The 60,948-nt window shown below is 38.1% G+C and overlaps 1 protein-coding gene and 1 long non-coding RNA gene across 8 annotated transcripts; both read left to right on the forward strand.

Annotated features, from left to right (window-relative positions):
- The first annotated feature begins 10,236 nt into the window (after positions 1-10,236).
- On the forward strand, positions 10,237-13,911 carry LOC145780786 (uncharacterized). Of its 2 annotated transcripts, XR_014290672.1 has the most exons (4): positions 10,237-12,428; positions 12,746-12,860; positions 12,964-13,045; positions 13,729-13,911. It is a non-coding gene; the product is annotated as an uncharacterized LOC145780786 (long non-coding RNA). The 2 variants fall into 2 exon arrangements; XR_014290671.1 differs by lacking the exon at positions 13,729-13,911 and adding an exon at positions 13,280-13,701 and having other exon boundaries at positions 10,237-12,860.
- A 15,395-nt stretch (positions 13,912-29,306) lies between these two features.
- LOC145781343 (uncharacterized) lies at positions 29,307-58,091 on the forward strand. Of its 6 annotated transcripts, none has more exons than XM_082593124.1 (18): positions 29,313-29,450; positions 30,889-31,040; positions 31,259-31,350; positions 31,847-31,995; positions 32,526-32,690; positions 41,428-41,793; positions 42,538-42,726; positions 44,191-44,330; positions 45,138-45,285; positions 47,715-47,831; positions 48,298-48,386; positions 51,625-51,751; positions 53,247-53,291; positions 53,667-53,701; positions 54,633-54,690; positions 55,116-55,156; positions 56,242-56,308; positions 57,045-58,091. In XM_082593124.1, the coding sequence occupies exons 1-18, from the start codon at positions 29,405-29,407 to the stop codon at positions 57,107-57,109; spliced, it is 2,091 nt and encodes a 696-aa protein (XP_082449250.1). In that variant the 5' UTR covers positions 29,313-29,404; the 3' UTR covers positions 57,110-58,091. The 6 variants fall into 6 exon arrangements, 4 of the variants coding, with proteins under 4 accessions (XP_082449250.1, XP_082449251.1, XP_082449248.1 ...); XM_082593122.1 differs by having other exon boundaries at positions 29,319-29,450; positions 51,625-51,859; XM_082593123.1 differs by having other exon boundaries at positions 29,323-29,450; positions 45,156-45,285; positions 51,625-51,859.
- Positions 58,092-60,948: the final 2,857 nt, after the last annotated feature.

Below are 60,948 nucleotides of genomic sequence, written 5' to 3' on the forward strand. Positions count from 1 at the left end.
CGAGTACTGCGAACTCCCTGAAATCACATTATCATGGGGCTTTACCGACGTCTGCCTAACCGGACATGAAGGCAATTTTCCTTTGCCAAACTTTTTAAAATGCTGCGACTCACCAGAATCGCCCATTAGCATAATGCTAAAATCAGTCGACTTGCGCGTTTCCTCCCGTACTACAAAATCAAACAAACTCTGAAAGGTAGGTTCCTCAGTGCTACCATACTGATCACCTAAAAAGTCAAGATAACGCTGCTTAGCGTCAAACGGGAGTCGCTTAGCCAAATCCAAAACAAAACGTCCTTCTAATTTATCACGCTGACCATAAGCTTTCGCGTAAAGCAAACACTGCGACAATTCATCTTTAAACTCTTTCAAATCACTGGAAGAGATAGAAGTCAATTTGCTACCATAGCGATACTTTCTAATTTCTGGTTCTGCGAAAAGACCTCCACGAACTCCAAAACGTTGGGACAAGCGAGATAACGACATTTCTATCCTGTCTTCCTCTGACAAGCCAGGAGTGTCGGAAACCAAATTAGCAATCGTTTGTGCAGCTGTTCTAACACAAGCTGCTTGCAACAAAGTCAAACGAGTTCCCTTAAAGGGCGAAGCTGCCATCAAGGCCATAACACGATTTTTAAAGAAGACAAATGGCATATTATTACCATCGTAACCAATCAAGGCCGCCTTATCGAAGAACGTCCTACTATTTTGGTATTCAAAAAAGCAATCCTGCTGTTGAGAACTCGATTTAGCGGGAGAAGACAAGCTATATCCCTTAAGGGGCTGAGTGGGCTCAGTCACATGCACAGCCTGATCACGATCCTCAAACACGTTAAAATCAGGAGACACGATACGCCTCTCACAACCACCTAAATTACGTGTAGCTGGGCGATCAAAAACTAGCGGCGCAGAAAACTTTGAAGGGGGCAAAGCATTACTGCTAATGGCGGCCCCGTGACCTGTACGCTCTGGGGGAGGAGTTCGGTTGTAATTTGCAGACCTTGGCTCTACAGCCTTCGGAAGACCCTTAGCCGCGGCCCCGAGACCTCCTGAAACAGCTGGAAAACATGTGGATTGTACAGGTCCACTTACAGATTGAACAGGCGTCTGGAAAAGGTTAGGTAAATTAAACTGTGATTGATGTTCACTTCTGGAATGCCTAGAAGATCCCTTCTTAGAGCTACGCCGGGAGCCCACCTCTGATCGATATTCAGCTAATGCCACTTCCTTACGTTGTTCAGCCCTCAACTGAGCGTCTTTGAGTGCGAACTCAGCAGCTCTCGCTTCGGCTTTAGCGGCAGCCTCAGTTCGTACGGCCTCAGCTCTCGCGGCGGCCTCAGCAGCTCTCGCTTCGGCCTCAGCTCTCGCGGCAGCCTCAGCTCGTATGGCCTCAGCTCTCGCGGCAGCTTCAGTTCGTATGGCCTCAGCTCTCATGGCAGCCTCAGCAGCTCTCGCTTCGGCTTCGGCTTGTATCTGGAGCTCCTCTCGTCTTAGCTGTAAGTTAATTTGTGCCACTATCCGTGACGAGCTCTCAGACATCCTAGTGCTTACATTTGAGGCGCTATCTTCAGGATGTATGTCAGCATCCAACCTATCTGAGAACTCACTTTCTTTTTGTTGGAAGTTATTTTTTAACGAGTTAAATTCGGGATCTACCCTATCACGAAGTTCTGCTAAGATTGCAGAGTTAAAAATTTTACTCAAGAGAGCATGGAAATGCCGTAATTCCTCTTCTAAAGTAGATAAGTTAGATCGAAAAATTAACAGTTCCTGCTTATCACTCAAAGAACCTAGGGCCACAGAACGTTTCCCAATTTGAGTCAAAATATCCCGTCTAAGATGCCGGGCCTCTCGAACTGACTTAGCCTCATCGTTATTGGGTCCCTCCCCAGAATGGCCTGCCCGACCGCAAAGAACATCATCAGGCTTAAACTCAGTCGAGTCTACGGCGGTCGAGTCCTTGTCACCACCGAGTGTAGACATATTAAATGTTAGGGCTAAATTTAACAATTAAAAAATTAAGTTACACAAACACACAAAATTACAGTAGTTATAAAAAACTTAACTGCAAAGACCGTAAAAAATACAAAAAAGAATTTAAATGCACGATACCGTAGCTGTACGAGTATGTGAAGTCCAAACGTCCACAAAACTTGCTTGGATTCTTCCACTTGAATCTTCAAGCACAGATGGATTGCCTTTAATCTTCTTTCTTGCCAATGAATGTCAAAGTTATTTTTCTTCTGTACCAAACTGAGAAGAAATGTCTTTACTTTTTTGCTTAAAGTTCTTCAGTTGCCTACCGAGAAGAAATGTCTTTAATTTTCTTTGCTTCTTTAGACTACCAACCAATAAGATCTTCTTTTATTATTTCTTTGCTTCTAAGTGCTTCTTGGCCTACCAACTAACTAACTTCGTCTTTTATTTTTTATGCTTTTAGTGCTTCTTGGCCTACCAGCTAACAAGAACTCGTCTTTTATTTTTTATGGTCACAGCGGTAAACCATAATCTCTTCGTGGGAAAATTGTAACGTAAGATTCCCAAATCCGTTCGTCTGCATGCAATGACCCAAAAATAAACACACTTTCGAAACGTCTATTCAAACAGTGTATTCCAGTAAAATTAGCCAGAGGCTATCGAAAATAGGTGTAACGCCTACACCTCTAAAAAAACTGTCACTACAATACAGATTAATTGGATAAAAGACGGAACCTTTGTCCAGCTAGCAAGCACTAAGCCAACAGTTAAATGTGCGGCCAACTTTCAAACAATCATTTTACGAATGACCAGAATAGATATCAATATCTCAAATTCACGTAGAAAGTAACTGTGACGCAATAAATGAAAGACAATTATGAAGTCATTCCAACAGGTGTTTAAGCTGATGTAATATTTCCTGTTTAAACAGGCCCAAACAGGTCCAAACAGGTCTTATGAACGATGGTGCAATTTTGGCACATTCTTTAGGAATTTCCATGACGTAATATTCAGTAGACTTGAACGGTTTTTATATGACGTTTGATTTGGTGAAAATTGTCGAGAACAGGGAGTCCTACCCCTTACTGTAGCCGCCACATCGTCCATTTGCCAAAAAAACAGCCCTTTTCAGGGCTACCTAATGATAAAAAACAGTTGCTGCTAGGGGCGCCGGAACGATTTTTGACTGGGGGGGCAAGATTACGAAAAAAGGGCACTTTTGTTTACTGAAAGGCCAATTTTTTTTCAAGTTTTAAGATAAGACATAGCGATAATGACCATGTCAGCTCATTATGTATTGAGTAATGATAGCCTACAAGTGTCCGGTATACAAAGAAGGGCATCATGCTATTTTATAATGATGTAACCTACTGTCAAGCCTTAAAGCAGCCTGCGGCCATGGCCGCTACGTAGTGCTTGAATGAACCGCAGGTGCTACCTTCTCAATCGGCCAAGTTTGGCCGCCGGTCTCTCCTAGCCAATTATTTAATTTCGCAATACAATGATCGTGGATTAACTGTCGAAAACATGCAGTATCAAAGAGTGACGCAAAGTTAGATCAGCGCGTCATAATCGCCACTGTTGCATTGTGTGGGGAATATTTGTTATTGATGGAATATCCATCTGCGATCGCCAGCGCTGTAAGTCTTGTTTGTAATTCCCGACGTTTATTTTAACAAAGTCTTAATCCGAATTGCTAATTTACATCGGCTGGCAATATTGTCGTTTTTATGTCGATTCGATGTTGTCGGACATTGAACCGTTGTTAAAAAGGAGAACAAAGTTAGTTGACGTCAATGGGAAAACATTTTTTGATCATATTTTGCAAAAATTATGCTTCTTTTAGTAATGTACATCATTGAAATAGCTAAAACCTCAATTGCTAAGGCAACAGGATCAGATGTCAGTGGATTTAACAGAAAAAATATTTCGCACTTGCTAGTGCATCGTCAGTTCTGATAAAGGGCAGTTAAAGCCTACAAGTAATGCTTTAATCATTGAAATACTTATTTTATTACCTTGCCGTCATCGTCAACACATGTCGAACGTTGTTTTTCGTTGCTAAAAAGAATTCTAGGGGAGTAGCGAACTTTTATAAAATCAGCCACATTGGAGACACTCGTGCGAGTGTCGTTTGAATAGTACTGGATTACAATCCCGATAAAGCAGTTATTGCGTGGTGCAGCGATTCTATTTTAGGACGTCGCCCAGGCCCAGACTTCAACAACATTTTAGCATTGTTGCAAGTTTAATTCGATTTACTTGTGCTATCGTTATTTTTATTTTGTATTTTGGCCTCCAAGCACGCAGATTTGGCCGCCGAGAAGGAGCTCCCGTTAGGCCACGATGGCTGTCGAAAAAAAACGAGTTTTAAGGCCTGTACTGTGTTGCAAAATTTTGTGCCGTAAATATTATTTTGAGGCAAAAATGAAAGATTACAATTAGGCTAAAAGCGAATAGCAGAAATTGTTATATTGCAAAATGTGCAGTAGCTAACATGACTTTAAAAGGGCACCATTGCCCCCCCCGTCCCCCGCTTCCGGCGCCCCTGGTTGCTGCCCACATACTTTGTGATATTTATTCTATAACAAACAAACTAGGCTAACAAAAGTGCAATGTTAGATGAAACAAAATAATTTTTTTAACTTACGTTTGTAAAGTGATTTTTGTGTGTCAACGTTTAAGGTTTGGACCTATGAATCATTTTGTTTACACACACGGATGCCTTTAGGAAAAAGACTTCGTGTGGTATTGAAAGAACACGAGAATGCAAGCCCAAGTCATTTCATTACGGTTTCGTTACTTACCTTTGATCCATATTTAAGCCTAGGTTTATTAGGCTTAGCCTAAGTGTTGTGAAAAAATTTCTTGGCTAAGCATTGAACAAAACATAAGTATCCGCACCCACTGTCTCGCTGGTTGTTGTTGCTTTTTATTATTTGCAGAGGTTTCTCCATCCAAATAGGAACAATTTTCTGACTCCTGCACTTAGAGCTGACATCACTTGCTTCCTCAACCGAGCTTTTCCAGTTGATGTCGACTGCGGGCCGAGTGACAACAATTCTTCCACGACCTCCCAAAGGATCAAAGTTCTACACCGCTCTAGAGCACACATCGCTTTCCTATTGATCAGTGTTTGTTACATTACTTGATTCGGACAAGCCATTACACCACCAATTAGGCTATTTGTGTGCCTGATCCTAATCCTTTCTATGACTTTAGCATTTTTTCTATATAAATGGGAGACAATTAATCATCGCGATCACGCAATGTGAATCCAGACAGACGATCGATTCGTCATTGAAATGCATTGTGCAAAAGCTTCGTTGGGAGACTGTCTTCGAACAACGATTGCTCATGCATTAAACAAAGTATAAAAATGAAAATTAGCCCTTCAATAACCAGTAACATGTTCTTTTAATTGGTTGTCGTTTAATGTTTTTATCATTGCAAATAAACTTTTGATAATGGTTTGAATTTGGTCAAGTTTAGGTGGCCACCAGATGGAGCTAGTAGTATTTTTTGGGACTTGGTATTAATTTAGTTGGTTAGATCTATGCTTGTGCTTTTCAACGATAGCAAATCTGTTGAAATTGAGCAAGAAATGAATAAATGGGAGACAATTAATTATCGTGAACATGCAGGGCGTGAACTAGAAGACGATCGATTCGCCATTGATCACGCAGGGCGTGAACTGGAAGACGATCGATTCGCCATTGATCACGCAGGGCGTGAACTGGAAGACGATCGATTCGCCATTGATCACGCAGGGCGTGAACTGGAAGACGATCGATTCGCCATTGAAATGCATTGTGCAAAAGCTTCGTTGGAGGGCTGTCTTCGAACAACGATTGCTCCTATATTAAATGAGGTATAAAAATGAAAGTTAGCACTTCAATAAACAGTAACATGTTCTTTTAATTGGTTGTCGTTTAATGTTTTTATCATTGCAAATAAACTTTTGATAATGGTTTGAATTTGGTCAAGTTTAGGTGGCCACCAGATGGAGCTAGTAGTATTTTTTGGGACTTGGTATTAATTTAGTTGGTTAGATCTATGCTTGTGCTTTTCAATGATCGCAAATCTGTTGAAATTGAGCAAGAAATGAATAAATGGGAGACAATTAATTATCGTGATCTTAAACGCAAGAAGAAGAATCGTGATCAGGCAGGGCGTAAACTGGAAGACGATCGATTCGCCATTGAAATGCATTGGGCAAAAGCTTCGTCGGGGGGCTGTCTTCGAACAACGATTGCGCACATATTGAATAAGATATAAAAATGAAAGTTAGCTCTTCAATAAACAGTAACATGTTCTTTTAATTGGTTGTCGTTTAATGTTTTTATCATTGCAAATAAACTTTTGATAATGGTTTGAATTTGGTCAAGTTTAGGTGGCCACCAGATGGAGCTAGTAGTATTTTGGGACTTGGTATTAATTTAGTCGGTTAGATCTATGCTTGTGCTTTTCAACGATAGCAAATCTGTTGAAATTGAGCAAGAAATGAATAAATGGGAGACAATTAATTGTCGTGATCAGGCAGGGCGCGAACTGGAAGACGATCGATTCGCCATTGAAATGCATAGGGCAAAAGCTTTGTTGGGGGGCTGTCTTCGAACAACGATTGCTCATATATTAAATAAAGTATAAAAATGAAAGTTAGCCCTTCAATAAACAGTAACATGTTCTTTTAATTGGTTGTCGTTTAATGGGACTTGGTATTAATGGGACTTGGTATTATTAATTGGTTGTCGTTTAATGGGACTAATGGGACTCGTTTTGGGACTTGGTATTAACTTAGTTGGTTAGATCTATGCTTGTGCTTTTCAACGATAGCAAATCTGTTGAAATTGAGCAAGAAATGAATAAATGGGAGACAATTAATTATCGTGAACATGCAGGGCGTGAACTGGAAGACGATCGATTCGCCATTGAAATGCATTGGGCAAAAGCTTCGTTGGGAGGGCTGTCTTCGAACAACGATTGCGCGCATATTGAATAAGATATAAAAATGAAAGTTAGCACTTCAATAAACAGTAACATGTTCTTTTAATTGGTTGTCGTTTAATGTGTTTATCACTGCAAATAAACTTTTGATAATGGTTTGAATTTGGTCAAGTTTAAGTGGCCACCAGATGGAGCTAGTAGTATTTTAAGACTTGGTAATAACTTAGTTGGTTAGATCTATGCTTGTGCTTTTCAACAATAGCAAATCTGTTGAAATTGAGCAAGAAATGAATAAATGGGAGACAATTAATTATCGTGATCTCAAACGCAAGAAGAAGAATCGTGATCAGGCAGGGCGTGAACTGGAAGACGATCGATTCGCCATTGAAATGCATTGGGCAAAAGCTTCGTTGGGGGCTTTCTTCGAACAACGATTGCGCGCATATTGAATAAGATATAAAAATGAATGTTAGCACTTCAATAAACAGTAACATGTTCTTTTAATTGTTGTCGTTTAATGTTTTTATCATTGCAAATAAACTTTTGATAATGGTTTGAATTTGGTCAAGTTTAGGTGGCCACCAGATGGAGCTAGTAGTATTTTGGGACTTGGTATTAACTTAGTTAGTTAGATCTATGCTTGTGCTTTTCAACGATTGCAAATTTCATTAAATTGAACAACAAATCAATAAATGGGAGACAATTTCCTTCTGGTGTGTTTCATTGCATTTCCACCCCGCACTTCCTCCTTCATAATAGTCCATTCCAATGTGTGTGACGTCATCATTTTGTCTGGTTGACCAACAGGGCGTCTTGTGGAAGAGCACCGGTTCATTATCAGTCTGCAATATTGCTTTATTGTGGGAGGATATGATGCTTGCAACATTCGGAGTACAACTGTAGCTCAGCTTAATAGTGTTACGGTTGAATATTTTATGCAATCTATGATGGGGCGGAAAGTGTATGGAAACAAGTTTGAAAAATTCCTTACCAATATTGCTATCAACCTGCAAGCTAAAAGGAGGGTTAAACCATAAAATTTTTCGACTCCTTTTCCTAGATGTTCGTAAGTTATTAGCAGGGTTGTAGCAAACTCTCTCCGCAAAACCACTTTTCAATAGGGTCAAACTATTTCAATTGATCATCAAACTGCATTTGCTTTTTTGTGATGTCATAGAGGTTGCCATCATGTTGCTTGGTTTTCAGATGGACAAATCCATTGAAACTTTGTAGTAATGGATGAAGGTAGCCCTTAGTAATTCTGAGGTTTTTTTACTGCAGATTGGATTACGGTTATAATATTTAATATCTTTTCAGGAAGTACAGGTTTAAAAGGTTTTTTTTGCAGATTAAATTACAATTGTAATTATTTAATATCTTTTCAGGAATTATCGATTCTTTACTTTTTTGCATGTTTTTGCAGACCTTCTGATGATCCGTTAGGTGAAACAATTTGTAAAGGCTTCAGATAGTAATAACTATATTTGATTTAATTTGCTCTGCTTTGCTTTTTTGCTTAGCATTGAGCACTTTTTTGTAGTATTGATAGTTTTCATTGTTTTAATTCTGCTCCTGGCACTGAGTCAGTTGAGCACTTTATTTTGATACTACCATCCAGTTATTATGAATCTGGAAAAGATTAACTACGGTTATTCTTTAAAAAACATTGCTATCCCAAGTAAGGATCGATATTTGAAGACGATGTTAGGTAAGATTGAAAATTTTATTAAACGTTTACGTTGGAAGGCCTATTTTTTCGATCTTAACCAGCAGGATGTTTCTCAGTCTGAGCATTTTAATAACTTTGGCTTTACGACTGAAAGAACACCTCCACAGCATGGTGCTTTGATACCATTTGAGAATGGTCTATACGAGATGGTTCGTAATATTATTAAGTTCAAACCCATTTACAATTCTTTTCAGAGAAAACTAACTAATGACATTAAGAACATTATTAACTCTCCGGATCTGTTGATATCAGCAGATAAAACTACTAACTTGTACAAAGTTAAAACCCAGGATTATAAAAAATTACTTAATGATAATGTATCGGCAAAATACAAAAAGGTGAATCCTGCTATCAGTGACACAATCAATACTGAGGCTAAAAAGATTGCCAAGGCGTTAAAGGTTGATGATCGGGTTGAAAAAGTATCAAGCAACCCAGCGTTTATTACACTAAAAGATCATAAACCTAACTTTACATCGAACCCTAAATGCAGGTTGATTAACCCTTCCAAGTCCCAGATTGGCCGTATAAGTAAACAATACTTGGACTCTATTAACGTAACCATCCGTGATGCATCACGACTGAATCAATGGAAAAACACAGACTCTGTGTTATCCTGGTTTAAGGCTATTCCATCTAAACGTCAATGCACCTTTTTGAAATTTGACATTGTTGATTTTTACCCATCCATTACGGAGGAGCTTTTGTGTAAAGCAATTGAGTTTGCCAAACCATTTATGGATTTGGATGATTGTATCATACAAACAATTTTCCATGCTAGGAAATCGTTGCTTTTTGATGGTGGTGAAACTTGGGCTAAGAAAGATGGTTTGTTCGATGTTACAATGGGCTCATTTGATGGTGCTGAGATTTGTGAGTTGGTCGGCTTGTTTCTTTTGAACGAACTTTCTGCTATTGTTGACAGAGACATGCTTGGGTTATATCGTGATGATGGTCTGGCTATTTTGCGTAATTTATCTGGCCCTAAAGTTAATAGTTTGAGAAAAAATGTCATTCAATTATTTAAACAACATGGCTTAAATATTACTGTGGATACTGGTCTAATTGAAACTGATTTTCTTGACGTCACTTTGAATTTGCTATCTGGTAAATTCTGGCCTTATCGAAAACCCAATAATGATCCCATTTACATCCATGCCCAGTCCAATCACCCACCCAACATTAAGAAACAAATCCCGACTATGATTGCTAAGCGATTGTCCGCCACATCATTTGGCCAATATGAATTTGATAAGACCGCATCTGTTTATAATGATGCCCTATTGAAAAGTGGTTTTGCGGAGAGAGTTTGCTACAACCCTGCTAATAACTTACGAACATCTAGGAAAAGGAGTCGAAAAATTTTATGGTTTAACCCTCCTTTTAGCTTGCAGGTTGATAGCAATATTGGTAAGGAATTTTTCAAACTTGTTTCCATACACTTTCCGCCCCATCATAGATTGCATAAAATATTCAACCGTAACACTATTAAGCTGAGCTACAGTTGTACTCCGAATGTTGCAAGCATCATATCCTCCCACAATAAAGCAATATTGCAGACTGATAATGAACCATCGCAGCCTGGTTGCAATTGCAGGGTGAAGCCAGATTGTCCTTTGAATGGGCAATGCTTGCAGAAGGCCGTTGTTTACAAAGCTACCATTGATAACGGCCCGAAGGTCCTTAATTACATTGGTTGTTGTGAAACTACTTTTAAAAAACGTTTTTCCAACCATAAATGTACCTTTAATGATAGTTCTAAACGAAACAGCACCGAACTATCTAAGGCAGTTTGGGACCTTAAGGACAAGGGTGTTGATCCTAAAATATCTTGGTCCATCCACAGCTATGCTCGACCTTACAGTGGAGGTGGTCGTAATAATTGTGGCCTATGTTTGGCTGAAAAGCTGGCCATTCTGAAGGCTGATAGTGGCCACCTTTTGAACAAGCGTTCCGAACTGGTGGGTAAATGTCGTCATAGAAACAAATTTAAACTCAAGTACTTCAAAATAAAATAAATTCCTTTTGATTTTCACAGGTTATTTTTAAAAAAAATTTCATTTGATTTTTACAGGTTATAAATCTCATTTAATTTTCACAGGTTTATAAACAGATTTTATTTCATTTATTCAGGTTGCTACAGGTTGCATCATCACAGTTCCTTGTGATTTTCACAGGTTATAGTTTTGAAAAAATTAAATTTCATTTGATTCTTACAGGTTATAAATCTCATTTAGTTTTTACAGGTTTTTAAACAAACAATTTCCATTTATTTTTTTCAGATTACTACGGGTTGCATTGATCATCAAACTGCATTTGCTTTTTTGTGATGTCATAGAGGTTGCCATCATGTTGCTTGGTTTTCAGATGGACAAATCCATTGAAACTTTGTAGTAATGGATGAAGGTAGCCCTTAGTAATTCTGAGGTTTTTTTACTGCAGATTGGATTACGGTTATAATATTTAATATCTTTTCAGGAAGTACAGGTTTAAAAGGTTTTTTTTGCAGATTAAATTACAGTTGTAATTATTTAATATCTTTTCAGGAATTATCGATTCTTTACTTTTTTGCATGTTTTTGCAGACCTTCTGATGATCCGTTAGGTGAAACAATTTGTAAAGGCTTCAGATAGTAATAACTATATTTGATTTATTATTGATTTATATTATACAATTTGTAAAGGCTTCAGATAGTAATAACTATATTTGATTTAATTTGCTCTGCTTTGCTTTTTTGCTTAGCATTGAGCACTTTTTTGTAGTATTGATAGTTTTCATTGTTTTAATATTGCTCCTGCACTGAGTCAGTTGAGCACTTTATTTTGATACTACCATCCAGTTATTATGAATCTGGAAAAGATTAACTACGGTTATTCTTTAAAAAACATTGCTATCCCAAGTAAGGATCGATATTTGAAGACGATGTTAGGTTACCCAAGGAATCCAAAAATGTAAATTAAAACGTTGACGGAGAACTTCTTGATATGATTATAAAGGTATCAATTTGCTACATGCATTTTTTGGAGGCCAAACTTTGGGGGCCTATAAAAATATGGGTATAAAAATTAAGAGCTGAAATTCACATATTTTATACTTATACCATAGATATCTTACATATAGATATGCAACTCAGGCAACTCAGTGGTGCGTAACAACGTTTGAAGGCTAACAGCGTAGCTATGGCTGTATGCATTTACTTCAAACTTGGCACAGCAAAACAACTTTATTTTTAATGTATTTTTTTGTTTTTTGTTTAAATAAAACTTTCTTCGTTTTCAAGTTGACGTATGGTTTGTTTGTGATGACGTCACATTCTCGTTCCGCATGGACTGCTTTATGGAGATTCTGGCAATTGAAAACAAATCACAGTCACAACAGACTAACTTTCTGGCAGCTGCATCAAAATCAAGGGATAGCATCAAATCGTAGCATGGACTAGTAAACTAGCGCAGAGTTCGTTATCGTTACGGCATCGGCTTAAGGTTTCCAATAGGCTCGTCTAAGTTACAACCACTTGAGAAGTTTACCTTTTTGCAGTAGCTCGGTTGCTGTATTTCAATATAAATATTAAATAGGCTATGCCAAATTGCTGCATTCCTGGATGTACTTATGAATATTCAAGTGCACACAAACGTTCACTGTTTTCTATAAGACGTCCAGATCTTGGCAGGACTGCAGAAGAAAGAAAGCATCGATCCGATTTGACAAAGTTTATTTCGTCCATACGTGATGCAAGCAAGGGTGATAGAATCAAAGAACTTCTTCATAAAGAAACGTGAGCCACAAAGTTGTGAGCTGTATCTTAATGTTGTAGTTCAAGAATTTTTATCTAGGTATTTTAACTTGCTGTGTGCTAACAGGGCATTAATATGTGAAAAGCACTTTGAAGAGAGGGACATAAATCGATCAAACTCATCAGCAAAACTTATTTCTGGAGCTCTTCCTACCAAATTTTTGCCGGTGAAGTGCAGAAGTATAAAGGCAGGCTACAGTCTGTGATTACTGTTCATTTTATGCTTCTATACTTAGTTTTGATAAAAAATGCAATGATGCATTACATATAAAATCTAATTTGCTTATGTTTGGATATAGGTGCTGCAACGAAAGTCCCCAGTCAAACGCAAGGCTTTACCTGCAAGACGTGTTCGACATTTAACTTTACACAATCTGGAAACTTCTTATTCAAAACTGTCACCTCAAATGAAAGGTAGTGCCATACCAAGCTTACTTGCAATTGTTTATGAATTGAAGCTATATGGTACCGTATGTGGGATATTCTAAATTGTATACATATATATACTTTATTTCAGATAGATGGGTTCTACATAGAAAAGAAAATTCATTGCTTTTTCTTTGTAATAAATCAGAAGAGAAAGCAGAACCTAGCATCAGGTATCAATGTCATACATTTTTGTGGTATGGTGAAAGCTAAAGACTTTCACAAAGTCAAAGCTTGCTTGATACATTCTATTTTACTGGGAGCATATTTTGCATTGTGGACATGGTGCTGTAAAAAATACTGTTGTTATTATCATTACAAAGACTTGGGTGGTTAATTATGGTTTGATCCAATCAACTTCCATATGAAACCTAACTGCTTGGTTACTTAAGCATATTTTTCTGCAGTGTGTCAATTAATGAAAATCTGGAGACAATGTATGTGGCATACAGTGGTTGGAGATGTTCAGATTTGTCTCAGTTGAACACAGATTTATGTCACTCCACATTATTTGAATATCTTAGTAAGTGGTTACTCACAAGCACTGGTTACAAAAAAATTCCACCTGCTTGATTTAGCAATTATTTCTGTCAATGATGGGTAGCATGTGTGCATCTCAAATTGATACAGCTTTGGCTGCGAAGCCAGATATGTTCTTAAGCAACAGTCATGTTTACTCTGATAGGAACACAATGTGGTTTTGCAATATTTTACGAAAAATATTATTTCATCATGACTTATTATTTCATTAACTGTGTTGTAAAAAGCGCTATGAACTTTATACTACTACTTCAACATTAACTTGGCAAACAAGCATTACAAGCCTACTGTACTCTTAATTGTTTTCTTCTAAAAGGTGATTTGGAAAGACATGAACTATGCAAAGGAGTTGTAGCTACAACAAAAAACACTACTCCCCATTATTTGCAAACATGGTCAGGTGATCATATGGAGGTGGTGTGTATAAACCGATCTCCAAAATGTAGTTGCATAGGTAAGTGTTTAGATTATTATATGCACTATTTGCAGTGTTGCTCAATGCGTCAACAACAAAATTATTTATCTTTTAATTTATTTTTGCTTCAGTTCTTTGCAGTAGCATTGGTGGTGTTTGCCGCCAGTGCAGTTGCTACGATGCAAGAACAAAACGTAACAGGGAGTTCTCTAAGGAAACCATTTCTTCGAAGCAAGAGCTTGTAGAAGTTCAAGAAGATTTTCATAATGATGTTGTGGTAAATACTCATTGCCTTTTTGTGTGAAACTTTGTTTTGTGTGAAACGTGTTTTGCTGTAATCTTTTGTTTTGCAGGAACTGTATAGACAAGAAGAAGACGGGATGAATGAATGGCAACGAATGTTCTTCGAAGAACAGTGTGCAAATGCAGCAATGGGCGCCGGTACCATCCTGATGTTGTACGATGGGCCTTGGAGCTCTACGCAAGGTCGCCTGCGGCATATGAGCACATACGGACTTCAGCTGTACTCACACTTCCTTCTTCGAAAACCCTTTATCTTTACAAGTTAGTTTCCTTTGAGTTATGTTTGCGGTCTAGCAATTATCATACACATCATTCAATCGTAAGTGAACATTAAATGTCTACATATCCACATACATATTGTACCAATGTGTTGTGTTTGAAGGAACTCTCTGGTGTCTAATCCAGGAATAAACCCTGTAGCTCTTGATGCAATGCGCAAGTTATCAAGTCCTGTTGAAGCATACATTACATTGGATGAAATGAAAGGTACTACCGTATGATGATATGCTTATTCTATGTACGGTACTTTTAATGCAATACAATAATAAATTGTCTGCAAGCAGTACGTTGTTGATAGTTTTTACATAGTTTTTACAATATTCAATAGATAGTTCACGAACGACTTCTCAATGTTTGTTTTTGCCAGTACATATCATATTTGCTGTTTTCCAGTCAGAGAAAACTTGGTGATGAAAAATGGTGGATTTGTTGGGTTGGTGGATTACGGTGACAGGAAATGCGAGGAAAAACTGGCTACACACATTTGCAGTGAGTTATTGGAGAACTTTCTTGACAATTTCTGGATTGAATACAGAATGTGAGGAAACTAAACATAGCTTTTTTGGCTTGCAGTGTTCTACCTGCGTTCGTTCAAAAAGGAAATTTCTATTCCGTTGGCATGGTGGCCAACGGCAAATTCCACACCACCTCATAAGCTGACTTCCATGTTCTTGGATGCTGTTATCACCTGCGAAAATGAAGGCGTTCACATAAATGCAGTTGTGGCAGATGGAGCGTCTACAAATAGAAAGTTTTTTGAAATTCTCCATGGCAAGCCGTTAAACATTACATGTAGCTTCACTTGCCCCAATCCTTGTCGATTGGACCAGACAATATATATGTGTTTGGACACCAGTCATTTACTGAAGGTAACTTTTTGTGGCAAGTAATGATATTGTATTTTTACAAAACTTACATTTCCTGCACTACACTTTTTGTAAGGGGATGATAAACTAAAAGTGTGTTGAAATATACGTTTAATTGAAGGGCTGTGTTGCATAATTTTCAGTGTGTTCGGAATGGTTTGTACAGTTCTAAGCCTAATGGAACCAAGTACTTCCACAAAGCAGGCCATGACTTGCTATGGACACACATACAAGACTTGTATAAAATCGAAAGTTTGACAGTTTTACGGAAAACACGTCTTTCTGACTGCCATATGCAATTGACGTCTTTCAGCAAAGTAAGTTTTGTTTCATTTCATCTGCAATAGGTCAATTTAAAAAGTGTTTTGAATTTTGAAATGAAAGTCTCTCCTTTGAAAATTTGTTGCCCACTGCTATGCTTGATTTCAGATGAAAGTATCTTACGCTCGGGAAACATTGAGTTGGGCAGTTGGAAACGCGTTGATGCAGGATGTCCAAGGTTCACAAGGAACAGCGAACTTTGTATTTCTTTTTAGCAAGTATGTCGTGTTTTGCTTGTGTCGATATCGTGCATATCAAGAAAGTGGCTTCACGTTCATTTCATGTGCAATGTTTATAGGTGGTTTGAAACTGTGACTTGCCGGGCCATAAATCCCATTCGTTCATGTGACGATGAACGTTTGAAGTGGTTGGAGGGTGATTTCCTCCAGTATCTGTTGGAATGGAAGGTAAAATGCCGAAACTTAATTTTGGACAAGTATGGACAGTTCAGTAGAGAATAGTTCAGTTCAGTATGGACAGTTCAGTAGAGAATAGCGACAGTACAGGAACCGCATTTTTGAAAGTATGCTATCGTTGAGTAACTAAACTTGTTTTTTTGTTTAGAATGAAGTATCCGCTCATCCTGGTGAGGAGAAGCGAGTGCTTGCAAAATCAACTTTGGAAGGGTTAATCTTTACTACCCTGAACATGGTTGCATTGTGCAAGCGCTTGCTTAATCGTGGATATGAATATGTTTCCATGGGCATCCTTACTCAAGACGTGCTGGAGGCAACGTTTGGTAATCTGGTAAGCAATTTTGTCTGCCCCGTTAGCTCAGTGGTTACGCGCCCGGCTCAAGACCACGCTTCGTTGGTTCGTCTCACTGAGTGTGCGCTTGAACAACGCATTTCAGGACTGCTCTCTATTCAGCGGCACCTAGTGAATGGAATAGTTCCCCGGCAACAAGACTTCAACAATCGGAAAATTTCACTCTGCCAATCTTGGTAACCGGCCCTGCGTCAATAGCCTCTACAAGTATGCGAAACTACCAGCAATAACCTATCAAGGCTTTGTCAGTCCGAGGATAAAGATTCAAAAACCAACCAAAACAATTTTGTATGGAAACATTCGGCACTTTACAAATTGATACGACACATGACTTTTGTTTTATTCACAGAGAGCATCAAACCGACGATGCAGTAATCCCGACATCAATCAAGTAACTAGTAATATCACTGCTTTATCTCATCGAAAATCGGTAAAGCAAATTCACGGTGGAAACACCACTTTCGGCAAGAAGAACGCGTGGACTGAGGTTTGCAATGAACCTTTAAAAAGAAGAAAAGCGAAGAACATTCAAAACAGCACTGAACTCCAAAAATGAAACAACTACATTGTGTCACCAAAAATGTGGCACATCGGGAACTGATGTATGAATATCTATCCCAGATTTAATTTTGGGCTCTGATTCTGCATTTAAACTCAGTTTTGCACTATAACATTTCCCAGTTCCCGACATGCCTTATTTTTTGTGACACATTGTTATTGAAAACGTCGCAGCAGGCAACAGTGAAAACGAAAAGTATTCAGAAAAATGGATGTGTTGCTGAAAGTGTGCTAGACTTGTCGTTGTAACAGCTATACAGGATTAACGTACAATGGATTTCTAAGTAACTGGATTGATGTAATCATAGATATCTTATTATGTAAGATATCTATGATATTATCATACAGATTTATTTAGCGTTTGCACGTTTTAATTCACCGCGTAATCCACGAGATTTACTACAATTGTGTTTTTGAATATTCTTTGTAATGAATTTGGCTAAGTTGTGTCCAAGCATTTTGATGAACAACACTGCCATGTACTCCATCACCGAAGCTACCAGTTCAGTCCCAACAGCATGATCATTGGCTATGGAGTCTACATATTGCTGGTATGACGAGTCATTTTGCAGTTCATCCATCACACAAACAAAGTTCACATCTTTCAGTGATTTGCTTCTTTCTTTATTAAAGATATAATAAATGCGGCAGAAAATGTGAAGCATTTCGGCGTTCGGATTCGTGAGGCCTTGAAATGCTTCCTGTTTTTGCATCAATTTCGAAAATTCACCTTTTGGACTTGGTGAAGACATCAAGTCAAGTAAAGCGCGATCTCCCGGGAATTTCCTTTTTGCTTTATGAATGACATAACCGGTGATGTACTCTATGATTTCTGAATAGATACATAAAGTAAATTTAATGCTGTATAGCCTAATTAAGTTTGCGTACAAACGTCACGTGAGAATAGACTTCGGTGGCTTACCTGTTTCTCTTACATCTATTCCTGACACGCAAGTTGTTTCTTTGGAAACCTCTTCGAAATCTACAACGGCATCAAAAATTTTTAACAAAACGAGTGCAGCATGGCTTTGTTGTAGTCCAAATATACTTGCTGCATCACCTACTACGTGAGCGTATTTTGAGTACAGCATGTTGTTGTTGTTGTGGTTTGTCCAATAATCGACTAGTAATTGTTTTATGAATGCCAGTGGTGGGTTCGGTAGTGTGATGTTTATTCCGCGGTTTTCTGCCAGTGCAATTGCTTTGTGAAGAAGGTTTTTAGCGTCTTCATCCGTAGCCACCTTTTGTATTCTTCTTACTTTATGCTCAGCAGTGTGATGTTGCCTCAGTTCTTGCACTGTAGCAAATGTAGCGTTACATGACTTGCATAACATAGTATGATACTGAACTTCAGCGAAACAGGTTTCCACTTCTTCTAATGACAGCATTTCCCATTCTTGCCACATTTTGACCACTAATGTTTGGCGAAATCTATTTGCGTAAAACTTACAAATCGAATCTTAAAACTTTCTAATAAACAAAATAAAAATTGCAAATGATTTATTGAAAGCTAGCAAATTATGAACTTCAAAAGTGTTCATCTACGGAAAGAAGATTTTTGGTTGAAGACATGTTTTGGCTGCACAGTAGCTGTTTCAAGCAAATGTCTTTACCCGGTTGAAAGTTACTGCAGGCTACCGAAAGCTGTGCTATAGCTATTGGATAGCCTAGTTACGGTGCGTACCAAACATTAAAATTGTCTTGGTTTGGCAGTTGGATAGCCTACGTGATGCTAATGAAGCTGTCTCAGCAGGGGCGCCGGAAGCAGGGGGGCGAATGCCCTCTGCCCTCAAATTTTCTTTGGATGGGGGCAATGGTGCCCTTTTAAGGTCATGTAAGCTACTGCACATTTTGCAATATAGGCTAACAACTTCTGCTATTCGCTTTTAGCCTAATTATAGGGCCTATACAGTAGGCCTACACAAATTATCCTGTGGACACATTTTATAGTTTGCAGCAGATTGTGATGCTATGAATGTGAAATTTATCTTTTGTTTCTTCTTGTTCAGTTCAGTTGTTTTTTATTTCTGACCACCATATTTCTGACCATTTTTTATTTCAAGCTATTTCAATCATTCATCTGTCTCACATTTCGACTTTCATGGCTAATAGCAGGAAAACGAACGAGTTGCCCAGCATTGTCGCTATATCTCATCCTAAAACTTTAAAAGAAATTGGCCTTTCAGCAACAAAAGTGCCCTTTCTTCATAATCTCCCCCTCCCCCCAGGGGGAGATTAAAATAGTTCCGGCGCCCCACTATATCAGGTTTATAAACTACCTACAACAAGCTGTAATGAGTCACTGGAGATAAGCTTAAATGATAGCTTTCCAACGATCATGAAACAGAAGTTGCATAGCCTACGTGAAGAAAGATTATTGTCTTGATTTTTTATAGTAGGCTATTCTGTGAAAACTTGAAATATATGCCAAACAAAATATTGCAAAGGAGCTCAAAAGCCGCCACTAGCCTCGCCAAGCCCAAACCGTACAATAATAGCCTACCATAGATACGCTTGCCAAGCTGACAGCCTGGATTGTTGATAGTTTCCATAAAGTCATTCGAGCGTGACGATAATTCCACGATTGCTGAGTTGCATATCTATATGTAAGATATCTATGCTTATACCAATACTCTTTCATGTCAAATAAAAAATATGAATTAATTTTGATAGCTACTATTATAAAAGCTAAATTTTCTGACTTGCAAATTTTGTACTTTTTTACACTCATTGTACAAGATTTTTGTCTATGACATCACAATTTACATTATTGCTTGTTGATGACATCACAATTAACATATTGTTTGTCATGACAATTGTTATGTAGCTCTTCAATGAATTGAATACTGGTATATAATGCACTTAGGTTTAGTGTTGTAGGCCATGCACCATAGTAACATTAGTGGTAACTTGTAGAGTTAATTACCGTACTCTTTTAATTGTGATTTCACTTTTAGGTTGTCCTATTAGTAATGTATTTTTCCTAACATACTCGACAGATCTTGCAACCAGGAAATATACTTTTCCCACTGTTCAAGTGTTCAAAGCCCATCTATCGGGTCCACGTCTATTAGGCGCTGACAGTTAGGCGCTGGTCTAATAGGCGCGCACACTGTGGCGTCTGGATATTTAGGTGCGGAGCACTGTGGCGCCCGGTCATTTAGGTGCTATTCCTAGTAAAGTCTGCAGATTGTATCAGCTTGGCAGGTAGGGGCGTAGGGCAATGCTTTTCACACAAAATATTATATTGAACAGAAAAATATGTTCTTTTGTTAATGCGTGTGCGTTGTTGGTCATGGCTTCAGTGAATGAAGCTGCTTAAACCGGCAATGCTTTTTCACACAAAATATTATATTAAACAGAAAAATATATGGGTGAAGCTGCTTGAACCGGCAATGATTTTCACACAAAATATTATATTATTACCGTAGCCAAAAAAGGACAGGCAAAGACCATGGATCTGCCATGATTTACGACGTAGGAATACTTCCGTAGGATTACTTCCAATAATGTTCGGAAGCTTGAATAATTTATTGATAAAGCTTTCACCAACGCAAACCTGGACTAACAACAAATAAAACAATAATAAATCAATAAAACAACAATATATTTTTCTGTTCAATATAACATTTTATGTGAAAAGCATTGCCGGTTTAAGCAGCTTCACTCACGGAAGCCATGATATAATTTTCTGGCAAGCTGCCAAGCTGTTACAATCTACAGACTTTACTAGGAATAGCACCTAAATGACCGGGCTCCGCACCTAAATATCCAGACGCCACAGTGTGCGCGCCTATTAGACCAGCGCCTAAAAGACTTGCTCCCCATCTATCTGCTTGAAGCAGAGAAATGTCAATGTTTATAATAAACATGTTGATCTGTTTCCGCAAGTCCACCAATGTCCACAAACCCACTGCTTCTAGCAAAGTGAATTTTACAGCACAATTTCTCCATTTTTTGCAATGTTGCATTGCTGTGATGAATAATTGTGTTATTGTAGAAGTAAAACTAATGTAGTACTAATAGGACAACCTAAAATTGAACACTAAACCTAAATGCATTACCAGCATTCAATTCATTCATGAGCTACATAACAATTGTCATGACAAATATGTAAATTGTGATGTCATCAACAAGCAATAATGTAAATTGTGATGTCATAGACAAAAGTCTTGAACAATGAGTGTAAAAAAGTACAAAATTTGCCAGTCAGAAAATTTAGCTTTTATCATAGCAGTTATCAAAATTAATTTATATTTTTTATTTGACATGAAAGAGTATTGATATAAGTATAAAATATCTGAATTTCAGTTCTTAATTTTTATACCCATTTTTTTATAGGCCCCCAAAGTTTGGCCTCCAAAAAATGCATGTAGCAAATTGATACCTTTATAATCATATCAAGAAGTTCTCTGTCAACGTTTTAATTTACATTTTTGGATTCCTTGGGTCTTAAAATGTCTGTCTAGCAATTTTCAGCCATTTTGTTTGATCACAGGTTAAGAAATTAGAAAGATAATAAGAAATTGGACAAAATCACTGAAGCGGAACAGGCAAAAACGGTGATTTTTCTAATGACCATAACTCTACTAATATTTAAAATTTTCCAAAATTCTTTTTTGCATTCTTAATATTTCTTTGACATTTACAAGTATGCCAAATTTCGATAAAATCTATGACATGTGGTGTAACCCATTTGCTCATTTGGCATGGAATCACCCTATTTGTAAGAGAATTTAATCTGAATTGAATTTGGGGAGTAGCCTACTTCATCGTTAGTGATCTTTTGTTTCCATGAAATTTTTAACATGTGCCTGTATGTCTAGAGCTCGAAGGCATCGATCCGTTTCTCCATTTTTTGTGACATTGTCCAAGTTTCATTGATAATTTACCGTATTAAAAAAACAACAATTAGTTTTAGTGAGAAATAATCAAATGTCATCTTTATTTTGTTATATGCAAAAACAATTCTTATACTTTTGTTTGTATAAGAAAGTAAAATTGAAACTGCTACCGTGACATTCGTGACAAACATAATTACTACCGTATTCAAAAGAACAATTAATTTTAGTACGAAGTAATCAAATCTCGGGTCATTCATGCTCTGCGGCATTTGGGATTTGCGGCATGCATGCATTGCTTCATTCGGGTCATGGGTCATGTCTTGCATCATTTGTGCCTTGCGGCCTTTGGATCGTGCCATAAAGTCATAGACGATTTTAACATCTCAAACGCCAATAAATTTGAGATCCTTTACTCAATAGTTTTTTTTTTAAATATTGTTTTTTGATTAAATCGAAATTGCATAATGCTTTGAAGTTGTTTGTTGAATATTATTTTATTATCATTATTATTTATTTGCATCAGGCACTGAAGAGACAGGCTGATATTCACCACAATTGTGGAATTTTCATCATGCTTGTGGTAAAAATGTGGTAATGAAAAATTTGTGGTAAAAATGTGGTAATATGGAAATTTTGTGTGGAAATTATAAATTTTGAAAATTTGACATAAAATACTATCAATAAATAAGAGCATTTAAACTGTTGTCCTCCAAAATCGAACAGATATGCAAAAAACTACTTATAATGGCATGTGACTAGCATGTTCCGCTGTTTTCGGTTTGATTTTGGAATGCGTCCTGACTTTTGGCTTTGAAGGTATGGTGACCATGTGATCATATTCATAGTCAATATGTCTTTCAGATTCTAGCTGCTGTGTCAAGTACAGTACTTTGCAGTGGCGTAGCCAGGGGGGAGGTTACAACCCCCCCTTTGGCACGCGTGTGACGTCACGGTATTGAGAATGATGCTTTTAGTCTCTATGTCTCTAAAACAAAGTTTGCCTAATTTTAAACGAAACTGCATTAAAAGAGCGAGTTTTTCGAATGCTAAACATTCAAATATCTCAGCCAGGAATTAGCAACAAGAAAACATAGAGATTAGCTTTATAACCGAAAAATGCCCAAGAAAACATGATCTTATTCTTTTGCTATGCCACCAGACAGCACCATTTTACAGGAATATTTATACCCACATTTTTGTTGAAAATGCTCTCAGAATGCACCAAATTTAAAGTAGTTTTTCAAAATTTTCTGGAGAGGCCCCCAGACCCCCCGCCGCTGGGTGTCACCTTTGGCGAAGAAGCCGACGGGCGTCAAAACCCCCCCTTTTAAAATTCCTGGCTTAGCTACTGGTACTTTGCTTTCTTAATTCGGACGTTCTGTTAATAAACTGAGTACGGTAGTCGTTTTAGGCCTTATCTTACACTATATAGTGTAAATATAACCAAATAATAGCGTTGCCGGATAAGGAATTCTGTCGTAATTTGAGGAAAGTTTAAAGCTGTTGAAAACAAAAACTTGCATTTTAGAAAAGTTTTTAGTTCTGGATAAAGATCAAAACCCTAACCTTATTCCTAAGTCTTACCTTAACCCTTACTAACTTTAATCCTAACTCTGACAACACCTGATAGTAACTATGGCAACAAGTAGGTAAAAATAGCCACTGTGTTAATGTAAAAGTAAGTCGAAATACGGTTAAGATCGGGTAAAAATTCACAGTAAAAAATGTGGTAATCTGAGGACAAATGTGGTAATACAAGTGGTAATCTAGCTTTGTAAAAGTGGAAGCACTGTTTACACGATCGAATGCTTTGGAAGCATCAAGAAATACCGCAAACATAGGGCTACCATGACTGACATAGTTGGAAATAGCCTGCTTAAGCATGTGTACACACATGTCAGTACTGTGTTTCGATTTAAAGCCAAATTGGTTGTCAGTAGTGTATAGAAAATGCTCAATGTGATACAAAATGAAATGTTCAAACAACTTAGAAATGACACTAGCAATCTCTATTGGTCTAAACTTTCCAGTGTCACTGATATCAGATCTGCTATTTTTAACAATAGGTACCAACACAGTCTTCAGGCAACTGTTTGGTACAAACCCATGAAAAAAAAACATATTAAAAAATAAACTTATGTACAAAGCAGTAACTGGGTGAGAGTGAATAGTATGCTTAGCAAAAATATTATCTGGGCCAGCAGAGCAGTTCAGAGACAACTTTCGACACAACATAAGTACAGTATCAATGGTACACAAATACCTGCTGCTATCAGCATAATTGGACGAATTGATTACATAGGAATGAACAAAATCTTTGGGTTGACTACTGGACTCAACAGAGTTGAGCAGTGTTCTATAATAATTTTCCCACATATGAGCTATATCTGAGCTACCTGTAGCCCCACCTACTGAAAGTGGTAAAGGAGGTTTTCCTTTGGAACGATTTATGTGCTTTCAGAATTTGTTTGTTGGACAACCTGCAATTAACTTATTAGCTAAGTTATCAGCTTTTATGCAGTCTTCTTTCCTTTTACACCGCCGTAGTGCATACTTGAAGTCCTTTCTACTGCAGGTCATACGAGAATAAATTGGGCCATTGCGTGGCCTCCTGTGGTCCACCCACAAGGGTAGCTATCATGTGCTTGCCTGACTGTTTCATTCCATCCGGGAACCACATTTTGACTGTGTCTTTGAGAGGTAACAAAGCAGCTAGATGCATCCAGCATGGCGTTGACAATGCAGTCATAAAGCATAGTTATATCCTCCAAGTGTGAAGGATTGTTACTCATAGGATTCCTACAAGTAATAGAGGTAGGTACAGGTATGTGTGAAACCATGTGCTCAGTTGCACGATAATAGGCAGCTTTTTCAGGAGGGGAAATCCTGTCCCAGTTAATTCGGTCAGCTTTCTCATGTGATTCAGGTTCGGATCTAGCCAATGAATTGCATGCTATTTCAAACAGAAGTGGTCGGTGATCAGAGATCAGGTAGCTATGCAACACTTCAATTTTGGTAATGGCAGCATGTGCAGCAGCAGTTGATAGGCAGTGATCTAGCCAACTGGTTGTTCCATGAGCATCACTGTTCACTGACATAAGTGAAAGTATCAGCAGGTAAATTAAGAGTATCTGACATTATGAAGCTATGATCATTACAAAAACACTCCAGTACCTCACCAAAACTATTAGTATTACTTGCATTGAAGTCCCCCATGATATACAAGTTAGGGTTGTTTACTGTGTGGCACATAACATTCTTTGCAACATGGAACATAACATTGCAACATAACATTCTTTCACCTTTGCAACATGGAATCAACGCGCCAATTGTCAGTCTCTCTCAAACCCACTCCCACACAACCCGTGTCCCACCTACCTAGGAGTGAAGCTCGACCGACAATTAACGTACAAACACCATGCTGAAGCCCTTCATGCTAAGCTATCAGCACGCAACAACTTGCTGAGATGCCTAGCTGGAACATCCTGGGGTGCTAGTACATCCACACTCCGTACAAGTGCTCTTGCACTTGTTTACAGCACCTCCGAATATGCTTCCCCCACTTGGTGCCGCAGCGTACACACTTCCAAAATTGACACTGCCCTCAACACCACCATGAGAATAATCACCGGTTGCCTGCTTCCAACTCCCACTGACTTTCTGCCGGTGCTATCAGGCATCGCCCCAGGTAGACTTCGTAGGGAAAACCACGTACATAGCCTGGTCCTACAAGCTATGTCAAGGGATGACCACCTCCTCAACCAGATTGTCCTAAACTCGCACTCCCAAAAGCCCCAGCGCTTGAAATCTCGACGCCCGTTCTCCCGACATGCTGCAGCTATCTGCAAATCAAACTTCCACATTTCCGAAGTTTGGAACCGTGAATGGAGAGAAGTTGCGAGACCAACCCAATTCACAGTCCTTCCCAATACCAACACCCCACCTGGAGCAGAACTACCCCGGAAAGAATGGGTGAAGCTCAATCGCCTGCGGACTGGAGTGGGCCGTTTCAGCAGCAACAGGTTCCAGTGGAGCCTCGCCGATTCACCATCTTGTGCGTGTGGCTCAGACTTTCAAACTGCACACCACATTATCTATCAATGTCCTGTATACCGACCACAAGATAGACATGTGGACCTAACAATGCTCGATGAATACACAATCCATTGGCTGCTGTGCCTGGATGTAACAACGTGATCTGTGGCGGCCTCAAACGCAAGAAGAAGACATAACATTCAAATTACTAAGATAATTCACATACTCATCCATGTTGGCATCAGAGCAATAAGGCATATATACATTTAAAAAAACAAAACTAGCACAATCCATATGGAGCTCAAGACCAATAATAGAGTCATCATGACTGGTTAAACTTGTAGCCTTTAGGCTTTTATGCCATAGTATAGCTGTTCCTCCGAATGGTCTTCCCAGCCTAATGCCATGGCTGTCATCCATGGGAGAGTAACCAATGACATGATGGTTGTTGCTCAATTGGGATAACTCAGGTAATCTTTGCTTTGATATCCAAGTCTCTTGAAGCAAGATGATGTCAAAATTTTCACAGAGTATGCGTATATCACCAGCAGAGGAGGATAAACCTCTGCAGTTATATGAGACAACAGACAGGTTTGTGTTGCTGTTTAATGTATTAATTACCAGGAGTGCCCGTTGACACTGGCATCTTTGAAAAAAATCTCTTTAACAGAATGCCGGAAGGCCAGCATCCTGGATTCAGTGATTCTTTAATTGTTACATCATGGATACTTATGTGAAAAGATGAGTATCTATCATACCTTGACTGGAGTTTATCACAGGTGATCTTTGAGGCATTTGCAAATTGGTCTTTGACGAAGTTTTTCATATCTTCAGCAGTGGTATCTGGATCAAGCCTAGACACAAATACCTCAGCAGGACGTTTCTTCTTCTCAACAACTTTAAGGAACATGCTTGCCAATGTTCCAACTCGAGGTTTAGGTTTCTTTCTTTTTCGGACAACTGTCCAGCTATTGGTGCTCATATTGCCTTGTGGGCTGTCCTCCAAATCTTCTTGATGGCCATTTCTGCTGGTGAATGAGGTGCCAGTGATACTATTTTTTGACACTGGCTGGGCCATCAACACTGTTGAATGTTTTCGGGACATGACATTTTCAACAATGCTACCATTAATTTCTGGTGCATGATTAGACCCAGGTACAGGGTGGTTTCCAGGTAGAATGTTGGGTACTTGTTGTTCTAGGGAGACATTGTTACCCTTCCTAATTAGTGCAGAAGTCTCAGACACCATATCCCTTAGCTCCTGCATCTGGGCTGAGAGGGAATTCTGTTCAGAAACTTCCTTTTTCAGTTCATGCACTTCTTTGCGGAGGTTGCATAGACTTTGCATCCACGCAGATACATCAATATTTTTTACTTCGAGACTTGGAAAGTCACATGTAGAGGTAACAAATAATAAATCAGGAATGTCATCTTGGTGGCCAACCTTGTGAAGCACTTCTATAATGTCCTTGATGTTCACTTCATCCTTGTTGTCACTTTGTCTTCTCACTTTGCGCACTGTAGACAAATATCCAAAAAGGGTATCTTTAGCTTTCACTATATCCCCAGCATTATAGTGATCAATAACTAGCTTCACAAGTAGGTCAGTCTTCACAAAGTTCATGCGGTTAAACGTAAACCACAGGATTGAGTTGACAACAACTTCTTGTGCCATTACTCCGTGAGGCAAAATCAGTAATTTTCACATACAGATTCAATAAATGTTTAATTACCACTTGACGTTTAATTATCACAACAAATATATAGCAACTTATTTACAAACTTACAAGCCTTATTCAAATAGCCTTATAACCTTGTATTCAAATAGAATCAATAAACAATGACTTCACAATTTGTTGATCTGTACCAGGTCCATAGGCGCCTAACTATTTTTTTGGCCCTGGGGGCGAACGCGTGTTTCATCAGCAGCAACGTAAATTCAGCGAAATGTCACGCAGATGGATGACGTAATTACAGTATGTCGTCACACTAGGATTGCTTTTATTGCCACACTCGGAGTTATCGCTACGTTCGACCTAACGTTAATTATTATTAACAAACACATGCTATGCGTCTGCGTTGGCTAGCGGTTGATGGACTGCGACTCTTTAAGCTAAGCACAACATAAAGTTTAGCAACGAACTAGATTTATTAGCATGAAACAAGAGACGAAAAGGTTTACTAAAAGGTATTGTCTGTAAATGGAATGAAAGTACTAACTTGATCATACGCTTGAAAATATACCTGTTGAAAGCAAAATCATTCATGTTTACATCAATTCAACAGCGAACAGCACGTCACCTTGAATAAATTTAAAAGTTTCTGACATCCGTAAACAGCCCTTGAAAAATAGTTACGGAGAGACGTTTGATTAAGTTTTCGACTTGACATTGCTCCCTTTTCACTACAATATCGCAACTTATCGCTGACCAGCTTTCAAGTTTCAATTCGCTGTAATACGCCCGTTTTCGTGTTGCAGATGAAACAAAAAATGCGCATATTACCCGCCTTTGATCGGGTTTCTATGGCAACGGTCGTGTGTGCGCCATGCAGTTTGCGCGAGTCCGTTGTTGTGTTGATTATGCCGCGTGTGCGCAATGCGGTTTGTACCAGCCCTTGTTACGTTGGTTAGTGTTAGTGGTTACCTCGGGCCCCGAGACTTCAAGTTCAATTTCACAGCAAGCGATTCACTGCCGCGACAATTCTCTGCAGAGGTTTCGACTTTCGAAAGCGACATCAAGTCTGTTTGCAAGCGCATTAAGCTAAACGCACGCTGCGTCCACGTAGCAAATTATGTTGTTTTTGGGTGCATTCAACATCTGATGTCATTTTTGTCATTTTTATTTTCATTTTCAATGTGAAAATGACAGATTTTTTTGTCTGGGGTGGGATTGTAGCATCGCTACTCGTTCTAGTGATTATTTATCGCGAAGCTGTTGCGGTTTGCATTTAAAAATGTTTTCCTGCTGCCGATCGCGAGTTCATCTATTGTTTTATATATCAATGCAGCATAAAGAGTTGCTCCCACGCAGAAATATGCGTGGGGGCCTGGCCCCCACGGCTTAGGCGCCTATGACCAGGTCACTAGTGTACTTTTGAGTTTACTGCTCATAATGTTTATCTTTTCCATCTTTTAAACTCGCTTGGTAGTAATCTAAGTTTTGTTGGGCAAACATATCCTATATTATATAGTTTAAATATGATGTGACACTTCATTTATATATGTTGAAATCTTGTTTTATCTTGGAGTTATTTAAATAATTGGGAGACAAAATGTTTTGTTTATAAATTCATAATTAAAATTTTTCTTACAACTGTATTCTGTTTTAATTGATTTTATTTCATAAAGTTATAAATAATGGAAATGAAAGTAGTTTGAGGTTTACACTTTTATTTTTGTCCTTCAAAGCTTTGTTACTCTCCCTTTTGCTATCTTTAATGTGAAAACTGACAATATTACTACCTCAAACCCCTACAGCTTATGTTACAGCATAATGACAAGTCAAGTCATTGTATTGTTGCTAGTGTGGTTTGTATGTTTGTCATAATGTAACCACTGATGTTGATACACTTCCATTGTTTATTCCATGCCTTCAACCCTTCATGTTTTCAAGTTATCAAATGTACTGCAGGGTTGTTGTAATATCAGGTAAAGGCCGATGTTTGAGAGATGTTAATGAGTATTGAACCTAACATTTTAATAACACTCTATCACAAAATACTATGTAAAAATGTAAAAAAAATATCAAATCCAACAATGTACCTTAGGCTACGTGTATTAAGCTTATGAAGTTGTCATATAAACTAGTACGCAAGTCGCGTGTTTAAATATTTATTTTGTAAATGCTTGTTCCAATCAGAGATGTTTCATCTAAATTACTTTAATTTTTAATACGGGTCTAATGTGCAGTGGAATAAGAAATCAAATGCCAAATCTGTCATCAAATAAAATTAAGCAATCTTCAGTATTAATTTTGATAAATAAAACATTTTGGTTATCAAAGTAGTTTGTAATGTCTCAAAATTGGCTAACATTTGTTCCTTTATGAATACGTTGGTACTGTGGGTCTGCTACTATTCGGCGAGTCCGATTCGGCGAGTCCGATTCGGCGAGTCCGATTCGGCGAGTCCGATTCGGCGAGTCCGATTCGGCGAGTCCGATTCGGCGAGTCCGATTCGGCTAGTCCGATTCGGCGAGTGCCCTATTCGGCGAGAGCCCTTTTCGGCGAGTGCCCTATTCAGCGATTTTTCGAAAAATTTTTTTTAAATTATTGGGTACCGTAGCCTAATTATTGCCGTTTTTACATCGTTTTAACGTCGCTAAACGTTCAAATAACCCCCTAACCCTTAACCTCCTAACCCTTAATCCCCTAACTCTTAACCCCCTAACTCTTAACCCCCTGAGCCTTAACCTCATAACCCTTAACCCCCTAACCCTTACCCCCCTAACCCTTAACCCCCTAACCCTTAACCCCCTAACCCCCTAACCCTTAACCCCATAACTCTTAACCCCCTAACCCTTACCCCCTAACCCTTAACCCCCTAACCCTTAACTCCCTAATCCTTAATCCCCTAATCCTTAACCCCCTAACTCTTAACCCCCTAACCATTAACCTCCTAACCCTTAACCCCCTAACTCTTAACCTCCTAACCCTTTACCTCCTAACCCCTAATCCCTAACTCTTAACCCCTCAACTCCCTCAACACTTAACACCCTAACCCTTAACCCCCTAACTCCAACCCTAACTCTAAAACGGCAATGATAATTAGGCTACGGTACCCGATAATTTAAAAAAAAAATCAAAAAATCGCCGAATAGGGAACTCGCCGAAAAGGGCTCTCGCCGAATCGGACCAGCTGAATCGGACTCGCCGAAACGGGCCATTCCGTGGTACTGTTGCTTTCCATATTAATATAGTAGCCTAAGGCTCTAAGCCATGATTGCTGCGGCTGTACATAGCTTTTTTTAGAAAAGTTTTTCAACAATGAATAATGAAAACAAAAACTTGATTGTTGTGGCACAACCAGAATTCAGAAGGAAAATTAAACATGCTAATTTTCAGGACTAATTTATATTTTTCTTTCAGTGAGCTGTTTCATATTACCATCGGAAGCACTGAACCTTTCTGGCTTAAGCTTCATGTATTATGAGAACAATTCCGTTGTTGCCAGTTTAACTGTGACTCCTCCTAGTGCATTACCTTCCTTTCCTTGGTTTTTCTCATGGAGATATAATGGGGTTACTCTTTGATTTGCTAAATTATAAAGTTGATGCACTTTTTTGTACAAAACTATTAAATATCTGTGTTGTGTTTCATACAAATTACAATAAAAATCACTTCGTGTAACGATTTAATTTATTTTTTTAATGTCACAGACATTGCCTTAATTTCAGGCTTGGTCTACATGATTCCAGTTTTTTTGCATATCGTAGTTTAGCTGTTTATATTTTTCCAGGAACAAATTGCTACCGCCGGCATCCTTCGGAGTTTGCGCACTTTCACTACACCTGGACCTGACCATCCATACTCTAATCGTACATTAGTGACGTAAGTTTCCTTGTCAAGGTTTATAATATTTTTATTTATTTGCAAGTTGTTTAAAGTTTGATTTATATTTGTCAACCTTTGTAGGCTATGTGTGGGCACGCTGCTTTTTTATCTTGTAACCTATTCTTGATTTTGATTACTTTATCAAAGTAAAATATAAAGCATCAATGCCTAATTTCAACATACATTGGCTTATTAGTGTACTGAATATGTCGGGTCTGCTACTATTCGGTGAGTCCGATTCGGTGAGTCTGATTCGGTGAGTTCCTAACTTCTAACCCCTAACCTTAACTCCTAACCCCTAACCCTAAAACGGCAATGATAATTAGGCTACGGTACCCGATAATTTAAAAAAAAAATTGAAAAAATCCCCCGTTAAGGGATCGGACTCACCGAATCGGACTAACCGAATCGGACTCACCGAATCGGACTCACCGAAACGGGCCATTCCGGAATATGTCGGTATTGCTTCTAATTTATTTAACTTGGTTTACAGCAATCATCCCAAAAGTGTGGCTGGTGTAGTTGGTTATACATTTACTTCTGAATTGCGAATCGAATCCCTTTCTCTTGCAGATGTTGGGTTAATGGTTACTGCCTTTGTCAACAATCGGTTATCTGTATCAAATAGTTTAGATATCTCTGGTAATACTTTTTTTTTATTAAATACAAATGTAGCATGTCATTAGCTTTGGTGCGAAATTACATGATTACGGTAATTAGGATAAATCGTTTGTTGTTATCAAGGTATATATTTGTATTATTTTTAGCTTTTTGCCCTTGATTTCATAAAAGCCCAAAGTCATTTTTGTTGTGCTGAATGCTGATGTATGGTGGTTTGCGTTGTTGATGAATTAGTCTCTTAGAAGTTGTTGTTGTTGTCTTTCTAGCCTGATCAAGAATTTTAATTTGTTGACTCATCGTCATTACTTTAATTTCAATGTCTTCTAAATATTTTTATTTTGACGGAAGATATTAATATTTATAAATTGTCATTTTTCAGTTTCGGAATGCAAACTGCTTGTTGTGAACAAAACTAAAAGCTATGTTTCTTATTTGTTTGATAGTTGTAATAAAGAATTTGACTAGTTTTATCGTGTACTTAAAATACAAACCTAATTATTACCCATGCATGAAACTTGTTATCTGAAATCTTGGAAATTTTTTATCTTTAGAGTGCAGTAACGGAACTTATACTATATCGAGTCAGTCTGCCTATCCTTGCCTGACCGGGTGCAGAGCTGATCTCTCTTTATTTTGTCCACCTGGTGTTGCCAAGTCTTCGAGTGGTATTTGTCAGCTGGATGGAACGTTTCTTCCTGCTTTTTCTTGTGTATCACGTGAGATCATGTCCCATGCAGTCCACTTGCACAAACTAATAATTTAACGTATTAACGATAGAGAAAAGCGGAGGAGTCGCTGCAGACAATTGGTCCACCCTGATGTTTCAGGTTACAGACCAGGCTTCTTTGAAGCAAAATGGAGAGAGAGAACATTTAATATAAATCAAAGGAAAAATTTAAGCGCTCAAATCAACTAAAAAAATTAAATGAAATGGTGTAGCCTGATGAAAAGAAAATCCAGAGCAGCAGCGGAAAATTGTTGACGCGTTTCCGATTCCGGTTCTAAAATTTGAAATCGTTTTTAGGGATTATTCAAGTAATAAGCGCTGAATCATGACCTTCTTACCTCTAGATCAGGGGTTCTTAACCTGTGGGTAATTACCCACTAGTGGGGAATTTGAGGATTTCAAGTGGGTAATTTGAAGTTGGGTTTGTTGTTCTATGTGTACTCCAGTGGTTCTTAACCGGTGAGAAATTTCCCACCAGTGGGAAATTACTGAATATCCATGCAGTGGGAAATTCTTTCTGGTCTGGAAGTGGGAAATTGTTTTAAGTTTTACTCGAATATCCAAGGAAGTAAATCTGATTAGTTAGTCACAAAAGTAATTTTTTTTAACAAACACCGAGTCCTAGTGCATTGTTTTACAATTTGTAATGATTTGCCTCGATTTCTACTGATGGCGCAATCCTCGTTGCATTGTTACGTCACAGACACCTGTCACCGCTCAACGATTGGCCACGAGGTGCGAGGAGTTAAGTTTCTGATTTCTGAAAGCTGATTTTAATTAATTATGGTTAAATTGAAGTTAGATTTAGGTGAGGATTAGGTTACTTGTACTCGATATAAGCTAGCAACGTTATGGTAAATAACTTTTAGCAGTTATCTGGTAGATTCTAGATTTCTAGGAGTTATCTAGATTTCTAGAAAGATTCTCTAGTCTAGATTTAGTTGATCATTATGACTAAAGTTAAACGAAAATATGACGATGATTATCTGAATTATGGATTCACATTTGTGGATAAAGGTAATGAGCAGTTACCACAATGTGTTATATCATATGTCTTAAAACTTTTTCAAACGCTTCCATGAAGCCCTATCAACTGAAACAACACCAATTAAAAGTCCACCCACAGTTAGTCGAAAAAAACCAGAGCTACTTTGAACTAAAAGCAAATCAAGTAAAGAAAATGTGATTGGATGCTACCGGTCAGTTTCAAACCACTTCAAAGGCAATTCTGACAGCATCTTATGCAGTTTCCTTGCAAGTGGCAAAAGCCAAAAAGCCACATAACATCGGATTCGGCGAGACACTGATAAAGCCGTGTCTCGTAGCGTGTGCTAATATTTTGCTTGGCTCAAATGCTGTTTCCAAGGTTAAGCAGGTGTCCTTGTCCAATGACACTGTTAAGTCACGCATTGATGATATGGCATGCAATATCAAATCTAAACTCATCGCTAATATCAAAGCTTCACCTGTATTTGCAATTCAGCTCGATGAGTCGGTTGACGTTGCAAATCTCTCTCAACTGATGGTGTTTGTCCGGTATGTTCACAATCAAGCCATTGAGGAGGACTTTCTTTTTTGTCGGCCATTGGAAACAACCACAAAGGCCAGCGATGTGCTCAAACTGGTGGAAGAATTTTTTGAGACTGAAAAATTGGATTGGGATAAACTCGGTGGTGTATGCACAGATGGGGCACCTGCTATGTTGGGTGCGCGGTCTGGTTTTGTTGAACTGGTGAAAAGGAAGAATCCGTTTATTATTGCAATGCACTGCACCATACATCGAGAGGCATTGGCCTCAAGGACAATGCCTGAGGCACTCAAGAAAACATTGGATTCTTCAATCAAGATCATAAACTACATAAAAGCGAGTGCATTGAATACCCGGCTCTTCCGAAAACTATGTAAGGACATGGAATCAGAACATCAAAATTTGCTGTATCATACTTCTGTTCGCTGGCTTTCCAAGGGAAACATGTTAAATTGCCTTGTGCTTTTACTGCAAGAGGTTATTGAATTTCTTGAAATTCAAAAGAAAATAGAATTGAAGTCGATTATTACTGACAATATATTTCAGAAGAGATTGGCATATCTTGCAGACATATTCGGTCATTTGAATGAACTAAATCGCAAGTTACAAGGAGTGGGTTCGAACATAATTGTACAACGGGACAAGATAGCTGCATTTATTGCAAAGCTGGAATTGTGGAAAGGGAAAATACAGAGTGGTCATAGTGTTGCGGCATTTCCAACTTTACATAAAATGAATGGTATTTGTTCCGTTATTCAAGGTGACGTTGTTGAACATTTTGACAAGCTTATTTCTGAATTTCATCGTTATTTTCCATCATTTGAAGCTGACACTCCAGTAATGGCATTAACAAAGAATCCATTTCGATTCCCTGTTGCAGGTGTTCAAGAGGATGAAGAAAACACACAAGAACAGTTTTTGGAATTGATTTATGATTCAGCTGCCAAAGCTTCATTTGAAGATAATACCTTGGATAAATTTTGGGCAATTATGATGAATACATACCCAAAAGTTGCTGCAAAACCATTATTATTGCTGACTGCTTTCTCATCAACATACCTGTGTGAATCAGCATTTTCAAACGTTGTCACCATAAAAACAAAAGCACGAAACACACTGTTAAATCTGGAATCAGATTTGCGTTGTGCAATCTCAAAAATAGAGCCTGACATTGGCTCGATCGTCGCTGAAAAGCAAGAACAAAAATCGCATTGACGTTGTTTGAAACTACGTAAACGTTCTTTAATGTTATTCTTCTCATTGAAATTGTTCTTTTTGTTAAATACCATTGTGCTTTGGGATATGTCACACAGGTCACTAGGATTCATTTTGATTTTTCAGTCAGTTTTAAAAGTATGTGGGGAATATAGGTTTATTAAGTAGCGGAAGTGGGTAATGAAAGAAAAAGGTTAAGAACCCCTGCTCTAGATAAACTGTTTTTGTAAATGTTTGTAATAGGCTACATATTTTGCATACCAAACGTTCCAATGTACCTACTGTGTAACTTAGTTGTAGAAATGAATGCCAATTAGAGATGTTAGTTTGGGCAATATATGGTTTGACCCCAAAAAAATTGCAACAAAAGGTTTTTCAACTGATTTGATTAGTTTTGGGTGTCAGTATTGACATATTCAAAATCTTAAGCGATCCAACTTCCGGAAAGTGGTTATTTTCAAGATGGCCACCAAACCATTAAAATAACAGTAAATTGACCATAACTCGGTCATCATATGACCAAAACATGGAGTTTTGGTGTCTATACAGGCCTCGAAATTCGTTTTTGTTGACGGCGGACAAACGTGTCCGGTCTGAGCAGCTATCTCGGCGGACAAATTAAGTCTCACGGCGGACACACCAGTTTTAGCGTTGATCGTCATGTCATCAGACCAACGATGTGCGCTCAAAGAGTCAAAGCGCCGTGTAGATGCTTAATACGACGCATAACTGACTAACTTTCACCGAACGAGGTCGTGTGGCTTCTTGCGTCACAATGCTCTGGGCACAAGTCGGAAAACTTCTACACTAATGTCACTATTTTCTGCTGTGCAAAGTTTCATTGGGATTTTTTCTTTAGGTTTATTTTTGCGTGTCTTGTGAGCGAAGTTTACTTTTCCTGGGCGTTTTCTTTGTTACTGTAATACCAAAACTTAACAAATTTTGCTGCATCTTGCTGTAATATAGCCTACTCGTATAATCTAATTTTGTAACCAACCTTGCGTGTTATCAATATTACTCGATCAAAGCCAGACATTGTGACGTAAGACTTGAACTAAGTTGCGTGTGATTGGTGTAGTGTAGAAGTACTGGTATTCCCATCGATTCTTAGCGAAGAATTCGCCTTTGTTACGCTGATTCAATGTTATCAATCGTTGAAGCAACGTAAAACTCGAAAGTTTTCCTTCTTGAATGGAAGCTAGGAGATACAGTATTCACATTTTCTAGATGCGCGGGAAATTATATTCTTGCAACAATTGTTTGTGCTATGCAATGACGATTTGTATCCGTAGTTCCTGTGTTATTTCTCGGCGGACAAATATGACCGATCTAGATGGTACTTCCCGCGGACATCACATGCTGTGACGGCGGACATGTCCGCCGTGAATTTCGAGGCCTGCTATATCTAGGTTTTTATACCCTGTGAAGTCAATGAGACCATTTTCAGAATTGTTGAATTATCTGATAGCCTATAACTTCAATATGGCAATCCAAGATGGCCGCCAAATCAACAAAATAACAGTAAATTGACCATAACTCGGTCATAATATGACAAAAACATGTAGTTTTGGTGTCTATATCTAGGTTTTTATACCCTGTGAAGTCAATGAGACCATTCTCAGAATTGTTGAATTATCTGAGAGCCTTTAAATTCAATATGGCAATCCAAGATGGCCGCCAAACCAATAAAATAACAGTAAATTGACCATAACTCGATCATCATATGACTAAAACATGTAGTTTTGGTGTCTATATCTAGGTTTTTATACCCTGTGAAGTCAATGAGACCATTCTCAGAATTGTTAAATTATCTGATAGCTTATAAATTCAATATGGCAATCCAAGATGGCTGGCAAAACAATTAAAAATGAACAATAACAATGTAGGCTATTGGTTATTAAAAACCCGGTGAATTTCTATATATATTTGGGTAAACTAAGCAGGCATAAAGAGTACATACGATGTGGTCATGTACATCAGCAGACTCTTGACATAATCAGCGTAAAGAAAGCACATGGATCAAGTATTACTAAATTTCATCGTTGTCACTCTCCATGTCATCGTCTGTAATTATGTGATTGCATGGCCACCTAAAGATACAGCCTGATTTGTCAAATTTTGCAGAAATTTCCAGGTTTTTCTAACTTTGGGCGAACGTTTAAATAAATTTTTCTAAAAATTAGATTTTTATGCTTTCTTTATTCTTTTCCTCAGATGACACAATAGGTTTTAACATCCTCACATGTTGAAAAACAAAGAAAATTTGATTTCGAAGATTTTAGTCAGACTGTTAATTGTCAATAACAGTCTGATTTTGCGTTTTTCAACTTACTTTTCCTCGTTTGCTATTGCTTCCCCTAAGGTAACAAAAAAGTTTTATGTCATTAGGAAACCGCAAAAAGTAAAAACATCTCAAAAAATATCAGTCAAGCACTAGCAGTAGCTGTAATCAACATCTGCAAAATGTGACAAATCAGGCCGCATCTTCAGGTAGCCATGGTGATTGCTGTATATTGGGTTGACACATGAACCAGTTTGGCATGGTCCACATTCAGCATGACATGGTAGCCCATATCACCGGCAACTGCAGTGAGGAGGACACGATTCGCAATTGCAGTGTATCATTTTCAGTAGGTTGTCCGGCCATGTCCGGGGCAGCTTTCATGTCCGTCATGATTGGAACCATCTGATTATTGTCTACTTTCCATCCCCAGTCTAGAGCATCCACACCATCGTCAGTAGCCTACCCATCCAGACCATAATCTGGTAGTAAACTCTGAGGCAGTGGAATTTGGTAGAGGATGGTGTAGGTGGCAAATGTTCAGGGTGAACAAAGGACTTTGATGTTGTGATTTTCTTGACCAATGTATTGCAGCGCTGTGTTTCCAGGTTACTACTGCCATCGTTGCCAAACATAACGGTCATAGCTTTGTTTCCAAGATCCTTAATCAAACAGGTGATCTCTCCATGCAGGAAGTGATGAAGCACGAGCTCAGTACATGCCAACCCGCCTTGTTTGAAGCTAGACATTTTTTCCAAGAAGCCGATAAGTCTCAAATAGCTCCCGCCATCACAGAACATGCCAGCAGTGTGATGTCAGGCGATTATGAAGTAGTGAAAAAATCTGCCCCGAAAACCGATCACTCGTTCTTGATGGGGGGTTCTTGTTGCATCGAGTGCTATGGAAAGCTGGAGACAGTTGTGGGTCTATTGTACACTTGTACAGTCGTATGCAGATTATACCATTCGTCATTATCGCTTAGCAACGGTGGTCTTTGATGGATATGGTGGTCCGTCTATCAAAGACAATACCCATCAAAGACGCGGCATGAACGTCCACCGGGTTGTTCACTTTACTGCAGACACCAAGTTCATTGGAAAGAAGGAGCAGTTCTTATCTCGAGCTTCCAACAAGGATGGATTAATTTCTCTAATTTCTGCTCAATTGAGGAATAAAAGCTGCAATGTGATCAACGCACCAGGTGATGCAGATGTTGACATCGTCAAGACGGCAGATGGACAGCCCTCATCGACATGGTACGACTTTAATTGGTGAAGACACGGCTCTTTTAATATTGTTACTATGCTATGCTAACACTGACCCACACATTAAAGACCTTTACTTCCGCTCCGACAAAGCTTACTCAACCAAGATACACGACATCACCAAACTGAAAGCAATCATCGGGCCAGATAATAGCCTATGCTCATTGCTCACAGCTCCTCTTCATTCATACATTCACCGGTTGTGATTCAACGTCAAGGATATTTGGTATCGTGTCCACTTCAGTGTAGTTGCCGGAGATATGGGCTACCATGTCATGCTGGATGTGGACCATGCCAAACTGGTTCATGTGTCAACCCATACAGCAATCACATAATTACAGACGATGACATCAAGAGTGACAGCGATGAGCTTTAGTAGTACTTGATCCATATGCTTTCTTTATGCTGAATTGCTGATTATGTCAAGAGTCTACTGTACATAACCACATCGTATGAACTCTTTATGCTTGCTTAGTTTACTCAAATATATATAGAAATTTACCGGGTTTTTTAATAACCATTACCAATACATTGTTATTGTTCATTATTAATTGTTTTGGCAGCCATCTTGGATTGCCATATTGAATTTATAGGCTATCAGACAATTTAACAATTCTGAGAATGGTCTCATTGACTTCACAGGGTATAAAAACCTAGATATAGACACCAAAACTGCATGTTTTGGTCATATGATGACCAAGTTATGGTCAATTTACTGTTATTTTATTGGTTTGGTGGCCATCTTGGATTGCCATATTGAATTTATAGGCTATCAGATAATTCAACAATTCTGAGAATGGTCTGATTGACTTCACAGGGTATAAAAACCTAGATATAGACAACAAAACTACATGTTTTGGTTATATGATCACCGAGTTATGGTCAATTTACTGTTATTTTATTGGTTTGGCGGCCATCTTGGATTGCCATATTGAATTTACAGGCTCTCAGATAATTCAACAATTCTGAGAATTGTCTCATTGACTTCGCAGGGTATAAAAACCTAGATATAGACACCAAAACTACATGTTTTAGTCATATGATGACCGAGTTATGGTCAATTTACTGTTATTTTATTGGTTTGGCGGCCATCTTGGATTGCCATATTGAATTTATAGGCTATCAGATAATTCAACAATTCTGAGAATGGTCTCATTGACTTCACAGGGTATAAAAACCTAGATATAGACACCAAAACTACATGTTTTGGTCATATTATGATGATCGAGTTATGGTCAATTTACTGTTATTTTAACGGTTTGGTGGCCATCTTGAAAATAACCACTTTCCGGAAGTTGGATCGCTTAAGATTTTTAATATGTCAATACTGACACCCAATACTAATCAAATCAGTTGAAAAACCTTTTGTTGCATTTTTTTTGGGGTAAGGTCATATATTGTCATATATTGCCCTAACCATGTAGGCTAAGTCGTTTTTATTTTTGAAATGGTCGTTTTTTATACACCAACATTCTATTTAAAACTTCTATGTTGGAACAAAATTTTTACTTTTGCTTCTCTGAAATAATCAAGACATCGATAAGTTACCAAAATATGAAACTTTGTCTCTAAACTTTTTATTGAAATCTTCTTTTGTTTCACCAAAGATTCAATACAATGCGTAGCCTCTAGTGTGATAAAGCAATCAAAAAAGGTATAGTGTATCACGCTAAAATTGGCAAATTTCAGTTTGTTAAATTTATATTGAAAGAGCTCAAATTTGTCAAATTAGTGTGGAGCTGTCTACTTTTTTATCGATAAGTTAGCTTGTATCAGTCGACTAGACTGTAGATTCACCAGTTAGACTTTAAAGAACACCCAAATACTCATCATAATAGGCTATATGCAACGAAAGAAGTGATAAGAATAAAAGAAATAAGCAAACTAATAAAAGAAATTAAGAAAAGCAACAAAGGAGGTTGACTGTTAGCATGGTCACCACTGGGACCGAACAGTCTCATCATTGGTAGCACTTGAATCGGACTCACCGAATCGGACTCACCGAAACGGGCCATTCCGACTTCTGACTTACAGAACTTAGTCCAAACTGCAGCAAACTATTTTATAATATGTTATTCTGCACTCAGCAGCTATAATTCAACATTATCTTTTGCAGTTTTTTGTTATGATAAATAAAAACAGTTGTTAGGCCTACTTGAAAAAATGTTTGAAACGATTGAAAATAGTATAAAAAACGGATAAAAAACGATTAAAAAAACGACGACTAAAAAAACGTTTTTAATCATCCCTTATGACAATAAAGAAGAAAAACAATTCAAATATTCCGCTTTTGTTTCAAAAAGTGGATTTGGTTGTTGCCTGCTTTCCTGAACCATTATGAGTTGTTTTAAGAGCGCTATTTTTGAACTGTTCAAGATTACCAACTTTTTCTATGTTATTTGTGGACACTCAAGAGATCATTTTTTTGTGTTTACAGAGCCAACAGGAACCTCTTCTATTGAAACTGTACCATTGTTGCCAGACAATGTAATAGCTACCGGGTACCCTGGTCTGGTCATCAAATCAAAATTGCAAAAACGGGACATTAAAATATGCGTGTGGATATATGGAGGGGAGTTAGATTGGTCTCAATTTTATGTGGCGGGATTTGGAGGCTGTTTCCCCCGAATGGGACAGTCGGCCAATATTAGCTGCGTCGAACAAACTATCGATGGTGTTGTGTTTGTCCTTTCTGACCTCACACTGTTTAGACCGATTCCTGATCTTATTATTCGTGTTTTGAATGTTGTCGTCAGATGTGACAACGGTTTTCTCATTCCATTACCCAAGATAAAAGTAAGAGGTAATTTAAACAAAATTCTGTTTAGTGCAGATCGCAACTTTTGCTAACATGTTTGCACGATAAAGATTGTCTTGGTTCGGTCACTCATTTCCAAACAGTGAATAAACGATGATAAGCCAAACAGAAATTAATGATGAAGTTATCACTCAACATGGAGTGCATGAAACTTGGTATAGCCTCGGCTGCCGAGGAGCTCGCAGTTACAGAACGGAGCTGTCACTCAACCTTCATTTCTGATTCAACTCACTTGGCGTAACGTAAGAACTTTCAGAACCCTTAGAACCTTTTTATTCGTGACCTTTGGTCGCCGAGTATTGAAATATTATTTACCTCAACGCTTGCTTCTCAAACTTTTTATTGTACGACCCCATTTCCGAAAATAATTTTCTGTGCGAACCCTAAGGCTTCATTGACAGTCTACAGTTCTTACCTACTTTAGACCTACTTTTAATTTGTTTACCGACCCTAAAGTTAAGTTACGATTTGCAACCCTACTTGAAAAGCTCCACCGAAGAGTATGAAGAAGTGGCATTGACACTGAATTGATTTGATGAATCTTATATAAAACATTACGCGAAGATTTTATACAAATGTGATCAACAATAGTTTTTGTAGATCATTGGAAATAAAGAGTTTGTGCAACCTAATATGTATCTTACTTCTCAAATTTCAGTGCATCTTTCTATGCATACTTTTCTAATTGGAACGCGTCTCAAGCAAATCAAACATACTTTTTCTTCACAGATTGTCCTTTCAGTTTCTCTAACTCTGTTGTTGTGGTTTCGTCTTCAAATAGTTATGGGTCGTCTGGAACTTACGCTTGTTTGAACAAGCAATTGTCATATTCTGATGGTTCTGCTCCAGCAACTAGAGACACCACCTGTTCTGTATCAGCCAAGTGGACAGGCCAGGATGGCTTGGAATGCTGGGCAGGTTAATATAACATATCTTGATAATAACAGCATTTATATAGCGCCACAACCACAGTGCAAACTATGCTCTTGAACTTTGTACATGGTAATGAAATGACACCGTTCTTTCAGTCATAATGTTCAGAAAAATAATTAATATTTTCAAGCGAGTTTATGACAAACATTTTTGTACTTATAGAGTTGCATGCAATAAATGTTATTAATACTACAAAAAGTGTTTAATAGCAAGCAGAGCAAATTACAGTACATCAAGTTCAGCACTACTCTCTAAAAACCTCTGCAGCCTCTTTCACCCTTACTTGGATCATCAGAAGGTCCTTATTCAAATACAATCTATATATAGAAATCTAGAGTTACACACTGATATGTGTATGCTGCTAGCCTACATAGTTGAAAGAACTTAAAAAATGATTTTTGCAAATTTATTTGCAGTGGTAGTAGGATCGTCTTTTTTTAAGCAAAACGTGAAACACAAACAAAAGATAGTGAAACTTACAAATCATTTCCGCATCAGTTGCCTATTTCAACAGGTTGGGGTGTGTCCGAGTAATCTTTGAGAAGATGTTTGCTCTATCAACATGTTTTCTCGGATGGAATCCAGCAATAAAAATAATCCCATCCAGGGCTGTGGAGTCGGGCGAAAAATATATCCTACCACTCCGACTACTCTGTTTATAACTGTCCGACTCTGGACACACCAAAATCCTTCCGACTCCGCAGCCCTGATGAAACTGAATATGAGCTTGATGCTTCAACTGAATCTTGCTAGGTCTCCGTGCCATTAATTTGCGTTTTCAGTTCTTTGCTTACCGCGCCTTTTAGCTTATTCATGCTCAATTGCTCATTATGTTTCTGTTTGATAATGTATTTTATTTCTAGTGGCATAGATTGACAGTATGTTTTATATCTACGGAGAATATTTCTTCAGCAATGTAACCTAGCCTATGCACTGTGCAACTAAGTATATTTTGTTTTTATGTGACCTTTGTATTGTGCAACTATTTTGTTTTATTGTTTTCATTTACCAAAGCAACGACTGAGATCAAGAAAGCCATTTGTACACTCTGCACTTAACCTTTTGACAGCCACTGGTGGATACTCTAGTAAACAATGGTGTCAGATAGCACATCTCCACTTCGTCAAGTGATGGAATCTTCATATGAGAGCCAGTTAGGCCATAGTCTTTCCAGACTTGCCTTATCAAGGCGTATTTGCCTGCTCACCAATGTTGGACGCTTTGGTGCAGATATATATGTTGCATTGGGGCTTGGCCGAGAGTGCTACCTGTGAATACGGTGAACTGCTCACTGTAGGCCATTTGGTGACTTCCGCTGTACAACCCCTCCCCCATGGTATGGAGGGTCTAGTTTCCATTGACGACGACACTGGACATTGGCTAACCGAGGTGTAAGAGAAAAGAAGTTGATAAACCTTAGCTTGCTTTTTAATCAAATTGTTTTTGCAGCTCCAGCTGTGAACTTAACAGGCAATTTGACCGCTAAGGAAGGAGGAAGTTTAGATTTACATTGCAATTATGATGAAGTGATTCCATATGGCAACTACACCTTGTTTAATGTTGGAAATCTTGGAATACATTTACCGAAGGTAGTTTAGCGTCAATTATTGTAGTCTACTATTAAAGAAATCTGGCATTTTATCAGTCAGGCGAGAAGGTTCATTTTGACGAAATATTGAAATACGATTCTTTGTGGATCTGCAACAATGGTCATCATCATCCGTTTGTTTCTTTAAGTAGAGGAGACCTGGCGTTTATCCCCGCTAGCAAGGGTCTGCCACTTTTTGCGGCCCTTTTGCCATGCTTCCCTGTTGTCATCTGTTACTATGGTCATGTAATTATGTGAATAATACCAGCAGCCTTTATTATGCCCATTCATCTTTGTTTCTCTCATTTGCACGAAATGTTGTTCAAGTTATTTTGTTACTTTCAATGACTCTATTTAACCGTTTTATGTTGCAGACTTGCAGTGATGGATTAGTCGTTAGGCTACGTGACCTAGTTCATCATTGACAACATTTTGTGATGTCTCTTGCGCACCAGAAGAACATAACAAAATATCATATACTAATATTTGTTTCAATTTAAGCATAAACAAAACAATGATTCTGTTCAATGTCATTAGGTCGATTTATGTTATGTGGTAGAATTATTTTGTACAAGGAATAATACAAGGAAGTAATCGATTGATCGGATATACGCATAAACTCACCAGGTTCCGGAACTGGTGTTATTTTTTAATAAAACTTTCGCGTCGTAAAGGCCATTTTTTATGAGAAAAAAAAAAGACAGAAAATCAGTCGTTTTTAACATGGATTTAACGTTTATAGAGGTTGACGGAGATGTAAAAAAACGACTGATTTGCTGTCTGGGAAGGCTGTTTTATAACAGAATAGAGGTATAATATTTTCCAGACACAACCACTGATGCTGGTATCGCTTCGTCCAACCGATAACAAAAAAGTTGTATTCTGTCAAGCACTGACTGGTTACACTGAAGAGTACAGCACTGGGAAGTCATCAAATTTTACGCTGAATGTCTTAAGTTAGTACGTAAAGATTTTGCGTTAATTGAACTGAAAAGTTGCTTCATCAGGAGAAGATGCTCAAGCTGCCCACAAACTTAAGTTGATTTGTAAGGATTCTATTGACTGACAAAAGCAGCGGTTGAGAACTGTGTGGTATGAATTAGTGGTGCGATACTGATGAGCCCAGTCTCATGGACGAAACACGTAAATATCGCTGTCAATTCTAGCTACACTCGACTGCCGAGAAACACAAAGTTAAGTTTGTTTTTACTGAAATCGAATGTAATTACTTGCCACAACACTTCAAACTTAAGCCACGGATATATCCCTAACTTAAGCTGACCGAGTGGGACTTTAGTCTGCAGATAAATATAGTGCAGTTAGCCGCATTAAGTCGGCCACATTTCATCGGCCTGTTTTTCATTTGTTCAGAAAATACTTTTGTGTACTATTTTTTCCTTTTTGTTATCTTTCCACCTGGTTGATCGGGCCAGTACGGATTATCACTGATATGATCTGTTGTGAATGTGTTTTTTCAACGAGTCAACCAACCTAGTATGAAAAGCTTCAACATAATTCTGGGGCAGTAGGCTCCTTGGAATTATACTATTTGGTGGACTATGTTTTTAAAAGTTTGTGCTTATTTGCTCTCACCCTTGTGCTTTCACCTGAAGATTTACTTATGAGCTTGCGGAGGAATATTGCATGGTCTGGCACATAGGCGTCGATTTTTTCTTAGAAAAGAGGAATTCTGGGTGGGCGAGAATTTTCAAACAGATTTCATTGAATGTATATGTTTGCAAATTCGCAATGGTTCGGTCTTCAAAATGAGCATATTTTTACTTCGGCAAAAACGTTGCCGAGGCCAAACGGCAAAAGTTGAAATTGCCTCGGCAATTACTGTGAATATTTATTAGAAAGATTGTACTAAAACATGTAAAACGAGAAGCGAAAAATATCCTAGAGTAGGCCTAGTCTATTACGAACGCATTGTTTGATTTGTTGTGATGTAATACCAAAAGTAGTGATAAAGCGAGCAACGCGATACGCACGCTGTTACGGTAATTCACGTTAAAAAACTCACCGGGAGGGAAAAGTAAGTTAATTTTGGGTTGATTCAACGTTCGAGTCAGCACAAATCGATTTAATTTTTCCGGCAGGTTATACTGCGTAACAACAATGCCCAATAAGAAATTTACGTTTGTTTTACATTAATTCGACATTTAGCGACGTTGAATTATCATAAAATAACGTTAATTGCTCAACCAGGTACGGGTAACATATTAATAGCTCCCTGCGAGAAGATCGCCTCGATTTACGTAAGCTTATAAGCCAACATAATTTCGGCACAATTGGGACACTGCGAGCAACACAAAGTCTGTTTGATGAACTAGTCAGAATCGGTATCATCAGATGCTGTATCAGCTGGACGAGATAACGGAAAGCGAGGCGCAACAAGAAGTGGATACTTACAATAATTTGACGTCTACTGGAGTTAAATCAATGCAAATACTAATAGGGTGATATTTTTATAAAAGATTCTCCCAGCTGGGCACGTGTCTAAGTGCCGGCGAAGTAGGAAGTAACCCAAATAAAACATCCAGCAATAGTAAGATTGAATCAACATTCTAGTCTGGTGTAGTCTAAGAAAATTAGTTTTTTCTTGTAATCTTGTTGTCCTTACAATCACCTCGGCAATTGCCGACGCTAATTTCGAAAAGTGTGCTTAATCTTTCTCACAAAGACTGCGTTTAGCGTCGCTGCAGCAATTAAGCTTTAATAGGTTGGATGTTTTCTTTCTTGCATCTTGCGATCTTATGAGCGCTGCTAAACTAAACAAACTTCTTTTATGTTTTCCTTTGCGACCTAAAAAGCGCGTGACTCGTGATCTGTTATCTTTAAAGTGGCGCCTTCGGATTTGCCGCATTTGTAAAAGCGATTGTTTTAGTACGTCTCTAGTTTGTATCGGTTATATTATTGTCATGTTCATTATGATGTCATATTCACATTCCCTTACGCTGACCGGGAACTGAAGTTTGATTGTGACGTAACGAAAGTTAGACCATTCGGAGAAAAGATCAAACGTGGCTTTCTCCCACCAGGAATTGCCAGCTGTGGCAGTTGCCGTAGCAACAACAATGCAGTGAGTACCACATTTTTTTCCACGCAGCGTTGTTGCGGAATTGCTTTGTTCTGTCGGATACCTAGCGAGAGACATAGGCTAGCGTAAAACAAGAAGTTGCGCTGCAGTTGGTTGGATAGTCCAGCGTTTAAGAAAACCGGAAATAATTGTAACGAACACCTCATAAGTGTCATGAAAACAGGGTGGGCGAAACATATTTTGCCCACCCTCGTTTCACGACAGGGTGGGCGTCGCCCACCCGGCCCACCCTATTTCGACGCCTATGGTCTGGCATATCTTCAAAAATATTTTATGTTGTCATAGACAAACCTTATAGCGACCTAATGACCACATGTAATTGGACTGTCAGCCAGTCTCACTGGTGTAACGTCACTGTCTGGGCACATCCTCTCGCTGAGTACGTTGATATTGTGAAAGCAGGTTGGTAATTTGGTTTGTACCCCACCTTAATAGCTCATTTGATACCTAGCTGTATGAAACAAGAAACGAGTGATTGAGCAACAGTTGTGCAAGTTTTTCGGTGTGTGTGTAGCCTACAAGCAACGCACATCAGTAGCAGATTATTAAATGACACTTAGAGGGAAAGGAATAATTTACAGGCAACCACACTGTACACAAGCCAAAGCTTTGTACACTGTGTTGCTGAAGTTTCATCGAACATTAAGTGAAACGTCGTCTTTAGTTGGCTACAAAACTACTTTGAGTCTAATGCATTGCTTATGCGACTTCAGACTTTTCATATTTTCTTCGTTCTTTTTGAGCTCTGCGCTCTAGGTACTCGGTCGATCTTTCACACAATCAACACTCCACAAAGAGTCAATTATTTTGTTAAGATTCACCTGAGGAATTGAGCTGCGTTATTATTCAAGTTGTTATTGTCTTTCAGGTCTACAAACCCACAGGTTTTCGAAGCAAGGACCAACCATAATCAGCAACGTGGATGAGAGACAAACCTTTCATTTCGTGATGAATGATGTAAATGTGTTTATACCATGCAAGCAACAGTATTTGTACTCATGAATCAAGTTAACAAATGTATGGGGCGCCGTTTGGAAAAACACAATTTAGCAATTTTGCAACACCAATTTAGCAATTTTGCAACACATTTAGCTATATTGCAACAATTTAACTAAATTGCAAAAATACGATTTAGTTATATTGCAACAATTTAGCTAAATCGTATTTTGCAATTTAGCTAAATTGCAACAATTTAGCTAAATTGCAAAATACGATTTAGCTAAATTGCAACAATTTAGCTAAATTGCAAAATACGATTTAGCCAAATTGCAAAATACGATTTAGCTAAATTGCAACAATTTAGCTAAATTGCAAAATACGATTTAGCTAAATTGTTGCAATTTAGCTAAATTGCAAAATACGATTTAGCTAAATTGTTGCAATTTAGCTAAATCGTATTTTGCAATTTGGCTAAATCGTATTTTGCAATTTAGCTAAATTGTTGCAATTTAGCTAAATCGTATTTTGCAATTTAGCTAAATTGCAACAATTTAGCTAAATCGTTGTTGTAATATGCTAATGAGGACAGCCGCGTTTCCATCTGTAATTTAAAGAATTGCCAAAGTCGAATGGGACGGCTTTTGCTGTTTAGGCTAGGCCTATTCTGTTTTGCATCTGGTGCGGTACCTGTAGATAAGTAACGCGTCGTTTCTTACAGTTTGATATGTTTTAGAGCCCTAGATCAGTTGCGGCAGTATTGGGATGTGGATTAACAATTGCTTTGGAGAACCAAGCTTAACTCAGTAGGCCTAACTGTCTGACTATTAACCGTCGAATGTCTTTCAGGCTAAAATTGACTGCTTGGACGAGGCATACCGTACCGGTGCAGAAATAAGTTGTGTGGCAAGTGTGTCTGGCTATTACAGTTTAGTGTGCTGCATATTGGTTAGCAAGATACCAGTAGTACCGGCAGGTTGCCATTTTGTATCGGTAGGTACAAGTAAGGTGGGTGCTCTTCCACAAGACGCCCTGTTGGTCAACCGGACAAAATGATGACGTCACACACATTGGAATGGACTATTATGAAGGAGGAAGTGCGGGGTGGAAATGCAATGAAACACACCAGAAGGAAATTGTCTCCCATTTATTGATTTGTTGTTCAATTTCAACAGATTTGCTATCGTTGAAAAGCACAAGCATAGATCTAACCAACTAAGTTAATACCAAGTCCCAAAATAGTACTAGCTCCATCTGGTGGCCACCTAAACTTGACCAAATTCAAACCATTATCAAAAGTTTATTTGCAATGATAAAAAGGAATTTTTTTCACTTAAAAAGTATTTTTCACTAGGGATGTAAATAAGAGCTACTGCTTTATTTTGTACAATCTTGAAAAGCCTTATTACACTACACTTTGCTATAGATCATGGCAAAAGTATATACCTTTTTAGATTTCAATTCATTGAACATTTAAAGTGTCCTATTTTATCATGTCTGAAAAGAAAAGCGGGTCTATTTATTGATGAAAACCAAGAAAACAAGTTCTGCTTCTTTTTCTCTTGAGTCTCTTTCATTCCATCATACCCTTGACAATCAATTGATGTATCTAGCAAAGTGTCCCCTGGGACATAGCCCCTTGTCCCATTGATCATGTATGTAAGCATTAACTATTTTGGGACTTGGTATTAACTTAGTTGGTTAGATCTATGCTTGTGCTTTTCAACGATAGCAAATCTGTTGAAATTGAACAACAAATCAATAAATGGGAGACAATTTCCTTCTGGTGTGTTTCATTGCATTTCCACCCCGCACTTCCTCCTTCATAATAGTCCATTCCAATGTGTGTGACGTCATCATTTTGTCCGGTTGACCAACAGGGCGTCTTGTGGAAGAGCACCCACCTTACTTGTACCTACCGATACAAAATGGCAACCTGCCGGTACTACTGGTATCTTGCTAACCAATATGCAGCACACTAAACTGTAATAGCCAGACACACTTGCCACACAACTTATTTCTGCACCGGTACGGTATGCCTTGTCCAAGCAGTCAATTTTAGCCTGAAAGACATTCGACGGTTAATAGTCAGACAGTTAGGCCTACTGAGTTAAGCTTGGTTCTCCAAAGCAATTGTTAATCCACATCCCAAAACTGCCGCAACTGATTTAGGGCTCTAAAACATATCAAACTGTAAGAAACGACGCGTTACTTATCTACAGGTACCGCACCAGATGCAAAACAGAATAGGCCTAGCCTAAACAGCAAAAACCGTCCCATTCGACTTTGGCAATTCTTTAAATTACAGATGGAAACGCGGCTGTCCTCATTAGCATATTACAACAACGATTTAGCTAAATTGTTGCAATATAGCTAAATCGTATTTTGCAATTTAGCTAAATTGTTGCAATTTAGCTAAATCGTATTTTGCAATTTAGCTAAATCGTATTTTGCAATTTAGCTAAATTGTTGCAATTTAGCTAAATCGTATTTTGCAATTTAGCTAAATTGTTGCAATTTAGCTAAATCGTATTTTGCAATTTAGCTAAATTGCAACAATTTAGCTAAATCGTATTTTGCAATTTAGCTAAATTGTTGCAATTTAGCTAAATCGTATGTTGCAATTTAGCTAAATTGTTGCAATTTAGCTAAATCGTATTTTGCAATTTAGCTAAATTGTTGCAATTTAGCTAAATCGTTGCAATATAACTAAATCGTATTTTTGCAATTTAGTTAAATTGTTGCAATATAGCTAAATGTGTTGCAAAATTGCTAAATTGGTGTTGCAAAATTGCTAAATTGTGTTTTTCCAAACGGCGCCCCATACAAATGTACCACGTGCGTTGTTACAACTGTATCCTTGATCCTCGGAATGAGATCATCATCATTAAGTTCCTTCCTCTCGTCGAGGGTTGGAGGCGATGGGGTTTCTCTGTTGTGAGATAAGGAGACTGGTAACAGAATAAAATGTATGAGGCAAAAAAAAGATTCTAGAAGAGTGCTAATCCGGAACTGGTTTCCTCTGTCAGATATAGGAATGTACTGCCAACAGAAAGGGCCATGCGCTTCTAGCATAAAGGAGAGATGCAATTGTGGAGTTGTATTTTTTCAAAACAGTTGTTTACTGAATATAATCTAAAAGTTATGCTGTTGCTAAAGCTGTGAGACATGATAAAGCGACGGGAAATATGACGATAATTTTATAATTATTTTGTTTCTTTAGCCTTTTCAGTTTCATAAACGTTTTCTCTTGTTGAAGGTGAGGGTTTCAGACAGAGGCTTTTACGATTTGGTGCTGCGATCTTCTCAATTCGAGGGAGTACATAGAATTCTATTTGAAGTCGTGGTTTTCGAGCATTCATTCTTTGACGTCAGCTTTTTGTTCGGTCAGTCTGCCACATTTCTTACACTGCTATTTCTTTCAATCATCTTTTTCTTGGTTACTGTTGCTCTGTTTGTGGAAAAGATACGCGCAAGTCCAACATCCGGCACAGGTGGTTGTTTGTAACTGATTTAGTGGTAGTTTCTAGTAATGTCCGTAACTGGATATTTCCGTAGCTGTTTTGGGCTGTGTTCTGTAAAGAATTGAATTCTTCGCATGGGGGACCAGCTCAAACTTTTATGCGAAGAGTTCTATTCCTTACCATTAGGCTACAGAGCACAGCTCAGAAGAACTGCGAGAATTGGATGAAAAATGCCAATTATAGAAGTTTTTTTTATTGCCACTATTTTGCACCAAACTGGTGTAAAATAAAATTATAATTGTAGTAATATAAGTTGATAGATAACACTGGTCTACACAATTTTTGCTTTATAAACTTTGAAAACTGATTTAAAGTAATTTTGGGGTGCTGATTCCGAATCTAACCTCAGATTTATGCTATCACGTCAGATTTGTGAGATATGATAACAGCATATTGTCACTTTTGTCAAAAGTGGAAAATTTGACGTTGCGTTTATTGCACATACACATTGTGCAAGATCCAGAAATCCAGGCCATGTAGTGCATAAGCAGCTGAAATACACCTACCAATTATAATTTTGATACCAATTTGTTTTCTAAGCAACATTATTAACAAGGCAGTAATAACAAGCTAAAAGGGAGGCTATAAGTGTAACTGACTCCCTCCCCCGTCAATGTTTTGCATGAAACCACAAAGATTTAAACAGGCCTATGGCAATGCTTGTCCAGTAACCTTATTTAAGCTGTTTTGGCCTGTCTAACACTAACCTTTCGTTACAGCACTGCATTATGTTGGTGGTAAACGCAACGCCAAATCTTTCACTTTTGACGAAAGTAACAATTTGTTGTTATCATATTTCACAAACCTGACGTGATAGGATAAATCTGAGGTCAGATTCGGATTCAGCACCCCAAAATTACTCTAAATCAGTCTTCAAAGTTTATGGAGCAAAAAAAATTCTTTTTTTGTAGACCAGTGTAATGTATCTCTCTTTCTAGCGCCAGTTTTAAGTAACCTATGTATCAGCAGTTGTAACATTCATGAGTTGAAATGTTTGTCTGGCTCTTCGGCACGGGTGTAGCATAACTGCTTGTCGGTGGGTTCTGATATACAGCACTTCATAGGCTAATATATTTTCTAAAAGTAACTTACTGTGAACTTGTTAAGTAGGTTATGCTTGTTTTGTCTTCACAATACAGTAAATAATTTGTTTTATCGCCTGCTATGTCACAAACCCAGAGACTTTTACGTTGGTTTATTGTCTAGTTTAGACCACCCGTGTCTGTACATTTATTGGTAGGCAATACTTTATTCTAACTTTTAATGAAACTTTCACTGTCGTTTATGTTTGTTGAAGTATGTAGACAACTACAGCTAAAACGTTAAACTAACAAAATTACTATTGCCCTATTTTCAGATCAGCCAGTGCAAAAACGTGAAGCAAAGTCCGTGATATTTGCAGGTAGCATAAAGTGTTATCTTTCAAGCTTTAAGAAAGTTATGCAAAGCAGTCAAAGGTCATGTTGCCTAGATATTATTTGATCTGTTCTGTAGGCTACGACTCGAGAAACTACTTTGTTGAATAAAGTTCAGATTAACAAAAGGCGTCTCTGGAGACGCCTTTTGAATTGAATCGATGTAAAAAAGGACTGGTTTTTCTGGCTGGCCGTCATTCAATCGCTCTCACCACAAGTTACAGTACTAATTGATTGGAAAGCAAATTGCACGATGTTGTTTCAAGACCAAATGTTTGCGTTTCTCAGATTTGATTGGCTTTCATATCTTGCTACAGCAGCTTAGCCGATATACTTCAAATGCCGATCTTTTTGCGTTTCAGATGTAAACAAAGAAGTCCACTCGCAGTACAACACGGTAACATTTCTGTTAACGTCACATTTTTTTTTTCAGTGAATTCAGAATGCGACCGGGCAGAGGATTGTAGAGTGTGTAGAGAAAAAAATAATTTAGGATGTCTGAAATTAGGTGAACTCGTCACCATCGCAAGATCTTGTACGGTCTGTGTAGGAAGCCAGCTCTCCTAATTATTTCGTTTAGCAATTTTAAGATCGCTTGGGGCTACAATAGAATAGTTCTATTGTTATTAATATTAAAGTCGGTCATATTAAAGGCATACTAAAGGAAAATTTCAAACCGGAATTAAGCATTAAAATGAGTAAACTGAACATTCAAGAATACATTTCAAAAACAATTACCCAAAAAAAATTGTTTTCAATGGCGCTGGCAAGGCCCAAAGTCCAGTGTTTCATTTATTTTCATTTTTTTCAAAATGACCAAAACATGCAAACACAGCTCAAGAATACGTCATAAAGTCCAGCAATAACAAAAGCCACGTTACCAATCTGATGTTTTGAGCAAACTGTCTGCTGTTTTGATGTAAATACATAGGCTACATAGCCTACAGTCAAATCGCCCGCAGTAACAATTATTGCGTGATCGGTTGATTGCTAGACTTTATGACGTTCTTTACAGTCGCACGCTTCGTTGCTCAGGCCAATCTCGTTTTGAAAGCTCTGACAAAAGCACGCGCACAATGGTGGTCAGACCGCAATGGGGCAAAATTTTATTGAAAATCGTTTTATGGTAGCATGTTAAACACAAAGAAGGTGGAAAATCGCCAAGTCAGGTTTTTCCTTTAATACCCCTTTAAAGTTAACTTTAATTATTAAAGTCCGTCAGATAATTACGTTGAACAAACATTTCCTTGCATCTTTTTCTATAACTTTTTGACGAATAGCTTTCATGTGCCAATTTTGTTTATTTTTAAACCAGTTCTTTGTTTCAGATGAAAGATTTTGTTTTTGATCGCTTCAAAAATAAAAAGAATTCTCCGCAGAGACCAGGTATGCCTATATTGATCACAATTTTTATAAATGAATGCCCACAGATAAGTATCAACAAAGTAGTGCAGCAAGCCTTTGAGCGGATCTAGGGAGCACCCCCGAAACCTAGAAAAACGCATGTGCTTTTTCTACATTTTAGAAAAGTTCACTTAAAATGGTGATTCTAAGCATTGACATAAATTTATTGATGTTTCACTGTTTGAATCTGATTTACCGCAATCTTTGCCACACAGTTATGTCTATACAAGTTATTCAACATTGAAAAGCATTTCTGATTCGATATTTCTTTTACTTTGTCATCAACTGTTTATTGTAACTGAAATGCTGTTTAAGCATTGTTACGATTGTTTGATTTCTAGCAGTAATTCCTCCTTTATAAAAAAAATTTTTTTTGAGGCTAAAGTTTATCATGTTTATTATTTCAGTTGCAAAATCTAAGAGCGTCACTTTTGCTATTCCAGACAACGTAAGTATTCACGTGAATTGGTGTTATGTGGTGTTGCGACCGTGCCAAATTTTAAACTGATTATCCCGTTTCGGTATCAAGCACGTTATAACGTTGCATTTTGTCGCTTCTACTTTTTCTAGATCTCTGCTATGTTTGGTATATATTATTTTTTATTGTAATGGTCAGATATAAAAACAAATTGAACTAAATTGCAGAAGGCAAGGTTTGAACTGACATAAACTGTACAAATGTGAAATTGTCGTTTTTTTTATTTTGTTTTTTTTACACAACCTTTAGGCTACAAAACATTGACAAACTAAGGCCCACGATCAAATCCAATAAATTATACGCTGTAACGCAAACAGATCTTTTCTGTGGATTCAGTTTCATTAAACTGTTTGTCGTATCCAGGCTTACCTGGTGGTTGAAGATTTACATTAAGTGGATGGGAAGGCAAGGAAGCCAATCTTCGTGTCCACCTTCAGACATGCCCTTTAAGTGTCCTGCCGAAGACACAGCTGCATGCTCTTGAGCGGTGTCCAACCGGTGCTCTTTCGATTGCCATTCCAGGGCTCTCACCACTCGGGTATGCAGCCGACAAACAGATCTTTAAAAACATGATTAAATTGATTATTTCTCTCTCGTATTGTCTTTATATATCCGAACACCCGTCGGTTTATCACTATCTGGTGTCGTCGTCAATGGAGCCTAGTCCTTTCATACCATGAGGTGGTTTGTACACCGGGCAATGCAATACGAGAGAAGAATGATTATTATTTATAAATGATCGCATCTGTAGGCTATCTTGTACGTTGATTGCATTTCAAACAAAACGTTTTGTTTGCATGGTTTTTATTCTCAGCCTATACCTATGGACTGGTCTTATAGCGATTGAGTTTTCTACTGTTGCCAAAGATTCAAGACTAAATCAGATTATGCGATGCCGACCATCAGTCAACAAACCGAAACAGCTACTTCATTTGGTTCAAACCTTTACTATATCGGGCACCGATCTGACCGACTTTTGGCTACATTAACGTGTTTAAAAAGAATCTTTCTTATCTAAGTTATCTTTCAAATACGTAATTATATCAAATATTCAGAATTCTTCTCGTCACCAGTTTTACAGCAGAGATGACATCAGTACACGTTATGGATCTTGTAACAGTTGTAAGATGTTTTTTTTTTATTGTATTTAGAATGATTGTCAAGTAAATCTATGCACTGCTTCGACCATTAGGCTACTATCATCGTGTCTATGCATGCGTCGTAATGAGTCAAAATTTAGGTTGCGTGGTCTGAAGTAACAATTTTCCTCTCTGCCTTCAAGTAGTAGCCTATCTTGCTAAAACTTGCGTGTGTGGCTTTGAAAGGTATCGAATCACCACTCGGCAACCCAACTCTTCACCCATGGTGTCACTTTGCCTATGCAAGACCTACTGAACTTATTGTAGGCTGCTGTGAAGCGTTGTAAATTTTCACTTGACCTATTGGTTGGTTAGTTTTTAAATCTTTATCCTCGGTCTGACAAAGCCTCTGATAGGCTATTTCTGGCAGTTTCGCATAGCCTACTTCACTTGTTGAGGATTAAACTAGGGTTCGGTTACCGAGATTGACCGAGAGAAGTTACCGATAGTTATAGAAGTGTTGTTTCCGGGAAGTTATTCCATTCACTGAGTGCCGCTGAATGGAGAGCAGTCCTGAAATGCGTTGCTCAAGTGCCCACTCCGAGAGCCGAACCAGTGCCGCTTGATCTTAGGCGCTTAACCACTGAGCTGACGGGGCGGACTATTGTTGCCGCTCACCCAGTAGTTCAAACTTCATATCAATGCAAGCCTGATTTGCTCGCGAGAACTTAAATTTTGTGACTGCTGTCTACCAACGTTAAAGCTCACATACTTTTCAGATATGGAAGAGGATAGATCACCATCTTTGCCCACAAAGAAGTTATTTGCTGGACCTCTTGCTTAAGACACGTTTTTTATGACTGGATCAAATGGTTCTTTAAGACTTTGATGATGTCACTGCAGCCATTAATCAGATGTTGACAAGTGGTATTTTTGTACTTTTCGGCGTTACCAGCCCCTAGGCTGTCGCTGTGATCTAGCTGTCCTCATAATATGAAGCGTCTTTAAACATGCGTATTCTTGGCATAACTGAATTCAATTGCAATGAGCCACCAGTGAAGGACTCCGCCGATGTTGATATCTTAGTTTGTCATAATAGATTTGTTTGAAGTCATATTAATATGAGTTATAGGCAGAGATGGGCAAGATCACCAGTATTGGTGATCTTGAAGATCAAGATCACCAAGAATAGGTGATCTTGAAGATCAAGATCACCAAACTATGTGATCTTGAAGATCAAGATCGTGATCTTGAAGAGAAGATCACTTTCAAGATCACTTTTTGTGTAGCCTACTTGAAAAAAAAATCAAGTTTTTGATCAATGATGTTGCATAAAATAATTACTATAAGCAACCTGGGTAAAGGTATATAGTTGGTATTGCTAACTTTTAACTACTCGATCGCTGGCCTAAGAATAATGTAATAAGTTAGTGACTGTTGCTTAGGCTGGCGCAAAATCTCGAAAAAAAATTTTTTTTTGTTTAAAATTTTCGTCAGTTTGGAATATTGTTCCTTTTGGTAAATGTATCTCCTATACCAAATTTCACAAAAAAATATTAACGTTTGACCCTGGTTCACCTGGTTTGAATTTTTTCAAAATATCGAATTTTCGCTTATCCCTGAAACTGCTCACTCGCTATCTTCTAATGCACTCTAGCATCTTAATGGACACAATAAGAGGCAATAACACAAATTTGTAGCAAGCAAAGTGGTTTAATTAGCAGCTCCATGAACACTGACATGTGTAGGGAGATGTGTCAACAACGGGTCATTTTTCACATATTTGTTATTTTCTCTCCATACAAAGGTCATGCATCCTCCTTTTTTGGCATAACAGTAGGTTACATGCCCTGGTATACTTAGCCAAAAAAGTTTTTTAATTTTCCAACTACTAACTGCCGAAAAATAACTTTTAAATGATAATAAAAAGTGCCCCGTTGGTCAAACCCCTATACGACCAACGGGCCACTGCTATTCGACCAACGGGTCACTTCTACTTGACAAAAAGCTGATGCACTGGTGCTTATTTTGGACTATTTAATACACGAACAACATACAAACAACACAACAACATAAGCAACAAGCACTAGAAACATGCTTTTATTATGAAATTTCATTTCATATTTTCATATTCAATTCAATTTTATAATATGAGATTCAAGGGTATTTCGAGGCCCCTGATTCTGAAAATGCACTAAGTTTTATCGAATTGACTCTAGTTTTTGAGTTGGCAAAGATTCCAGCTACCACTTTTGATAACTAAATCTTTAACTACTACAGTAGGTGGTAGAAATGGTTTTGAGAAAAAAGCTTGACCTTGCTCCAAAACATTACTGAAGGTATTGACGTTACTCTCAGTCATGTCCGTTTCCTATTGTTTCAAGCAAGTCACTACTTGAAACAAGAGAGGGCAGACAAAAAACAGAAATAGCAACGTCCACGCAATGACTGCCTTGCACACTCCATGTAAATATGATGTTCCAACTTCCTTCGAACATGCTCACCGTACAGAAGTATCAATTTTCATGGTGATTCCACGGCTCTCTTTATGCCATGGTACTCTGAACTTCTTAGCCTTGAGCCCAGAAACGGGTTTGAGTGCAATGTTTGCATACTTTCGGAGGAACCCAGGACTTATCTTGATCACCCAGCTTCATGTCAAAGTAATAATAATAATGCTTGTTTTTATATAGCGCTGTGTCTATCGCAGAATGCGTTGCTCCTCTGCGTTGCCTCATGCAGTAACATATATCTGGGTTGTTTGTACAGCATTATACTTGTCAAGCATATTTTATTAGCCTATATGCCATTTATTTAGCCTATAGACCAGAAAAAAACTTTGCAGCAAAGACTTGGTCATGTAGGCCTACTGATTCACAACTGTTTTCATTAAATATTTATGGTTCCTTACGTTAAACACAGTTCATTTCAACCTTTGCTTGCGTTTTGAACTTTCGCGCAATATGAACCAATTGAACTAGACAAGTGCAATTATGACATCATAGTGGTAAACAGGGCTGAAAATAAGTAATTCAAAGCTTTTGAGTAACGATTTCAAAAATATTTTCATTGTCGAATATCTCGAAAACTAGAGCCAATTCGAAAAAACTAAGTGCATTTTCGGAATCAGGGGCCCTGAAGTACTCTAAAATGACGCTCATCTTTTGTGCCAAAAATTTTTGTTGGTCTATTATGTTATACTGTAGATTCACTGACTGCAAAAAGGCTGTAAAATCAACTAAATGGACACTAAAAGCATGCACTATTAGTGACTCTCAGACTTGGAGTAGGGTGAAGATGTTCCACGTGGAAGTTAACAGAGGAAGTGACGTCAAAATCACGTGGTCAAATTTGGACTTTTTATGTAAAAATTGTGTCATGTTTAAGATTTTTACCTAATTCGTAGTTATTTCATTGAGGAGGAGCATTTTTGGAGGCCTCGATCAGGCAGAGTCACCAATTTGGTAGGCTATAAAGATGCCAATTTTCAAAAATGTGCATGTTTAGGCTTTAATGTCTGGCAATCCTGGCAACTTAAGTGATCCATGTTATCATGAAAATGCAGTGAGTGGACATCAGTTCAGATTTGTTTTTATTTCTGACCGTCACAACGAAAAACAATGTAGGCTACGGTATGTCAACATAGCAGGGGTCTAGAAAAAGGTAGAAACGACAAAACACGGACGCTATAACGTGCATGATGCCAAAGCAGGACAATCAGTTATGGCATGGTCGCAACACTTTAATAAAGTTTTTACAAAATGTAGAAAGATGAGAAAAAAATGGTTAGTGAAGGCATTTTTTGTGTTTAGGTACCGGTACCTGTTTGTAGCTATTTTAACAAACAGTTGATTGATTGAATCTTTATCCTCGGCCTAGGAAAGCTTCTTGAATAGCTTAATCCTGGCAGTTTCGCATACTTGTAGAGGCTTTAAATTACTGACGCAGGCCCGATAACCGAGATTGACAGAGTGAAGTTGTCGATTGTTGAAGTGTTGTCGCCGGGGAATTATCCCATCCATTAGGTGCCACTGAATGGAGAGCAGTCCTGAAAATGAGTTGCTCAAGCGCACACCCCGAGAGTCAAACTAGCGCCGCTTGATCTTGAAGCTTCTTCGTTTTTGAAGTCACGCGCTATGCGCTAACCAAGTATCATCTTGAGCTATCGGGTGAATGCATGGCTGCCAATCTGTTTGAAAGATGTGAAGAACTGGAAAAACACTTAAAATTTGGGACTGATGATCAAGCGCTTCGGAATAATTTTGTATATTAGCTTATCTCTTTGCTTGGGCTCCATTTTGGGCTCTATTTTAGAACCCCCCAAAAAATTGGGCTACTTTTTGCATAAGCTTGGGCTCTTTTTTATATTACCCTCTGGCAACCCTAAACACTGGGTGTAAAGAGGAACAAAAGCTATTTAATTTAGGAAGAAATTTAGAACTATTTTTCGAAATAAATCTGCAAATGCATTTCATTGGGAAAAGAGCTATGGAAATGGTAGTCTATTGGGAGTTTTTTATGCGACATTAGGACCATTATTAAATTTCATTTGTCTGGCAACGTTGCTGCAGCCAAAAATAACATCAAAATATTCATCATTTTTAAGCAAAACGCAGAAGTGACAGAACAACTACAACCAGTGTTCTGAAAAGAAACTACTTGTTAGATAAAAAATAATGGTGT

Source organism: Aplidium turbinatum, chromosome 12, assembly GCF_918807975.1.
Source record: "Aplidium turbinatum chromosome 12, kaAplTurb1.1, whole genome shotgun sequence".
NCBI classification, from domain to species: Eukaryota; Metazoa; Chordata; class Ascidiacea; order Aplousobranchia; family Polyclinidae; genus Aplidium; species Aplidium turbinatum.

Excerpts from the sequence above, each read along its gene's own strand:
- LOC145781343 (XM_082593122.1), top strand. The coding sequence starts at position 29,405 with ATGTTTTCAAGTTATCAAATGTACTGCAGGGTTGTTGTAATATCAG. Across the intron at positions 31,351-31,846 it reads TCTAATCGTACATTAGTGAC|CAATCATCCCAAAAGTGTGG; the intron begins GTAAGTTTCCTT and ends CTTGGTTTACAG. Across the intron at positions 51,860-53,246 it reads AAGTCCAACATCCGGCACAG|ATCAGCCAGTGCAAAAACGT; the intron begins GTGGTTGTTTGT and ends CCCTATTTTCAG.